Source organism: Protomyctophum bolini, assembly GCF_963924005.1.
Source record: "Protomyctophum bolini genome assembly, chromosome: 21".
NCBI classification, from domain to species: Eukaryota; Metazoa; Chordata; class Actinopteri; order Myctophiformes; family Myctophidae; genus Protomyctophum; species Protomyctophum bolini.
Window position 1 is genome coordinate 6,960,896 of NC_137882.1, and position 72,089 is coordinate 7,032,984.

The following is a 72,089-nucleotide window of genomic DNA, read 5'->3' on the forward strand; positions in this document are numbered from 1 at the left end:
GTTGAAGTTGCTGTCAAATTTGTACTTGAGTTAAAGGACTGGAGTACTTTGCTTTTGAAACTACTATTGTCCTATAGATATAATTATGGAGGAACTCGGCTTTTACAGCTCCAACTTTGACGCATTGATGTCTCTCAGACAGATATACAGGCAACAGAATCAACACCAATAGACAATAATCCTTGTGAAAGGAATTCTTCATCCACGTTCATCCACAAGCTTTAGACAAAGCAATACAGTGTAGCACAAATAATCTTTTGTTATCCAAAGAATGATAAAACAAATATGGTCTTTCGCTTTTTATCGATTTGCCTAAATTAAATATGTGCTTATAGTTCCTGTAACTCGCTCTATGTGCTGAACAGTTCATGGCCTTGAGCTTTGATGAATACAGCGCTGATGAATGGAGAGACACGCATGCGGGTGTTGAATGTTAAGGTGAGTGAAGAATTGCGAAAGCACTGCCAAAGCAAACAACCTCCAGGTTAGAACAAAATCCTTTCTACGTAGGTGCAAGGCTCGAAGATACAGAATGAAATGAAGAAAATGCCTTATTTCACATGATTGTATTTACCTCGGACGAAAGTGGACAATGTACGCGTCTCGACCAGCTGGTTGGCCTTCCTCAGCCTCATGACAGGATAAAAATCATGTGAGCACAAATATTCAATATGATAGCTCATTGTGAATTTGTATTCATATTTTACTATTTACTTTATTTATTTGTGCTCACATGATTTTTATTCCCCGTCATGGTACGATAAATAGAGTCTTCTTATTTACTGTGTAAGATGATAACAGTTGACATCTGTGTTCAATTACATTCGATATAAATACCACACTTCCTGTCTTGTCGCAACGCTGAGGAAGGCCAACCAGGCCGAAACGCGTACATTGTCTACTCTCGTCAGAGGTGAATAAAATCATGTGAAAAGGACATATAAAGAGTGCTGGCATTTTCTTCATTTCAGAGTGAGGAATTGGACCCAGAGGCAGGACTAAAGGCAGCCGCAAGGCTCGATTTAAATTATTCAAATAATAAAGGTTGTTCCGAAATCTGGTTTCCGCAAAGGCTCTTAACCCATTCTGAACGGGAACCCGTTTTGGTGTTAGCATCATGTTATGCTTTAGCTTTTGAAAAATAGCAGATCTACAAGCTCATAGCGCGCCACCGAGTGGCGCGCTACGAGCTTGTAGGTCTGCTATTTTATTTGAAAAATCGAAGAACGACTGACATTTTTAGAATCTGATCTCGGGTCAGAATGGGTTGATCAGACCAGTGTGTGTCCAGTGGGAAACCTCGTATGAATCTGATCTCAGGTCAGAATGGGTTAAGAGCACAAGCTCTCACAGCGGCGTGGGGGGAAACAAATAATCACATTTGTGTGAAGTGAAGGGCACTCTTATCAACATTATATTGTCATACATCACATTCCGTGCTCAAACGGACAGACACACAAAGCTGTGCATATAGCATAGGAGGGGCTAGAGCACCTCAATAAAAATGGTCAGAGGCTGAACAGAAATATACCAGCAAAGCACACGTACTCACACAAACATAGGACACAAACTACGAAACGCACAGGTGAACTCAACTAGAAAATAAACACAGGGATATGCTACGTAGGCTAAGGGGGACAATAGGGCACGGCTCCATAGCCTCCACTGAGTGCATGCGTTGCGTCACATTGCCTTTGGACGGTGCCAAAAAATGTACCGGGGCGATTGGGTGACGCTGTCCAGACACCGTCCAAGTGCAACGGTCGGCAGTGGAGCACACTTAATGGCCTTCATTGATGAAAAAGGAACATTCTCTGCGGTTAACGATGACGCAAACAGATAATGTATAAAAGGTCAGACAGGAAGACACCAGAACAACAAGAGGAATAAGGAAACACCTGGGGAATCAACAAACTACCAGAATTACACTAATAGCGCATGCATGAAGTGAATGGCAGATCGAGTGGCAAATCACGTGGCAAAGGTAGTGGCAAAGTTAATTTAATGTTGTTTTAAGTTAGTTTAATGCAATCAAATAGGAGTTATCTGTTTGGATGTATGGGCTGTCAAGGCCAGAAAGTAGGTAGGGAGCAGCCATAAACTACACAGGTTCATCCCGATGTTCTGGGCATCTTTCTAATGTTAGAGTGTTAGTAAAAAGCAGGTAAAAGAGTAACGTTTGAGGCAGACTAACATCAGTCACTTTTCCATTCACTGTAGTAGAAGATATGTTGTCTCCGCCTACATGAAATACGTTGCATGCGACCATGAGACCCGTTTCTGAACATATACAGAGCTACAGAAACATGGCTAAAGACCTAAACTATAAATAAATGTCCAAGGCTGAATATATAAGGCTGGAAGAGCATGACAAAGGCTTGATGAGTCACGAGCATGACAAAAGGACCTGACTGCATGTGACATTGAAACATATACGTAGCTAGAGTGTAAAGTCTGTAAATTAATCTGTGTGAACCAGTCATTCTCTCTCTCTGCATGAATTCTTTGCATAGCAGTTGCATAGTCAGTCTCACACAGTGAGGATAGCAGGTTATTATGGAGAGCCAATTACTGGAGATGGAAATGATTCACTTCCTCCATCTCTATGGAGGGTAAAGTTTCATCTCACTCTGGAGAAGAGCACTGTCTACACTGTCGTTTCTTTGGGGACATTTTTGAAAATGTTTTGAACAATGTTTGCATGCGCACACACACACACACACACAGTCACACACTGATACTCAGCGAGTTTGCCGCTAAGACGGTTAAGATGAAAACATGAAGTGAACTTTAAGATCGAGTTTAACCACATGCATCTCTACACGTCAACAATACCGTCGATTAAGTATAGGGCCCATGGGTATAATATGTTAACTATAGGGCCCATGGGTATAATATGTTAACTATAGGGCCCATGGGTATAATATGTTAACTATAGGGCCCATGGGTATAATATGTTAACTATAGGGCCCATGGGTATAATATGTTGGGCCCATGGGTATAATATGTTAACTATAGGGCCCATGGGTATAATATGTTAACTATAGGGCCTGTAAGAGCCATGAATTGGAAATGATGTCTATGCAATGAGTGGGCTGTCACGGGTGATTAATGTGGTTGATTGACAGGCAGAGGGGCGGACCTGTTTCATTGAATACCTCACCTAGTTCACCTGTTTTCACACACAGTGAGAGAGAGGGGGTGTGTGGGAAGCCGCACTTTTGTTGACCGCTTTATTTGCTTTATTTATTTACTTTATCTAAGTTGGATCGCTGTGACTTATTTTCCTTATGTTTGAGCACCGTTTCAGTTATGTACCTACCTTCAATAAAACACATTTAACGCATTATTTTGGACCCAGCGAGATCCCTTTGTTTGGAGCGCGTCTGACAACCCGGCCCATCCCATCGCCTCTCAGCGACTTATTTATATACCTCTATATCTCTCATAGTCGCTCAACATTGTCAACAAAACGGTATTGTCAACGGCGGCATTACACAGCAGAAGATTTAGGATCAAGTGGACAAGAAGAAAAGACGGTCGGAGTCGAGACAAGGACGGAGGATCCGGCTGACACAAACATTCCGAGTCACGTTCAAAGTCAACCACTAAAGTCAGGTATGAGTGTAAACTGCATAATGGAAGGAACGCGACGAGTGATCAGCCTACCTGTCCTAATCCTGGTTTGAGTTGACGCTCAGAATAAAGTTCATAAGGATTCTCCCGTAGCATGTCAATAAAGGAATCCGTTGTCCGCTTGTCATGTTTAAACTGCTGAGCTGCATATGAAAAGTACTGAATACTAAATGGATGATGATGTCTGAATAGCCTACGTTTCCTTTCAATGGGTGGATTGTGGATGTGTTGATGGCACAAATAATTTGAATGGAAAAGTAAGAGGAAAAATGAGTTTAATAACTACTGGGGAGGTCACCAGTTCTGAGTCTGAAATGGAGCGTGGAAAGCGAGAAATTGTGCTCACTGCTAAAGCTGCGCTGAATAAAATTGACCAGCATGAACGGGAGCGCCGCCTTACTGTGAATAAAATGAAATCCATTATACCACAAATGAAATCATTGATGAAAAAAAAGGGAAATGTTTTGACAGTGAAGTCTTTGTTGGTTACGTTGAATGAACACCATGCACATGCCACAATGTCTCACGACACATTGTTGCCTTTACTGCCTGACGATGAGGAAAGGCAAAGACAAAACGAATGGTTTTGCAGCATTGCAAAATACAGCAATACATTTAAAGGTGATGTGGAAAATTGGCTGAATGAGCCAGAGGAAATGGTTCATGTTGAGAGTATCGATCAAACTGAATTTGAAATGAGTTCGCAATTGCACGTGGACGCTCCTCCCACAGTGTATAAATCTCCCTCAGTGACGCAAGCGGCATCAATAAGTATGTCCATAACACATGACATTCAAGATGATGTGCAACCAAGTGACAGTGTGTCAAACGTGGGAAGAAAATCTGGTACACAAAACTCCATCACTTCTAGGGTTTCCTCTGCATGTCTGTTGGCTCAAGCGGACTTGGCAGCCATGCAAGTCAAACAGAAAAACTTAAAGGACAAACATGAACTTGAAGCTCAGGAGGAAACGTTGCGCAAGAGAAAGGAGCAATGGAAACTTGATGAGGACATTGCCGCACAAATAGCAAAATTAAATGTATTAAAATCTCAAAGTGTCGTAAGTGGGAGATCCTCAAAACCAAAGACTGTGGATGGCATGAATTCTTATGTGGAAAAGGCACAAGGAAAACTACCAACTCTCAACGTTGATGCCCATCCATTCACACCCACAAGGCCTAAGGACAAAACCAACTCTCAATTCATTAATTCACAATCACAGCCTCCGTCAGTTATGCACCAGGAATCTAGGCCACGCCCAGTTCAACAAATGCAATATGTTTTCAATGGTTCAAATGTAACTAATCATGACAATACAAGGGCTCATTCTCAAAATCCAAATGCTCATTTTGAAAATGTTAACTGTGGAAATACAAATGCAAATGACTGTCAAAGGGAGATGCTTGCCATCATGAGAAAGCAAAACGAAATTACCACACTGTTGATCCAGCAACATTGCCTCTCCTCTTTGCCAAAAAGAGAGGTGCCAATCTTTAATGGAGATCCACTAAAATACCATTCTTTCGTGAAGGCTTTTGAAAATGGAGTAGAAAATAATACTCAAAAGGACAGCGATCGTCTGTACTACCTGGAGCAGCATACAACGGGTCTTCCCAGGGAACTGGTCAGGAGCTGCCAGCACTTAGACCCAGTGAGGGGGTATGCTAAAGCCAAGGCTCTGTTAAAAGAGGAGTTTGGAAATGAGCAGAAAATAGCATCCGCATACATGGACAAGGCTCTTTCATGGCCGCTCATTACAATCGAAGATGTAAAATCTCTTCAAGAGTACAGTCTTTTCCTCAGAGGCTGCTGTAACGCCATGGAGGAAGTGCAATACTTGCATGATCTGGACATGCCCGCAAATATGATGATCATTATACGAAAGTTGCCATACAAGCTCCGAGATACATGGAGAAATGTAGCTTGGGAACTACAGGAAAAATTCAAACGTAGAGCTACATTTACAGACATTACCGCTTTTATTGGGAAACAGGTGAGAATTCTAACTGACCCAATATTTGGAAACATACAGGATGCCCCGCCACCAACTACACCTAAAGGCGTGAGCAAATACCCATACCCATCTGGACAGAGAGGAACTAGCTATGCCACCACTGTGACCCCCGTGAAAACCATGACCCAGGTTGGACTTGAAGAGGAACATGTTCAAGAAGCAATTAAAACATGTCTGTGCTGTGGAGAAGAACACCCATTGGATATGTGTCCCCAGTTGGAGAAAAGACCCCATGAAGAGAAGATAGGCTTCTTGAGAGAGAATGGAGTCTGTTTCGGATGCCTGAGTGTTGGACACATCAACAAATTCTGTGGGAAAAAGATTACCTGTCAAACTTGTGGTCGGAAACATCCAACCGTACTTCATAACACTCAGAGAGAATGGAACAACGGGTCTGACCTATCGGATCGGAAGTCAAGGATATCCGTGGAGGGCACAGTGGTATCGAGTGGCCTTACTGGGGCTGGTGAAGAATGTAAACTGCCTATCGTCCCAGTACAGGTTAAGTCCAAGAAGGGGAGCAAGATTATTACCACCTACGCTTTCTTGGACCCGGGAAGCTCTGCCGTGTTCTGCACTGAAGCCCTGATGCACAAACTGGACCTCACAGGGAGGAAGACAAACATTATGTTAAGGACGATGGGCCAGGAGAAAGCGGTTTCTAGCTACAGTGTGTCCGGACTGGAAGTGGCTGGTTTGAATGAGGAGCACTTCTGTAACCTTCCCAATGCGTACACACAGAAGTGCATGCCTGTCCGCAAGCAGAATATTCCAAAACAAAAGGATCTCTTGAGATGGCCTCATTTAAGACATGTTCAACTGCCTGAGATCGATGGTGACATTGAGCTATTGATAGGGACTAATGTTCCTGAGGCATTAGAACCATTGCAGGTCATTCGCAGTGTAAATAATGGTCCCTATGCCATCAGGACGATGCTTGGCTGGACTGTGAACGGACCGCTTAAAGGGGAGAGCAACGATGCAATGGATTGTCGGCAGCCAAAGTTGTTGGTGAACATGGTGTCTGTCGTGAACTTAGATGAACAGAGGCAGAAACAGCCGTTGAACAGAAGACCGGTCATTCGGACCACCAAGAAAGCAGTGACAGACTCTAGCAAAGACCCAGAAAGAGACTTCTTTGACAGTTGGGGAGGAGAGTTTAAAGAGACGGAGGACAAAGGGGACCAATGGTACCTTCAGCAGACTGGCAAGAAACGTGTCAAGCGTCCAGAGAAGATGAATGCGGAGCCCTCTGGTCTCCCTGCAGTAGAAGTGATCGCTCCTGGAGGTTCTTACAACCCAGACTTCTTCAACCATCAGGCCCTGATAAAGGAGGCTCATGAAGTCGAGGTGAAAAAGGAAAAGGTGGCGACAAGACTAAAACAGTTGGCTGTGGACAGGGACAGCAAAGCCACAGAGAAGTCCAGGTTTCAGGAGCAGGTGGAAGGACTGGTAGAGAAAGAGGAGGCAGAGGATGAAGAGTCGTCTCGCTGGCAGAGAAAAAGACTGAGAAACAGAGAAAAAAAAGGAGAAGGCACTGAAGTTCAATGCACAGCGGCGGAAAATGGCCCAGCAGGTGTCGTGGACAACACAGCACCTAGGAACTCCTGGGTCATGGGACGAGTCTTACAAACCTTTCCGGACAAGCCCGGCCTTGTGCGTCAGGTACGCATTGAAACAAAGAATAGCTGCCTCGATCGTCCAACAACGAAGATCTGTTTGATCCAGGAGGCAGAGGAGGATCAGCGAACAATTTCCATGAGCTGTTGGACTTAGGTGGAAAAAGGATTACAATTACTTTTCCTTGGATTACAATTACTTTCCCTTGGATTACAAATACAGTCACTTGAGTATTTTTCATCTCTACTGTTTTTGACTTTGGATATTGACTTTGACGAGCGTGTTACCCGGAAAATGACTTTGCGCAGAAACAATTACTCGTGTTGCGTTCGGTTGAAGAAAGACTTTCATTCAATGCAAAAGGAAGAAAAGTTCGGGAATTTGAGTACTGTTATTTCATGCCTCCTATTATGTTTGATGTAATTATTATAACCTAATAATTAGGGGCTGGCGTGTAAGAGCCATGAATTGGAAATGATGTCTATGCAATGAGTGGGCTGTCACGGGTGATTAATGTGGTTGATTGACAGGCAGAGGGGCGGACCTGTTTCATTGAATACCTCACCTAGTTCACCTGTTTTCACACACAGTGAGAGAGAGGGGGTGTGTGGGAAGCCGCACTTTTGTTGACCGCTTTATTTGCTTTATTTATTTACTTTATCTAAGTTGGATCGCTGTGACTTATTTTCCTTATGTTTGAGCACCGTTTCAGTTATGTACCTACCTTCAATAAAACACATTTAACGCATTATTTTGGACCCAGCGAGATCCCTTTGTTTGGAGCGCGTCTGACAACCCGGCCCATCCCATCGCCTCTCAGCGACTTATTTATATACCTCTATATCTCTCATAGTCGCTCAACAGGGCCCATGGGTATAATATGTTAACTATAGGGCCCATGGGTATAATATGTTGGGCCCATGCATGTGAGTACAATTAAGCGAGTATAGAGGTTTAAGTTGTTAAAGGAGCTCTTCACCCATTTTCATTTCGATTGCCGTGTGAACCGGTTACTGTTATCAGACAACATCATTAGCAATAACAATGTCATATTTATCACGGTATTTTTTTATGCTTATGATAATTACTGTATTTCATTAGCATGCTTTTATGATAATTAAGCCTATTAAGCTACTTAAGGAGGAAGAACATTTCTGACAAAACAAATCCTCAGGATTCTGACAACACACACGCACATTAGTACACACATAAGCTCGTAGATCGTACAAGCTTGTAGATCTGCTATTTTTGAAAAATCGTGAAAATATATAATGGCACAAATCTTTGAATATATATTATTTCAGAGCGAACGTTTTTAACTCAAATCTTTGCTTCCGGAGGGGTCCCCGGAACAACATATTTTCAGATGGGGGTCGGTGGCCAATTACATATACTTTTTGGGGGCCTTGACATGAAAAACTTTGAGAACCACTGACAAAGAAACATTATGTTTTTCTGAAAACTGTCATTATTTAGAATCTGGTCTCAGTCACAAATTAAAAAGAACAAGATACCCAGATTGGCATGCAGTGAGTGAAGCCATTACTCACGGCCAGATTGCAGTAAATCATCCAAAATGAAATCATCCTGAATACAGTCTCCAAATGTCACGGACACATCCACAACATACATACTGTATGTGCATCCCCATGCATATTTGAAACACTAGCAAAACCTTGACTTCGATCTGTGTGTGTGTGTGTGTGTGTGTGTGTGCGTGTGTGTGCCTGTGTGTGTGTGTGTGTGTGTGTGTGTGTGTGTGTGTGCATATTGACAGAAATGTCACTGTATTGAGGTTGAGTGGACCTGTGGGGCCTTTGCAACATAGTGCTGTACTGATTTCTTGATTTTTACCAATGCCATTTGCGCTATCTTCTTTTTATTTGCTGTATTCTTATTATTTTTATTATTTACTATTTCTACCATTGAGATGTTTTGTTTTTATTGTTGTGAAGCACTTTGTGACTATGATGTCTTAAATGTGCTCTATAAAGAAAATGTACTTACTTACTCCAAGCCATAATGTCCTATAATGAGAGTGACATGTGGTGTGACAAATGTCCATCATAACATATAGTCCATACAATACAGATTATACAGACAGTATACTCAATGTCAAATGAAGGTCGTCTGTCTTTACTTTTTAACCCTGCCGGCGCTTTTTCCCCACCAATTTATTTTTTCAGAATTTCTCAATTATTATTTATTTACCCATTGTTTATTCAGCATTTGAGCCACGGACCACGGATGTGATTTAGCCTCGCCGACCCAAAACCAAAGAATATTTTGTTGTTGAGTCTGTCCACAATTCCATGAAAACAGGCAAACGTTGATCCAAAGAACACATCTTTCTACATTGTGTAGACTTACAGTATTGTAAATTAAGTAGTGCAGATGTTTAACGATAATTTAACTCTTGAGAGTGTACAATGAATCCGAATGGACCAAGCCGGACCAATAGGAATAATATAAAGCATTTAGTCTTGATTAGTCCTCAAACAATTTGAAGAAATTAGAGAACTAGAAGAAAGAAAGAAAAAAAAAAACATTCACACATTCTGCCGTTCATTCACACTCAGTCTTTATGCAGTATGTGGTAGGGCAGGTTTCTTTATTGCTCTGAACTGAATAAGAGTATTCCTTGAAAATCTATGCGGCGAGCAAGTCATTTTTCTTTAGAGGTTTCTGTCCACAGCCCATCAATGAGAGTATGAGTAGACAGAGCGTGTGTACTGCGTGCGTGCGTACTGTGTGCGTGCGTGTCCTATTTTTGCAGTATCCTGAGGTTTTTTTTTTTGTCAGAAATGTTCTTCCTTCATAAATAGTGTTGAACAGTATGCTGGAAAAGTGGCTTTGACCCTTTAACATCATAAGACATAAGAAATTATATTCTCATATTATTTGAGAGATTGAAAACAAGTAAGCTGCTTTTTCATTTACTGCAATATTGATTTTCACTCCAAAAGGTTTATTTTATTTTTTATTTGCACACAGCAGGAACCGTGGATAAACTGGATATGGTTACTTTTCCACCAAGATGTGGTTCTGGTGCAAAAAAAATGTTGCAATGTACTGTATTCAGGACAGTGGTTCTCAATATATATATATTTTTTATGTATTAAAATTACTGTGGTATTTTTTTACTCTTAGCACTTTCGTCGCCCACTGGTGTTTAGGTGAAATGACCGCAGGCAGCCAGGCTATATCTGTGAATTTGCGCCAACTACTTCCGGGGCACACGTACAGCCCAATACAGCGAGAGGAGGAGCAAAAAGTTGTACGAGCAGCAGCCGACATGTCACGAAAGGTTAGTGTTGTGCTTTGGCTGCTGCTTGGAACTGATATAAACCTTACATCCCGCCATATAACGTAATGGCGGGTATGGCGACCTTCGGGGTTAAATCTTAACCCGTCATCTGACGGGTTCCGAAGAGTTTTGGCGTCATGAGTGTTAAGGAAATTAAGTACCAGTGTATTCTACCACCACTGCTCACCACGTTAAAACTGTCGATACAAGAGAGAGAACACTTCAGCTCACCATTTGCAATACGCAATGGTTTACACTGTCATCTCGTTTTGTCATACTTTGTTTCGATTTTACAGTCTATTGTTGTAATGTAATTTAAGCACTGAATGTTAATTGTTTTCTATCCTCATGGGCATGACTGTGAAGCAATTGCATTCATCACATCGGACTTAAAAAGACCTGGAGCTCCAACAGCATCACAATGACAACCATAAGCTATAAAACTGTACAATACGCTATAGTGATGCCAGTATTGCTGTACTGTATGCATGTGATACGTGGAAAATTAACAAAGGAGACATCAGCAAACAGCAAACATAGCAATGACATGAAGGGCACCAGAAGGGAAAAGAAGAAAAGGAAGACTAAAGAGCACCTGGCGCACCGTTGAGAAAGAAAGACAAGAAGCAGGATGGAAATCATGGTCTGAAGTGAGTGACTGCAGCTAGCCTGACACTCACTTTTCATTTAGTTTCACTTCATTATTCTGAATTGCCAGAACATATTTTCTTAATGGGCGTGGCTAGCGATTCAGGGCTGGAGCCAGGCTAGACTGCAGCAGCTGACCATGAGAAGAGTGGAAACGCCCTGTGGAGGCATTACGTGCCACAAGGCATGGATATAGGTAACAATAGCAATTACCCCCATTTTCAGCACTGAAAATAGATAGAACATAACAAATCTACAAGTGTGTTACATCGCTGCACAGAAAGGTATAACACAGAGGAAACTGTAACCCCAGATGCCAGAATCACAACCTGAATATATTTGTATAATTGTACACCTACAGTATGACTATTGACTTTTTTTTTTTTTATATTTTTTTTATCCCATGATTTTGTAACCCATTTTTCACCCCTGTGTCAATCATCTACAGTAATGTGATCCATCATGGGCTCTACACACCCTCCACCAACCTAGTCCCCATATATGGGGGACAAGGGGAGAGCAACGGACTTGAACTCATGCTTCCTTCATGCCTGAGTGTCCAAGTTGCTCCTTTACACCTGACAGGGGGGAGTTTCCCTGGTTGGACGTAGCGCGTGGAAGGAACACGTTATTCCAACTAGTTCCTTTCCCCTCCATCAGGCGCCCCGGCTGGCCAGGGGGAGGCAGTTTAGTGACCAGGATTACTGCATGTTTTTTGTGAGGGTACCTACCCTAGGGGACACGGGGAGAACATGCAAACTCCACACAGAAAGGCCCTTTCGCCTACCCTGCCTTCGGGTATGGGCACTGATGACGCGGAGGAGGAAGCACGCCGCCAGCACCCACAGCGTCCCGAGCGGGAATCGAACCCAGGACCTTCTATGACTATTGACTTGACACATTAAATTCAATTATACTGCGTTGTGTGGGGACATACTTTGGCTCAACAGTATAGCAATTAAAGTACACGCACACACACACACACACACACACACACACACACACAATAATAAACAATAAACTGTTATCACATTGCCATGTATGCACTTTACACATCTATGCTGTCACTCAATTTAATTAAATTCAACTTGATTAAAGTGTGAAATCACACCAAGTTGTCACAAGACACTTTACATGTAGAGCGACAAAGCTCTGTCTGTGTTTGCAAACCGACAGAGATCCCACCCAGAGCAAGCAACAAAGCAACATCTATACTAACTACTACAACAAGGCAACATCTATACTATCTATTGTATTAGCCCGTGTCTGTAGTGTGTGTGTGTGTGTGTGTGTGTGTGTGTGTGTGTGTGTACTGTGGTCCTACCTGAGGCGCAGTTGCAGAGGATGTGAGAGGAGACGGGCTGAGTGTGGATATTGTCTCTATCTCTCCGTTTCTCGCTCCGTCTCTCAGTCTGTGTGTTGTGATGGAGGGGCACTGTGTGGTGCGTGTGTGTGTGTGTGTGTGTGTTGTGGATGGAGGGGCACTGTGTGGTGCGTGTGTGTGTGTGTCTCTCTCTGTGTGTGTGTGTGTGTGTGTGTGTGTGTGTGTCTTGTCTGTGTGTGTGTGTGGGGGGTGTAGGGCAGGCAACCAATAGCAGAACCTTTTTGAACAAATGCCTTCACCATATGTCCCTCTCTTTTTCTAGCACACACACTGTGCTCTGCGCACGCACACACACACACACACACACACACACACACACACACACCTTTGTACATGTGTGTTGGCATCACACTGGCACCACGCTCACGCACCTCCCTTAGGGACTCCAGTCAATATCACTTCACCCATTATTAATTTCTGTACATACCATTTTTCCCAACAATTATCGTACGCAATAGCTTCCATTATAGCATGCTGACTTTCCAGGGATAGAAAGCCTGCCGTTTCTATCAGCTTGGATTCCCCATCTCATTTCTGTCAAAGCCCTCTGAGAGGAAAATGGGACCATTATAATAATAAGCACTGAGTGAGCACCATGAGGTTGAAATTTGGTGTTACAGTTTTTCACGATTGTTAACATGCAGAAATCTGTTAACACGCAGAAATCTTGCACAACAAATTTGCACAACCTTCACTTCATGTACCTAATCGCTCGACACAATTTGCACTACATCACACTCCCTTTTCTGCATTAGACTCTGACTTTCTTTCTTTACACTCCGATGTCAATTACACATTATACCGTGTTGTCCAAACACTACACGCAATGAACACAATGTTCACACTTCTCACAGAAAATCTCAATGCATCAACCTACAACACACAAATAGTCAAATCTCTAAAACAGTCGATATGTGGTGAGCAATTTGCAAGCATAAAAGGGACTTGAGAGCCTCTGTTTTGTTGGGTGAACAATGGAGAACCTTGAAGAGATCGACAACCAGAGAAGGAGAGGGGTAAGAGTGAGTGGACGAGGAGGAGGAGGTAGAGGAGTAGGTGGACAGAGAGGAGGAGGGAGAGGAGGACAAGGAGGGAGAGGAAGAGGAGGAGGAGAAAGAAGGAGAACGGTCATATCTAATAAGAGTCGGGCAACTGTGGTTGACCATGTGCTCAATCATGGTTTGACCATGAGCCAGAGGGTTCAACCCAATCTCAGCCACTACACAGTTGCTGGCATCATTCTCCTTTCCTGAATCCTATTGAGGAGTTATTTTCAGCTTAGAGGTAGAAGTTATATGAACGGAACCCACAGAGCCGGCTATGAGCAGGCTGGTTTACAGTAAAAAATAAATACAAATTAAATAAAATATTTCTTCGGCTTGTGTGATGTTTTACGTTTGACTATGAAAAAGTAGGTCTACACAGAGTCATTTTACAAAAGGAGAAATGGCCCATTCTCCAGAGTCATTGTCATTCATGTGTGTTCCATTTCTATGATTGTGTTTTAAGATTCTCACTGACATTGTGCTGTAAATGCTTGGTAGTGTGTTGTAGCCAATGCTTAGTTGTGTGTACTCGATGAATGGTGTGTGTGTGTGTGTGTGTGGCATTTTTGAGAATGCCGAAAAATGTGTGTTAATTGTGAAAAACTGTAAATGATTTAGCTTCTCCGACATGCTGTAAATGCCCCCGCAGCCTCCCACTTATGTTTCACAGAAACAGCAGGAGCAGAACTTTTTCTCAAAGTTGTTTATTTAGCCTACTACTTTGTAGCGCACTGCGGTGTAATGCAACAGCAAAAAATTGCAGCAAAAAAATAATAATTATATATTAGTCACTTTCATAGCAGGTCAGATTGACCCATGAATTCTGACACAACTACTTTAAACCCTTCTTGCACACACGGAAAAAAAAGCTTTATTGTTCATTTTAAAACCCGCTTGGAAGTTGAATTAATGTTTTGGATTTTGCTTTGTGTGCCTTTAACTCAGGAGACACTTTGGTGAAAACATGTTGTTCTCCACATTGGACACAATCAAAAGTGTCTCAATACTAATAAGTATTTTTTTTTTTTTTTTGTAAGTGATACACCGCTATACATTTTAAATAGAAACATTGTACTTTTGACTATTACATTTCTAGGAAGGGACTCTTGGGACAGACACTTACAAAAATATATTATGAATTAAGCACTTATATAAGCCCTATTTCAAATAGAGAGAAAGTCCAAAGCTGGTGTACAAGCTCCCAATGCATCACAGTGCTTGTAGATACAGTGCTATTTTCCCCCTTTTGGTGTTAGCATTATGTTATAATTATGTTAAAAATAGCAGATCTAGAACCACTGACATAGAAACATAGCTTTTTCAGAAAACTGTCAGGATGTAGAAGACATTTTTAGAATCTGATCTCAGGTCAAAATGGGTTAAAAAAAATTAAGCAATCATGAACAAAGATCCTGCACTCTGCTCTTGCTCAGCACCATCAGAGGTTTCGTTTCGGTCCCTCTTATGGTCTAACACTATTTACAAAAGAAATTTGAAAATTGGAGGAAAATTCAGACAATCTCGGAAAATGCACTTTGAAATTCATACTTGTTGAATACTTTTTCCATCATTGCTCAAATCCTTTAGTGTTAATCTATAAGACTAATTCAAGTTAATGTATTATTGTCAAACACACGTTGGTAGAGGTCTAGGCCTACAACCACTGGTAACTCAACACATCCCTATTTTGTCATCTCCCAGCCACAGTCAAATACATTTTCATGTGTAGGTCCTTGACATGAAGAAGTTTGATGAGAAGCATGTGGATTCTTCAGGGTACAGTTAGAGTTCTCAGGGTTTGTGAAGAGCCGTTTAGGATACAGTAGATCCATCAGGGTAAGGGTAGGGTACAGTAGGATACAGTGTAATTCTCCCCTCCGTCCTACGGTAGCTTGGCTGTCCTCCTGTTTGTGAGGAACATGGACAAAGCCAGTTAATATATACTGCACTTCTGAAATGCTATAGTTTGAGTAAAAGCGTTTAGTATATTGCTGAGATTAGTTTTTAGTTAGTAGTCTGCTGGCTATTCAAAAATAGAAGATCTAAAAGTGTTTGAAAATGGTGAAAAATGGTAAATCTTCTCTTTTGGGGGTCCTACTTTTTGAGAACGACTGCTCTAGACCACACACTTTATCGCCTAGCAACTATTGAGTGTCTCGATGGGAATTCTTGAATTAAATTCTTACTCAGCGTTGGAGGGAACGCTCTGCATGCGGCCGATCTCGTGGGGAACGAATCGGAGCGCTAAGATGAACAGCTTAGACCTATTTGTCATGGTACACGTTTAGCTTTAGTGTTAGGAATTGACAACAAGCGCAGTGGTGGAAAAAGTACAGACACATTTGACTTAATGTAGAAAAACTCTGATGTAAGTAAAAGTCCGGAATTCAAAATTGACTTGATTAAACGTACAAATGTATTGGTATCAAAATGTAATTAAAGTGCCAAAAGTAGAAAGTATAGTCATTATAAAGAATGTCCCATTTTGCAAGTTTTCAAATGTATAAAACATTTTAATCTTTTGATAGTAGCCAAACAATTGATATAGGGTCAATTGATATAGGGTCAAAGTGGTTAATGTTTTGTAATAAGTGACAGAATCCAGCAAAAAGGCCCTCAACTCTACTTTTCTATTTTTCAGATTTTTACAGATTATTAAAGTACAGAATTTAAGCTTCCATATCATTTCATATCATTCAATGAAATTGGAAAATAATTGAAGGAGATATAACCATTTTAAAATGACTGGGGCCTTTCACCCAAAGCTGAGAAAAGGCCCTTTCAATATTCACAACATTTTTAACACCTTAGAGCTGGACAGAAGTGGGTGTGACAATGGGAGGGACAATAGGTACTTAACTCCACCCACAATGACCACCTTAGAACGTTTTAGCTGTCAACAGTGCAACACTAGAAACACTGACATGTTTAAGCCAGTAGAACAAACAATGCAATTTGTAAGGTGCCCCAATAAACCCTTTTGAAAGTACTAAGTATTAAATACTAAGTATAAGTATTCAAGTATTAAATACTAAGTTAAGTATTCAATTTAACTTATACACTACCTGGTTGTAAATAGCTGCAGTACACCATTTTATGCAGGTCTACTTTAAAAAGGTAGGGTGACAGAATGCACGACATCACATTATGATATAAAATTATTTAGTAAAGGTGGGTCTCATAATGAGTAAAGGTGGGTCTCATATTGAACAACGGCAGTCAGTTCAAACGCACACATGATGGAAGACATACTCCCAAGTATCAAGTCAGGCTCTGCCAGTGGACCTAATGAGCCTAAGTCCCCACACCCGTCCAATTTCCAGGCTCTTCCTGAGCCAATTGATTAGAATGGCAACCCCAGCCTACACCTACTCACACTTGTACCGTTTGACTTGAGTAAAAAGTACAAAACAAAATTTAGTTTTAACCAAAAAAATATCACCACTTGCACTACCTTTAATCACTTAAACCCCAGCATCCATTTTGTGGGGAGAACCTTCACAGAAAAGAACACATCACATTGCAACCTTGTAAGCTTGTAGACCAGCTATTTTCAGGGAAGATATTCAATGTAGAGTGAAAACAGAAAATACACTAGTACAGAGCCCTGAGGGACTGCTTGTTGCGGAGGTTCAGTGAAAATGTAGTCTAAAAGTACAGCTTTTCTCACAAGGGCATGACGCCAAGGCAATCTTGTTCTTCTGTCTATACAATTATAAAGAAGACCTTGGAGTCATCTCCGAAGCGGTTCAATTGTGTCTTACGTAACATAAGAAATGACAGTTACATAACGTTGCTGTCGGGCAGAAACCTCTTATCTCCATATTTTAACTTTTTATGTTGTAGTTTTTTTTGGGGGGGGATGAATTTCATGAAATTTTGATGAAACTTCACAATACAATGTCACACAAAGGTATCATAAATAGCGGCTACAAGCTGAAAACATGTCGCATTGTCGCACTGTGAAGCATTCCGAGCTTGTATAATTGAATTATTCTTTTTGCTATTTTTGAATATATATATATATATATATATATATATATATATATATAAGAAAGAGGAAAAAAAGGAAGGGACTGCACACTCCAGGGAACAGAGACGGACATACGTATATATCCTGAAAGGTACAGTATCAGTTTTGAACATATGCGGTTTCCAACCGACAGTAAGGATGAGTACATCTCAAAACATTACGTCTGTGTCTCTCCTCCTGGCCCGATCTGAAGTGGAGAGAACAAAGGAGGAGAGCACTTAAGGACGACTGCAGAAAGCTGGAGTGCAGGTGGAGAGACAAACAGCGTCTCAGTATATATGTTGGCGCTGCACTGTGGCGACATGGACTAGGGCTACGCTTATGCGGGCCCTTTGTCTAAGACAAATTTCTTCCTCGGGAGAAAGTATATCATATCATACTCTGTGTGTTTAAACCTGCACTATGCTGAGGTGCTACAGTGGGGACAATGTAACCAAGTGGATTTACTACAGTAGTGTACTAAAATACAAATTTGAGATGCTTTTACTCGATTGAGTGTTTCCATGTTTCAGTTTTTGTACATTCATTCATTCATTGTACACCACTACATTTCAAGGCTTCATGTGGCGTTTGATAGATTTTTTCTCTAATTTTTCGTTCTCTTTGTTTTTGTTGGGTGAACTACTTCATTAAGCCCTATTTGTTTTAATGGTCCAACATTGAGGAGCTGAAATCGCTTCTATCATATTTGGAACCGTCTCCGGTACCTGCAAGGGTCCATTTAGAACCCCCTCAAGAAACCCAGAGGGTCCCATGATCCCATGATTCCAACTTCTTCCACAACTGCGTCAACAAAACAAACAAACACAGCATCCAGTATTTTATAAACGCTTTTAATTAGAACGTACATGGAAAGTAGTTAGTTGACACACACACACACACATCCTTTTAGAATAAATTAAACTGAGGCACGTGAAGCCGTAGTGACACAAACTCGCCACTAGATGGCAACGTAGTTTAGTGAAAGGCACAAGTAGCAGCTTGTGAGTCAGTGCATTAATATAAAAAACAGCAGATAAGTTTGTTGAGGCATATAAAACAATGGAAAGAGAGAGGGAAGGAGGCAAAGAAATAAAGGGAAGGAGGCAAAGAAAGAAAGAAATAAATTAATTCAGTTAGTTCTTGCAGTTGCACGGCGCGCAGTCATCTCGTCAAGGCTGTTGCTACCTGTGAATGGCTGCTCGTCCGGCACCCTTCCACCGGGGCAGGGGGGCAGGGGGCTGCGTTGGCCGGGCTTGTGAGTGAACGTGGGCTTCACGGGCAGCAGCAGCAAGTCTTCACAGTGAGGGTACATCGTAGTCTGGCCAACGGCGTCTCTGCAACCGCCCACCTTGGCCACGCCCATGGCGGGTCTGAAGACCTTGCTGGTGTAGCCCTCCGGGTGGTAGGAGAGAGACTCGTCCCCGCGGCTGTGGCCGCCACGCGGCGGGAGGACTTCGTCCTCGACCTCGCCGATGATCACCAGTTCGGCCTCGATGTCTTGGTCCTCCTCATCGTCCTCGGCCGTCTGGTAGCCCATGAAAATCATGGTGATGGGTCCCGACCCCAGGTCGTCCGGCAGGCTGTTGACCAAGTTGAACGACGCCTCGCTCTCCGGGTAGAGCGGCGACCGTCTGTCGAAATCGACTGTCTCGATGAGAGGGGCGGGGCTGTGCGCGTCGGCACCAGATGTTGTCCGGCCCTCCGAGGTCCTGTACGACGCCAAAGACAATGGCAGCATTTACTTTTACAACATTCGACATGTTGACCGTCATGTATGGGGCCATACTGTGCCATACTGGCTGCTATTGCACATATTGTATAGACTTTTGCTTGTTTTACAGATCATGTTATTGTCTTTCTCATTGTTACTATGCTGCTGCAATGATGTCCAAGACAACGCATTCTCACCCACAACCCACCAAATGCAGCCTCTAATTATGATGCCGTGGGATTTCTACATAATTGGACTGAGGCACAGCTGATGCCGAAATATAGACGCTATACTGTAGCACATCGGTGGTGTTGGAAAGTTACACCTAGGGATGGGTGGGAGATTACCAAGTGGCCATAGTTGATTAGTTGGGAGTGAGAATGTGTTGGAGAATAAGAATAAAATAAAAATCTCACCACTACGCGTGTGAGGTGAGGGGCGCTCTTATCATTGTACATCATGACGTGAAGTCTCCATTCATTGTCAATGGGAATTTAACAAATTACCATTGACAATGACTTTGTGTAGGACAAAAATAGCCCATTTGCTTGTCCACATATGACCGAATTCCTCCATTCATTGTCAATGGGAATTTAATGTTTGTGTAAGACGAAAATCTACACTAATAGCTGAATATAGGAGGGGCTTCGTCCCTCAAAAGATAAAGTTGAAAACATATATATTTTTAAACTCTCACAGTATATACCTGCACACAAGACTTAACACTAAAGATCACCTTGAGCCTTGGACCGTGTAGACGGGGTGCATGGGGGCCGGCATTCCTTCACACCTGGCCGTGATGGAGACCAGAGCCACAGGGGCGGGACTGTTGGTGTAGCCGCTGTGTCCGTTGGTCAGGGTGGGAGGGGTCTCGGCACAGGGCCGGGGCCACTGAGGCTGTGACGGCAGATGATGCTTGACGTTGGAGGAGTCACTGTGGGCGTGGCTTGGAATGTGCGACAGCATCTGTTTGGTTTCGTCTCCTCTTGCTTGGGTTTTGTCGGTGGACGTGGAGGCTTGCGGGGAAGACGCGGGGCTGGGGGTCTTGTATTCTTTAGGCAAGGCTGTAACGATCATGACATTTATGTCTGTGATTAATGATATGATTTTCTCTACAAAGTTTATGAAATTACTGAAAAAGATTGTTTATAACTCTTTTTTGGGAATGTTTTTTGAAAATGTTTTGAAATAATAAAATCTTGTGTCTGGGACCCACAAACGGGTCCCCAGTGTTTGAGAACGCCTGGCCGACAGTACCTGATGAGAGATCTGGTCTGAGCGCCGTTTGGTCGTCAGAGCTTTGAGCACCGTGGCCCGTCAAGCTGCTCGTCTGTTGTGGCGACTTGGCGCCAAGACTTGGTGTTCTTGGCGTCGAAGGCCTGCTGTTTCGTAAAAAAAAAAAGAAAGACGTGATCGGTATCGATATTTTTCACATAATGGAAAATATTTAATTTGGTACGATACGTTCATTTTAATTGCAATACTTTAGTAGGCCTACTAACATAGTACTGTATTTCTACTTTGTGGCACTGCTATTTCATCACAGACTTTTCAGCCCGTGACCCAAAACAGAAATTAGATATTTGCCCGGGGCCCAAACTAGTGAAAATAGCAGATCTAGATCGGCGAATTTTCTTAAATATTTGTTCTAATTCAGTTTGGAATTTCTTACAATTTTTCTTTCATTTTTTCATGACTGAAAAAATAAATCATTGGATTTTGTTATTAATTCATGAAAGTTTTTTTTTGCTATTTTGGGAACGTATTTTTGAAAATGCATTGAAACGATAATTAAAAACCACAAACAAAAACTAAGGGGACCCATGGAAAACAATGTTGTCCTGCAGTACCTGCTGCTGTTTCCAGTATACGTATAGGCCGAGGAGTACACAGGCTGGTGGTACTGCACCTCACTGGGCACTTTGGTGTCGGTGGCCTGACGCAGCAGCTCCTCCACCTCCACGGGGGTCATCTCCGGCAGCGCTCCTCCGTCGCAGGCGCGCGGCGAGCCGCTGCCGCCGCCGTCCCGCCGCAGCGCGTACACCGACTTCCTGCCGTCCTCGTAAACCTTCACGCCGCGCTCGCTCGCCGCCTCCGGAGTGATGGTGGCCGTGGCGACCACCTGGCTCTCGCCGGTTCGCATGTCACGCTCCACGCTTATCTCCATGGCGAACATGGCTGCCCACCGGACAGAGGGCGGACGTTGGGAAAGGATGGGAACAGTGTTTCATTTTATGCCGTAAAAAGAAAGATTCTTTTTGCTATTTGCAGCAATTTCTTTACATTGTTTAAAGTGAAAGTGGTCAAGTCCAGAAATAATAACACAGAGAGAGAGAGAGAGAGAGAGACAGAGACAGAGAGAGAGAGACGCTACCTCTCTTGGGTTCTTCTTCATTGGTCTGTAGTTTTGGACTGGTGCTCTTCTTCGCTGGTGCTGCTTGGAATGTGAGTGGAGTCTGTGAGACTGGTGATGGTGGGACAGCAGTCACAGCACCTGAGGTTTAGTCACACAGTCAGTGGTGGAAAGAGCTACTCAGACTCACAAGGAAAAGCAGCAATACCACAATGTAGAATAAAAGGAAAAAAGTCCTTGAGTAAATGTACTTAGTTACTTTTCACCACTGCAATACATGCACACTTAGTTAACTTATTTAGCCATTGTTAGTGTTGATTTGGACTTAGACGGTTGTCAGTGGCGTACACCAAAGTAGCCGATCTAGCTAGTAGACGTGCACGAATATAAAATCAGGCATTAGCACTGTAGCGTCAGAAGCCGTATGTTAGGTCAAGTCAATTCATGCTTAGTTTCCAACTGCACGATGCAAAACAGAAAGCTTCATAATAAAGGGTGTCACGTAATCTCTGGGAAAAATGAGCGCTCGCTCGCTCGCAGACCCCTTCCCAAAATGTTGCATCCTCTGATGCTGTGGTTCTCAAACTGTGGTCTGGGGTCATGCTGGCAAGTCACGGACAGTACGAATGCTCATTTCTCATAAGGTTATGTGACAGTTGGTCGACACAAATCATAAATTGACCTTTATACAAGATAGTATTGAGACATGCCAAAGAAATATAGCATGGCAATTACACTTTGGGAAGTGTAATTGTTATGTAATTGTTATGTTATATAAAAATAGAGTTATAAGCTCTATATTGTGATATAGTCATTAGTATATAGTAGTCATTATTATAGTTATTGTGATACACAGTAGTAGTCAAATATATATTATAATGCATACTTCGTTGCTGTCGGGGACAAACCTCATATATACTGTATACTGTATTCTTCATATTTATGTAAATTAATGTCCTTAAATCGTACAAAATGTCGCACAAATAGAATAGCTGATCTACAAGCTCTCAATACGATGCAACGCAACGTGTTGTGTGAGGTTTTAGATCGGCAATTTTCACTATTTAATGAAAAATAATCACAATGAAATGAATGGTTTCGGACGTACAAGGTTTGCACCGACCAGCATGTATGTACATGCACACTGTAGGACTGTTATACGGTATGTTAATAACACACATGCTAGTACTTACCAGCCCGGAGTTCGGCGTTCAACTCCTGTGTGAATAAAGTTGTTCAAGTTCAAACGAGCCATGATATCACGAAGACGTCTATAGCGATACTCAATGGAACAAACTCCCACTGTACCTTCGTCAGGCAGCCTCTGTAGACATTTTTAAAGCTCAGCTCAAGACCCACTTCTACAACATTGCTTTTAATTGAGTTTTAATTTGCACGTTCCCACCCTGCCCTGACTGATTTGCTGCATGTGGTGTTTTTATTATTATTTTATTTGTTTTTATTTATTTTTATGTTCTTATATTCAATGTTGTTCTCTGCCATTGTTTTATCATTTTTACTACTTATGTTTTATTGTATTCTATTTTTGCCCTGTGAAGCACTTTGCGCTACATTTATGTATGAAAGGTGCTATACAAATAAAGTTTATCATTATTATTATTATTATTAATGGTATAGCAGAAGTCAGTGATGCAAATAGCCTGCCTCCTGCATCCTTATAGTCTCACTAAATTGAGAAAAGAACGCAATGGTGTCACCCTCCGGGGGTCCTGGGATGCAATACTGTACTCAATACTGTACTCTAACGTCGTTGAAGTAGGACCCAGGATCACTGCAATGTATTAATTTAAGTAAAGTAGAAACACCACAATGAACAAGGCACCAAGTCCTGTATTCAACCTTTTTACTTGAGTCTAAATTCAAAGTAAACCAAGAACAGCAGATCTATAAGCTCACAATGAGTTCCAGCATGGCACGCTGTGAGCTTGTAGATATGCAATTCTTGGCCCCCGAAAATGGATACTGCGGTTCAAGTGGTTAAAAGCAGAGGAAGAAGAGGACAATGAGCTTATAGCGCTTTTGTCCACGATAGTGATTTTGTGACAGAAGGATACCAGCAAGAATGAGTGGAAAATATGTATAAGACGTTAGTGAGACCAGCCATGCTGTATGGCTTGGAAACGGTCGCATGGCGGAGGTGGCAGAATTGAAGAAGAAAATATAATTTCTGGAAGCCATTAGTATTGCCTGACACCTTGCAGGCACACTACAGATGGAAATAACACAACCACCCACACATAAACAGCGCGCGCACATTGTCTCCAGCAAATGCATCTGGTTAGACAAACAAAGCCATTTCCAACACAGTCGGGGGTTTAGGAATAAAACATGCAGCATGTGGATTAGCATATAATGACCTTAAAAATTAATCAGCCAAGTCATCAGCAACAATCGAATAAAAAATAAACACATTTCAGCAACCTCACAGGTGTCTGATTACACATCACAGCAATCTGAGATTTGCATGTCAAAACAACGACCCAAGCAAACTGAATCAGAATCAGCTTTAGATCAGATTTACACGGTTAGGCTAACAGTTCAGTCGTGGACAAAGCAGTCAACGCCAGTAGGCCATAGCTGAGTCAAAGTTAAACATTTAAACATAGCAGATCTACAAGACATCATGTAAACTTTAAACGTTAAATGAAGTTTAAGAGTTAAGAGTTGAAAAAGACAATAGAGAATAAAAGATAGAATTAGTTAGGTGCGTGATTTAATACATTTTACTGGATCAGCGTTTGCGGCCCACCTATCGGCCCACCTATCACCCGCTACGGTTTCAGATGCAGTTTCATAGCATGTTTCTGATCGATCAATCAATCGATTGTACTGTACATGTAGATCTGTTAGTTGAATTACATGAAGGGTTAATGTGTGTTTTGTAATAATAATCTAAATTTGCAAAGTAAGCAACAGTGACTAGAGACTCTCAAATACTTGTAGTGGAGTAAAAATAAGGCTACTACATAACTCTGAAGTAGAGTAGAAGTATTTGCAATATGGACATACTACTCCAGTAAAGTTGAAGTACTGTAACTCAAAGTATAGGCTACATAAATAAAAAATATAAATACTTTTCACCACTGTATACTGTAGGACGCGGAAACAGCGCAACGGTTGCCATGGTGAAACAAAAACAAAGCAGACCAGGAGGGGGCATGGCTTCGCAAAGCCCCGCCTACCTTAATGATGTCCTCGGGCGTTCGCTCCACCTCCTTGAGGCGTCGCAGGATGTCCTTCTCATTGTCCGAGATGTCCAACTCCTGCGTTTCCAGGGCAACGATCTCCTTGTCTATCCTGTGGACAAGATCCAACAGAGGTCTTTAACGTTTCTCAGAACAAGGACCCCTTAGCTGGGAGAGAGATGAAGCAGTCGACGTAGACGTTTCAAAAAGTATTCATTTAAAGACCTGTAAGCCTCGGACAAAGCCTACTCGGATGGTTGAGAAATCATGACAATAAACAAAAATGTAATTACTGTAGAAAGAAGAAAAACAACAAATAAAAGTTCTTTCTAAAGTTCGACCCAAATAATTGTGTTTATTGTCATGTTTTGTCATGATCCCAGTAGCAGACATATAGGCCCTCATTTATCAACCGTGCGTATGCCAAAATATGGGTGCACGCCGAAAACTCACGTCTGGTCGAGAGCTGTCGTACGCTTTCTCCTCACCTGTTTTTCTGTCGTAGAACAGCGGAGCAGCATTGTTTGACCAGCTGAGAGGCTGTCACAGGCATCTAAACATATGTTTTCACTCCTAAAATGTATTAAACTAATAATAGCCTACATGTGAAAAAAATATATTTTGTAAAAGCATGTCATATGAAATTGGTAGGATATTATCATATTTCCAAGTGTGCAAGCTTATTAAAATTGCGCAATTAAAAACAATGCTGAAAGTCATGCTTAAGCCATTTAAACAGTGTTTCGCATGAGCCTTTTTTTCTGGCTGTATACCTATTTCCTCAGGTCCCAGGCTTTCTCTAGATAATTTGCCAATTTAAATAAGTCTTTTTCAAATAGGGGGGATAGGGCGGGGAATGTTTAGGGGGAATATTGCACTTTTGTCTCCACTACAATTCTAGGAAGGGGACAGTAGGCTATTATTATGACTGAACCACTTAAGCCCTATTTCAATTAGCAGATTAGCAGTGATAATAGCAGATATGTGGCCTTGGTTACAGGAACTAAGTAACGTTTCCTGGGACTTACTCAAACGCTGCACACAAGTGTTCAATGTCCTTCCTACAGTACATCAGGACCTGAACATGAATTGTGATGCCAGAAAAGATAGAAGGAAAGATGTAGCTGGCCAGGGCTCTGGACTCAACTCGTTTCATTCAGCTCAGACTTATACAGGTTATTACTACCCGTGGATTCTTGCTCTATATTAATCAGGCACTAGCTGCGTTTAATAACTTGACATGACTCAGCCGTGACTCAGGGAGACAGGGACCATTGGCTGATGCCACTGCGTAGTGCGTTAATACATTACAATGGTGCAGGCTGAGTACTGTCTCTTTGATGTGATATTAGGCCGGTGTGGAGATGTGCAGAGGAGAGAGCGACATCTAGTGGACGAACGTCAGCTTTTGCAGTGGTGCTGTAGCTGGGTGTTATGTGTAATGATGTTACCTGTGTTGTTCTGTAGCTGGGTGTTATGTGTAATGATGTTACCTGTGTTTGTGTTGTTCTGTAGCTGGGTGTTATGTGTAATGATGTTACCTGTGTTGTTCTGTAGCCGAGTGTTATGTGTAATGATGTTACCCGTGTTGTTCTGTAGCTGGGTGTTATGTGTAATAATGTTACCTGTGTTGTTCTGTAGCTGGGTGTTATGTGTAATGATGTTACCTGTGTTGTTCTGTAGCTGGGTGTTATGTGTAATAATGTTACCTGTGTTGTTCTGTAGCTGGGTGTTATGCGTAATGATGTTACCTGTCTATGTTGCTCTGTAGCTGAACACTCTGCTCTCGTTCATCTTGGACCTGAAGTCTCAAAGCCTCCTGCTCCTCCTCCGTCTGCTGGCTCAGACTCAGTCCATCCATCAACCACTGTTCCCTCAGAGCCTTCTTCTGTTGGGCACGCACAGTACACGCACTAGTATCATATATACCATAAAGTATCAGATTAAAATGGCAAAACGCAGTTTATAGTTAAGAGACGCAATAAAACAACGACCTCTGCATCCACAGGATGCACTACTAGTGTCACACAAGGCCCTGTAGCTCTCCCTCAGGGATGTTACCTGTGTCATTGCCCACTTCTAAACTAACTAGCCTGTCCCTGCAGCCTCCTTTAAATAGGAGTGGGTCCTACCACTGGGCACAGACTCAATTAGCACATTTCTTCTCAAATACTTCACTAATATAAATACTTCCATCAACCACCTTGAATAAACAGTAACCTAAACATTCTCAATAATGTGTTACAATTAAACAAGTAGAATGAAACTCAATGACAATTACTCCAAGCATAAGGAGAAACACCCCTCTCCTGCATAGCACTTGGCCCCTTCCTCATCAAGGGAAATGCCACCAGCAGTGCAGGAGAGACGACTAACCAATCAGTGATTACAATTTCAATAAAGGTTAAAAAAACTTGCATGTTAACTTGCATGTTATAGGAAACAGTTTCAAGTGTGTTTGTATATAGAGCACGGGTTACCCTGTGACAGTACTACTGTACAGTTTTTTATTTTATTTTATTTATTCTTCTGTTTATATAACCACATTATAACCTTTATACCTTTATATATTGAAGTTTCAGTTTCTCTTCGTCGATCTCTGTCCGTTTCTTGGAGATACCCTCCTGGACCCGCCTCTTGTCCTGGGGGACCAATCACAGCACCAAGCACAGTCATGAACCAATTTAATCATTTGATTATGAACAGCAGATCACAACACGTCATAACGTTATTATCAGCCTAATCTCTCCATCTATTATATTTTTAGGGGGAAAAGTGTTATTTCTGATGAGGGCTAGATGCACAGAAAAGAAGAACTAGAATTTGTGCAAACTAGAATTTGTGCTCGCAATTAAGTAAAAGAAACGACAAAACCTTTAAGGACTATTTCAAGTATTTTCAACCTACCTTCATATAATTGGTCCTCACTAATGCTCATTATAATTGCTACAAATTTTTTGTCTACTTAATTGGTCTGTGTCTCAGAGGAGGGCTGTGGACAGTTCAGAAACCTGCCTATACCAGTGACATGTCATCGATTCCAAGCTAATATAAACTGCAGTCTTTCTCTTCCCTGAAAGTCAGCTGGCTGTAGCCTAACAGAAGCTATTGTTCTCGCATTAATACAAATAATTTAATAAAATAATGTGAAACGTTTGAAATGACTAAATCTGCTTATACCGCTGATGTGATGTCATGTCACTGGTAGACAGGTTTCTGAATTGTCTAATGTCTATACCCTCCTCTGAGACTGAGAGCATTAGCGAGTATGGGGCGGCAGTGGATAAGGGGTAGAGTGGCCCGTAGAGCAGCTGAACGGGAACCAGGAGGTTTCCCAGTGCGATCCCGGGCTCCCCCAGAGTTGGTGTCAAAGTGTCCTTGAGCAAGACCAGACACTGAACCCCTATAATTGCTCCCAATGTACAGGTTGGTGCCTTTCATGGTTTCCTCCATTGGTGTGTGAATATGTGAATGCAACGCACAGTCTATGTAGAGCGCCTTGGATAAAGGCACTATATAAATGTACCATTTTACCATTTAGGACCAATTATATGAAAATAGATTGAAAATGGATGAAACGGTCCTCTCCTCTGAGTACTTCTCTGACCACCACATAACAACAGTGCAGATAAATGTTACGACATGGAAACTATTTGTCCTGCTGGCTTTGGACTTGAGCCCATGCACAGCTGCTCCGGGCCATAAACCGTTGGTGTCGAGTGGAAACCTCGTATGTCAAAAAATAACGGTTGCTTTTCGGAAAATTGAAAAAGAAAATTATTAATGAATAATACGTTTCATTGGTTCAATAATTATAAAACCCTCAGAGACACACTATATATTTTTTACTATCATTATTTTAACTTTAAAAAAAAACAAAAAAACAAGACAAATATTATTTATTTCTATTCTTTTATGACACTCATATGACAAATTAGGACAGCATAGGTAAAAAATAATAAAAGAATAATACATGTTTCTGCCCGACAGCAACAACATGTAACACACCGTCAACCCTGACAACAATATACAAATGGGTGCGCGACGCGCGTGCAGCCGTGCGTGTGCGTGTGCAGCCGTGCGCGTGTGTGTGTACGCATGTGCCCACCTGTTCACAATAACACTTAGCCAGTTGTTACGTTACAAATAGCATCACAGCAGCCTGGTGTGGTTAACATTATTGTCTTATTTCAGTATATTCTCTTGTCTCACATCGAGTTGATTTAGATTATTGCAGAACATACATTCACCAATTAAGCCTTATTTTGAGGTTGGTCTATCGTTGAAAATAGCCAATCTAGCTTGCAGATCGTCGGATCGACAATTCTTGCCAAAATGTGTCGTAAAAACATGCATTAGTGGTTCAGACAATGCCCCTGCCATCTCTGTTTCCCCCACAAATGGAACCCTGCTTTCATAGCAGTAACGTTACATTCACATCAGCAGCCTTGTTTGTGTGAGAGCTTTCCTCCCACCCACCCTTTCTTCCCACCCACCCACCCATGCACAGTCAGTCTCACACACACACACACACACACACACACACACTCACACACTCACACACTCACACATGCACGCAGCGCTAGCGTTGAAAGGGCTCATCATTAAACCCACCCACACTCACCGTCACCACTCCACACTAATATCAGTGTGTGGGAAGATGGAGCTGGCAAATATTTGTGTTACAATGTTCGCTTCATAAAAAGGATAATTCAAAGATTTGCAGAAATGTTCACAAAGTATATACCGGTAGTATGGATTCAGACGTGGTTAAAATGACTAACATAATTGAAAATAATTTAGCTGAGGAAAATAAAAGATGCAAGACTGACTCAGATGCAATTTCTCATTTTACTGAGCTCACTTAGGCGTTTCGGCACTCAGCCTTCCTCAGAGCAAACTTACTAAGAAACCCCCCCCCCCCCGGTACCCCCCGAAGGGCCCCCACTTCTTACCGTAATGGCCTGCAGTCTCTCCTTCAACAGGTCTGCCTCCTCCATGCTGACCCTGCAACACATGTACAGGAAGGTCACAGAGAGGTTAGAGGTCACAGGAAACAAGTGAAACCACAGCGCCTAGATTTTGCACGCGGGACATATCACGCGGGACACGGAAGCCACGGGTGAGTCTTAACCGGCCACGTACCGTCTGTATGTCGGACAATACCTACCCTACCCCTAACCTAACCTCAGTCTTAACCGGCCACGTAGGTCAGACTCCGTCGCGGTCTAAAACATTATCAGCAACAAATATATATTTGCGGTTGCCACAAGAATAGAGGCACAAGCTGGATTGGATTCGATACCAGGAGGTGTGGTTAGTTGGGAGTCTTTAGTGAGGCAAGACACTGAGGCCGGTGCTGATGATGCAGGCTGGGGCATTGGGTCTGTATTAGAATATGACAACAAGCCACTGAGGTGCTGATGGGGCATTGGGTCTGTATTAGAATATGACAATGGAACGGAACGGAAATGACAAACAGATGACAGCTTTGTTTCACTGCTTTCGGACAGCGTACACTACACTACAGTATAGTTCCAGAATCTATACAGCATTTGGAGATTGTGGAATAGCTGTCTGGCTACGCAAGACTATAAAGGGACAGGTTCACTGGTGGTCGTCATCAGTGAGACTCCTAGAGTGTTCGTGTTAGGCAGCCATGCCAGGTTGGAGGACTATGGGAATTGAGATTCACACTGAAGCTTCACTAATGCCACCACCGCCATTCTGCAGTGGTCAACGTGACACATTGACATTTGCCTTCTAATGAACGTTAGAATCGTTGAGAACACGTGCATGCCTGCTTCTGGAGACCGCATGCAATTATCCTATTGAATGTTGTAGATTAAGTGAAAACACGTCCCTGCTTCTCGTGACTGAAATATGAATGTCATTGAAGACACGTCCCGTGACACCAAAGAGATGTGAATGCTAAGCATCTGGCACGTATCTGTGACATGTCATGTTTTTGATGATGGATTTATATGCCTGCAGGCTATAGTTCTAAAGAGCTTGGCAGACAAGAATATGTGAATATGTCACATCAACATGGTTACGCTGCCGATGTTATTGGACAATGATAAATCTCTACTTGACAGCACTGTTTGTACTGGAGAGAGATAAGGAGAGTCAATGTTAGACTCATTGAAAAGAAACGTCCCTAGTGCTTAATAATATGGTGACTGATATTGGCTGGGTTTCCCCAAAGGAAATATGCATAGTGAGTGGGCGTGTGGTTCTTCACAACACCCCCTTTCACTGTGAACATAGATATTCTGTGCATAGATGTGCCACGCAATGGTAGGCCTGAAGCCTGGTATGGTAGGCCTAAGGCCTATGGTGGGCCTGAGGCCTACCATACCGGCCTGACCGGTCAATAAAAGAATGCTGAATTAACTATAGCTTGTATAGAGGGCATGCACATGCATAAAGTGAATGGCAAATCGAGTTTAACGTTGTTTAACGTAGTTTATGTATGGGTTTCTGTTTGTATATATGGGCTGTCAGTAGGCATTCCCGCGTAACTTCCTGGTTTGTCCTTGTATAGGCCTATATTTATTAACCCACAATCGAATGTTATTGACTTGCACTTGCTAGTGCAAGTCAATTGCACAATGGGACAGTAGTATTTTGAAATACGAGTCTGCTGCCTGCTGGCCAGACTGATTAGCACAGTGACAATTTGGATTCTCGGAAGCGATTCATGCTGGAACCCAGGCCAACATAACCACACGCGGAAGCCATGGGGGAGTCTTAACCGGCCACGCATGTCTGATTAGCAGTAGTCGGAACTAATGCGCAGTTCCCCATCGAAAACACATCCCTGCGTGCGCCAGTGACACCAAAGAGATGTGAATGCTAAGCAGCTGGCGCATGTGTGTGTGACACGTCGTGTTTTTGAATGATGGATTTATATGACAGGCCAGCTCTAAATGGCTGCCATGGCAAGGAATATGGAATATGTGACATCACCATGTGGTTACACCGATATTTAATGGACAGTGATAAATCTCTGCTGGACAGCACTGGACTAGAACAGTGGGGCAAACAGACAGGCATAGATAGAGAGAAAGACTGGGAGAGACAGACAGACAGACCATGTAGGAATGTGACATCACAGTGTGGTTACACAGAGTGTTAATAGTAAATGTGTTCTGTAGAGCACTGTGCGTAGCTGCCAGGATCTTGGCTTTAGTAGGTAGGTGTACTGCCTCACAATTAATCTGTCTGTCACGCACACGCATGGAACAGCCGCATGTGCTGCTGCCAGTGGTGGAAGATTTACTGCACTTATAAGTACAATTTTGACGGTACAGTCTGTATCATTCCATGTGCAATCCGTGTCGGATATGGATTGAACGGAAGATAATTAAACGGATACATGCAGCATGTTCAGTCTTACAATAATATAGGCTAGATATAGTTGCTGGTGGGAGTAAACCACCCAACTCCATTTTTAGGTGCTACTGAACACCCTTTAGGACGCTACTGAACACCCATTACGTCTGAACCAATGAAGTGCTTCAGACAAAACCTCTTAACTCCATTGGATCCTCAAACTGTCAAACTCCACCACACCTCTCCCCCTCTCATGCATTAAGTAATTGACAATTATCTAACGTCACAGCACCAACTTTAACAGCTTCACTGCATACCACGCTAAACCCGCGTTTTATTCCATTGTCTTCTTTCCCTGCGTAACACGCTTAATGTTTAACTCGTCATTGTGACAAGGCTGGCGCGTTATGATGACGTTACCGGAAATCGACCTATAACTGCCTTGCAAGGGCTTCTGGGAAACTCAGTCCAATGCAAAGTACAAATGCACCGTCAAGGTGCCAACTTGCGCCTTGCACACAAGTAGGCCATACATGGCCTACTTGTGCACAAGCAGAGCGCGCAAGTACTGCCGACTTCAACACCGACCTACATACCTATAGGGTCAACGTGGGTCAACAAGACATATCACACCACAGGGACAACGCTAAAACCGCCATGACCCTTTAGTGTGGTTAGGGCTTAATAGCTCATTCATGGCATCTGATATGAATTCACAAAATGTGATTAAACAAATAAAACATATAGTACATCACTGGAATTGTGATGAGGCGATTATGTCGACATTGTGAGAGACTTATCGTGTGATTGTGTATTAAGCTCTAGTCCCCCTCACGTGTTGCTGGTAGTGTTTATTTCAGAGTTATGATTTCATGTTGTTTATGAGTTATAAATAATATGTCAGCAGCTAGGGTGGACCCAGCCAAACTGGCAAGGACACAACTCCATTCACAGAGGTCATTCAAATACCATGCCCATTGCCCACATGGGATCGTATGGCATGCTTTTGTGTGTGTGTGTGTGTGTGTGTGTGTGTGAGCGCGCGCGCGCCTCATGTCTCGCAGCTGCGTCTCCCGGCGGATCCTGCCAGGAGCTGCCTATGCCATAGAAGAAAGCATAGGTGGACCGCAGGCTACAGGTTACGGAATCAATGTCCTCAAAGTAAATGAGTTGAAAGAATAGCAGTGCAAAGTTCATGTTCATTCCCGTGTGTGTGTGTGTGTGTGTGTGTGTGCGTGCGTGTTGCCCGTGTGTGGTGTGTTTGTAGACACAGCCCCCCTCTGACCGCTCGTCCAAAGTAAGACCTTGATCTCCCAGAATACCCCCCTCCTCCCCACAACAATGACACAGGACAATAAAACCACAACACCACCCACACAAACAATGACATGCGAAAATGAAATGTCACCAAGCCATCTAGTTGGCCTCCCTACTGGTGACATATACAGTCGGGGGAAACCGGACACAATCCACGGTCAGCCAGTCTTCCATTATCTATTTTAACATTTGTCAAGTTGGTCACGTGGCCAAAAGCGGTGGACAGAAACTGGTCTACATGTTCTGTTGCCCCAACAGGGGCAGAAACAAGGCCACAACCACGCTATTTACACACACTACAACTCGCTTACAATTCGCAAACCTGGCAACACTGCTCTGTGTTCTCATAGGCCCACCAGGCCCGCCCCCACAGTACTTTTCACACTCTCACAATCAGCCATCTTGCTTTTTAGGGATCTCGCAGGATAACAGACAGAAGGAAGGGGAGAAATTATTGGCTCACTATTTTGCTTATCACTTCTAAATCCCTGTATTTACAAAATAAAACACTCAGCGAATCCCTTAGTTAAATCAACATTGTTCATTGTCACTACTTGGATTGTGCCGAAATATTTACATTACACGTATAGCTTTTGCTATTTTCGCCTGCCAGCCAATGCCGACTACACACGCCTGCACACACACACACACACACACACAGGAATGGCTATACGGCGGCGAGACAGCAGTGCATGTCTTTCTCAGCGTGCACGTGCGCACACAACATTATTCCAGTGAAATGCGTAACGCCAATATTGGGCTCAACTACGTTCACTTAATGGGGCCAGTCCTTCACAGTGACACACGCGTTAGATGAACCACGCGACCGGGATGGTTTCTACCCCTCAATGTCGTGCATTTGCTGCGCCCTTCTAATGCTGCGCCACGCCTACTCTATACTGCTCCATGCGACTCGAACAGCGTCAGCAGCAGCAGCTCCGAGCCTCCGTCAGAAAGGCTGCCCACACCACTGCACAGCCCCACACCCAAATGAATCGAATGAATGAATAAGGCGCTTATATCGCTTTTGCTCAGTGGATGGGACATTTACATTAAAAGCAATCGGATGGACGCGTGGATAACGGCATGAGGGAAAGCTTCCATAATCCATATAGCTTCCATGCTAGCTGCTTCAGACACAGGGGAGGGGAGGGAGAAATAGCGCTTATGCAACAATTACCCTTAAAACAAACAACTCAACTCGATGTCATTGTGAATAAGAATTTCGAGCGAAAAAAAGTGTGCGTGTGTGTGTGTGTGTGTGTGTGGGGGGGGGGGGTGTGTGTGTCGCGTCGCCCTCCAGCTGCAATTGCGAGTGTGCTCTGTGTGCAGGGCACACTACTGAGTTTAAAAACACAGCTGAAACATTAAGTGGAGTCTGTCCAACGACGTCGAGTCTGTGGGGGCTATATGAAGAATTAAATAGCCCCTTTTAGCCCCCATGAGGATTTTCGTGGACATTTTATATTAACATTACAGATTTTCTGGGAATTATTGACACTCTGTGACTCTGTCACAGACTGCATACTAGCGTATTTACACATGCTCTGGAATTCCGCCGGCTGTTCAGAGGTGTTAAAAGTACTCAAATGCTAATCGGGATTCTTTTGTTTTCACCTAGCCAGGTATTATATGCCTACAGTACAGTGCCCATAGGCGGCGGGTGTGTAAGGCAGCAACACTGACACTTTCAGCGGAGTGACTCGAGAAAAGACCCATATCGTCCAAAATAGGCTAATCAGTCGTTGTCTGTGTATAGGCTAATTCATTGGTAAAAGTATGCTAAAGAACTCAATTTTACACCATTTGGGAAATAAATAAATCCGCGGCGGAAAGTACAATGTGCATGCACACAATATGTAAATAAATAAATGTGTTACATTTTCTTGCATAAACACAAAGAGCTGTTTCCATAACTGCACAAATGATTGCACATAACATGAGTAGCTGTTATAATAACATAATAACATAACATGAGTAGCTCTTTGCCTGCCTGCCTGTCTGTCTGTCCATGAGTAGTTATTTGTCTGTCCGTCAATGAGTAGCTGTCTTACTGTCTGCCTGTCTATGAGTAGCTGTCTGCCTGCCTGTCTATGAGTAGCTGTCTGCCTGCCTGCCTGTCTGTCCAATTGTCCATGAGTAGCTGTCTGTCTGCCTGTCTGAGTAGCTGTCTGCCTGCCTGCCTAATTGTCCATGAGTAGCTGTCTGTCTGCCTGTCTATGAGTAGCTGTCTGCCTGCCTGCCTGCCTAATTGTCCATGAGTAGCTGTCTGTCTGCCTGTCTATGAGTAGCTGTCTGCCTTCCTGCCTGTCCAATTGTCCATGAGTAGCTGTCTGTCTGTCTATGAGTAGCTGTCTGCCTGCCTGCCTGTCCAATTGTCCATGAGTAGCTGTCTGTCTGTCTATGAGTAGCTGTCTGCCTTCCTGCCTGTCCAATTGTCCATGAGTAGCTGTCTGTCTGTCTATGAGTAGCTGTCTGCCTTCATGCCTGCCTGTCCAATTGTCCATGAGTAGCTGTCTGTCTGCCTGTCTATGAGTAGCTGTCTGCCTGCCTGCCTGTCCAATTCTCCATGAGTAGCTGTCTGTCTGCCTGTCTATGAGTAGCTGTCTGCCTGCCTGCCTGTCCAATTCTCCATGAGTAGCTGTCTGTCTGCCTGTCTATGAGTAGCTGTCTGCCTGCCTGTCCAATTCTCCATGAGTAGCTGTCTGTCTGCCTGTCTATGAGTAGCTGTCTGACTGCCTGCCTGTCCAATTATCCATGAGTAGCTGTCTGTCTGCCTGTCTATGAGTAGCTGTCTGCCTGCCTGCCAGCCAGCAAGTTGGTTAACAGAAAATAAATTGTTATGGCTGAGTAAAATAAAATACAATAAACACAATTTGCCTGAAAATAGATTACCCAGCTATGACCTTTTTCATGAAAAAAATGTAGTAGTGATATGGCTGACTGAGTAAAATAAAACAATCTACCTGAAAATAGATAGCTATAAGTGAAGAACTATTAATGGCAGCTGGGTTTCATCATTCAAATAAAATAGAATTCTGTCCGTTTAGCTATAAAATTATGTCAGGGAATAGGGATACACAGTATATGTCTTTCATTTGCATTGCATCTCCCCCCCCCCCCCCCCCCCCGCCCCACACTTTCATTTTCGTTCGAGTAATAGTACAACTCTAATAGTATTACTTATAATAATGTAATTAAAGATAACTTCATTCAGATTTATTTATTTTTATTTCATTTTCCAGATTTTTTTTTCCTTTTTTTTAGATTTTCATTGGTGGGCCAGTCATAATGGTCCCGCGGGCCTGATGTGGCCCGCGGGCCTGAGGTTGAGTATCACTGCTGTAGCCTACCCAAAGTACCAGTGAAAACATCAACTTATTTTTTTCCACCGCTGTGGGGGGGGGGGGGGGGGCTGCGGGGAGGCGGGGCTGCGGGTAGCCCCCATGAGGATCATCAGAACTATTCGGTTCTGAGTCTGTCAACTCCCGCAATTTCCTTCTTCCCATATTGCGCTGCAACGACACTAGGATTGAGCCCCCCGAAGGGGGGCGAAATTCTAGTCAACTACAGCTCTACTGAAAGCCACAAATGGAGACTAAAATGTTGCAGCATACTGTACAACAGCAGTGGTTTTCAACCCTTTTCATGTCAAGGCCCATTATTCATTGGGCATTTGAGCCACGGACCACCATTGCATGAGAATTTGCCTCTCAGACCCAAAACTTTGAATATCTTGATCAAAATAACAATTCTTCTACATTCTCTTAATTGTGTAAACTTCTATAAGTACATTTACTCAAGTACTGTACGTACGGTAGGCTAAGTACAATTTACTTTGAGTATCTCCATTTCTTGTACAGTATATCAAACATCTTCAAAATGTTTCGAAAATAGCCAATGTCACAATGCTCACAATGTGCTGTGATAGTTTTCCTATTTTCAAATAGTCAAAGTATATAAACATCATGAAGTGCAAATAAGCTCTCTGCCGGAACTGTTGTCCCCGGCGACCCGACCCTGGAAAATCGTTTGAACTTGAAGATGGACGGGCGTGCACTTCAGAGCTTTTAGTTCTTTCATTTCCAAGTGACCTGACATCATGTGTAATTTATGAGATGCTCGATGCGCCGGTGAGGTGTTATTTCTGCAGTTCAGTCTGTCGGCATGGACTGTTTGATGTGCGACTACAAACGCAACACTGTATTGATCTCCGTCCACACACTTCACTCCTCTATGTGTCTTCCACAAAACAAAAGTTACATCAACATGTCACGATGGCTTTTTCCATTACATATTGAGAAGGTAACTTCACAACCCGAGCCTCTATCTACTAAAGTGTCTTTGTGCCTTAGGGGATCAACTATAGGGAACAGACCCACGCTAGCGTTTCATGCTGCTCAAAATACCTCAGGAGCACAGACACAGGAGCAGGGATGTGTATTTATGTACGGCTGGTGTTCACACAGTGCTGTCATCGCATGCATGGATCACTGAAATGTCCAGCTGTCCAGTGTGTGTGTGTTGTATGAGACGCAGATGTCCGCACACTCTTGTCAGCACTTAATGTAAATGAGGCACAGCTCCCATTGCATTAGTTGGTGAAAAGTAAGATAAGATAAAGATAAGATGCCGCACCGGTAGCTGAAATAACGCCCACTCAGGATGATTGAACACGTGGCAAAGCCGAGGAGGGAGAACCCATACTGATTTCAGAGTAAGCAAGTAAAATTGGAGACACACAGAATGAGCACAAACACATTTGGAACAGCAAAATAAAACTGCAGCTGATGAATGGGCTCTCTCTTCCAATGAGGAGGAACAAACAGTGATATTCTTTGTGTCAAACAAAACCAGTAATTTATAAATATGATATCCAGTGTGTACACTGAATCTATTGTTACGTCATTTAAACACATGCATACCTAACCTTCAAAAAACGCCTGCGCACGCACACACATGCGTGTGCGCGCACACACACACACACACGCGTGCACACATGCGTGCGTGCGCACACACACACACACAAACACACACATGCGTGCACACATGCGTGCACACACACACACACACACACACACACACACACACCCATTTTCTCACCCACACACATCTATATAAAGAGTGGATAGAAGCATCAGGGACCAATTGATACCATGATGCGAGGCACCAAACTGCACATCGGGAGCCGTTAGGGGTTCAGTGTCTTGGCTCAAGGACACTTCAACACTGAACCGGGGGGGGGGGGGGGGGGGGGGGGGTCGACCTCAGAAACGTTCCGATTCCCAAGCAGAAAGCTCAAAGAGAGATCAAATAAAATATATGTATCTGTAACAACAACATTTAATGTTGAATCATTCTTTAGACCTTCCAATCAACACTAAACACATTCACTGACTGACTTAGTCATTTGGATTCCATAGAGTTCAGTTCAACATGTCTTACTCTTGGCTTTCTTCTCCAAAGCATGATTGATTCATACTTCATTTTGTGTCTGTGTTGTTGCGCACCGGAAATTTGATTCTGTAAAGCAGGTTAGCTGGGGAGAACACATGCAGGGAAGGCTGTCAAATGAAGGAACAGATATACGGAGACGGTTCGGGTTGAACGGGAGGGCAGAGGGAAGCAAAGGATGTCAATCATGTTTCAAAGCTATGGTGTTTGGAACAGAGCTGCACAGGGCAGATAAGAAGGGTATTAACGTCAAAAAAGGAAGCTAGTTTGTGTACAGATGGACTACATTTTGATGATGTCAGTCAAATGAGAAAACATATCATCACTGTTGGGCATAAACCTTGCATCTCCATGTTTCAGTGGTGGCGTAGCCTCGGAAACCCAGACGTTTTAGTGGTGGTGCAATGCTGGGCAAAGTACTCAACCCCAGTACTTGAGTCAAAGTATAGAATCTATAGATACTCCTGGTCAAATATTACTCTTAAGGCTTACTGTACACTCAATTTTGTAAGTTTGGGTCCCAGGGGACAGGGGTCCTTGACTCCTTCCCTAGAAATGTGCTATGAATTAATACAGTTAAGTAAGTGAAAGATACATGAAAGTAAGTAAGCAACAGTACTTGGATTTTTTGAAAGGATCCATACTTTATTATACCGTCCACCATTGATCATGTGGTCATTGGTCATTTGTCGTCTGGTACTTACTGTGGAGTATTTTGGTAGTCAACACATCTAAGTGTCAGTGAATATGAGGTCCTATCATTCACAGGTCACAACGTCAGCACCCACTCTATGTGACACCAGAGACACCCTTCAAACACATACTACTGCAGTCTGCCAAGTCAACATGGAAGCCAGGGAAACCCCAAAGTACATTTACTCAAGTACTACTTAAGTACAATTTTAAAATGTTACACGTCGGCTATTCGACAATAGCCAATCTGCAATCCCATAACCTGTCATATTGTGACGTGTTGATTATCGCAATTTGATTTGAAGATTTTTTTTCTTGCAGCTCTAACATGATTGAGACGATTCCAACAATTAGGCAATAATAATTGTGATCAGGACAAATCATTACTATGCTTTCATGTGATTATGTAATAATTGTCCCAGTACTGCTGTGCGTACCACTGCTGACCCTGCATGTCCTCTCTTAACCTGTCCTCTGCTCACCTGGTCACACATCTACTAATCCCTGCTTTAATCTGACCTCTGACCTCTACCGGATTAACAGTCTGCACGACTAGTACCTGTACAACATGGACACATTCACACAATGGTGGACCAAGTACTGTACAAGGATCTACTTTACTGAACCATTTCCACAAAAACTTTTGTTTTAATGTCACAATCCCTTTAACAGGGTGGACGTTTTGTTGAGCGTTTGTGTCACTGACACCATTTTGATGTTTGACGTTTATGTGGATCAGGATTGGTGAACCAATCCGAATGCAGTCCAGTCGTGGTCTGGTTGGCCATTCAAAAATCAGGGAAAGTTGCTAGCAAAATTAATTCTGAATTGAGGATGGGAACTGAAGTTCAAAACAGGAATCGATAAATATTATATCTTCTTACATAGTACGGTAATTACACCAGGTTGATATAATTACGTGAGAACACTGAAGACACTACCTCCCCTGTTTTTGACCAATCAAGACACTACCTCCCCTGTTTTTGACCAATCAAGACACTACCTCCTCTGTTTTTGTCCAATCATACCTCCTCAATTTTGAGGGGCGCCGCCGCCATCCCCTCCTATGCCCAGCTTTCTGGGTTTGTGTAAACACAAACATCGGAGACAAAAGTAAAGACGGAAAAAGTGAGGACGCAAATTGTGATTGGGCATTTGCATAACGATTGTGCCACAGGGGAAACCCGTCATATTATGTGGCTGGTAGAGAGATGTCAGCCATTGCGCAATTCCACCTCTTGGACCTCTTAACCCATTCTGACCTGAGATCAGATTCATACGAGGTTTCCACTGGACACACACTGGTCTGATGAACCCATTCTGACCTGAAAAATGTCAGTCGTTCTTCGATTTTTACAAAAATAGCAGATCTACAAGCTATTAGCACGCCACCGAGTGGCGCGCTATTAGCTTATTTTTCAATAGCTAAAGCATAACATGATGCTATAACACCAAAATGGGTTCCCGTTCAGAATGGGTTAAGTCAAGGCAACTGGCCGGTTCCACTCGATGCACAAAGGTGCCCCTTTTTCACTTGAGCGCCTGCCCCTCTAAATGTCTGTGCACGCCACTGAGACACAGACGGAGTAGAACAAATGGTGGTATTTTATCATGAACATTTAGTGAGGACCAATTATATGAAGATAGGTTGAAAAGTGGTGACGTGGCATGGTCCTTTAACCCATTCTGACCTGAGATCAGATTCATACGAGGTTTCCACTGGACACACACTGGTCTGATGAACCCATTCTGACCTGAGATCAGATTCTAAAATGTCAGTCGTTCTTCGAATTTTTCAAAATAGCAGACCTACAAGCTCGTATCGCGCCACTCGGTGGCGCAATATGAGCTTGTAGATCTGCTATTTTTCAATAGGTAAAGCATAACATGATGCTAACACCAAAATGGTGTGCCCGGTCAGAATGGGTTAAGATGTGTCTATAATCTCTCTGCTGCTGCTGTGATGTACTCTGAGATGAGTGGGTAGCAGAGAGACCACAGCAGGGTGACTGGAGCTCTATGCATAACAGCATGTGGAGGTGGGTGTCTAGTGTGTGTGTGTATGTGTGACACGTGTGTGTGTGTGTGTGTGTGTGTGTGTGTGTGAGTGAGTGAGTGAGAGAGAGAGAGAGAGAGAGAAGTAGCCAACCACACATGCACCCACACACTCCCGTTAGGTTTGTTCAGTGGTTTTGTTTGAGCAGAGTTTCTGTACAATAAACAAGAGTGTGTGTGTGTGTGTGTGTGTGTGTGGACACTGGTCAGTCCGTGAGTGAAAGTGGTCGTCAGTACAAAGCCGGGCACGTTTAAATCAGCCGATTAAACAAGTCACACAGACTACATCCCACCCCCCCCACCCCCAGCACGCACACGCACACGCACACACACACACACACACACTCTCCCCCGTGGGTCAAAACGCCGACAGCTTAAAGGAATTAAAAGATTATAGAATCAAGTGATCCCCCGCTCCATCCTCGATATAGCTCATTACCTCAAACACCGACATCGACACACACTGACTGATGTGATAGACCTGTTCCAAGGACCACCATCTCATATTTACACACCGGCTGTAAATGGTCAATTCATTACAGTTACAGACCCATAAGGGTCCATTTGGCTCCATTTGTTACACAGATTCGTATAAGGGTCCATTTGTAGCCTATATGACTCTTGATGGTCCCTGGACCCCATGTTGAGAACCTCTGTGTTATAGACTGACTTGGATGTTAAAAACAGAGTTGGAATAAGTACTATAATAACTTGTAATCGCCGATCTGTAAACTCACAGTGTGGCATAATATATAATGCTTTGTGAACTTTGTGAAATTTTCGAATATCCGATGGGGATACTGTGTAGGTGTTTAATTTATGTTTTGTAATAATAATACAAATCTGTGAAAAGTGTTTGTTCAGGGGTCTCGCGCTGTCTCTTCATCTCTTTAGTTTAAACAGAAAATACATTTTCCAGTGGGTTGCCAATTTCCATCCATTTATCAGCTTCAGTTTCATAGTGTTCCAACACTTTGTTGAGTCACTTGTTTATCCGGTAAAATGTGTTTTTATGAAGAAACAGTCATAATCATATAGCAATGATTACTATTGCAGTATAAAAACTATTGTCCCTCTCAAAAGAATCACTTACTGAGGATTTCACAGTGTCATCGATCACAGTCAAGTACATGAATACACCGTTTACACTCACTGGAAGAAATGACAAACGTGATTAAACTAAATGACAGACACTATGAACAGAGAATTAATTAAAAGGAGACAATTAATGACTCACCGATTTGTGGGTTGCTTTCGAGGAGTGTGAACTGTGAAGCGGTGTGTGTGTGTGTGTGTGTGTGTGTGTGTGTGTGTGTGTGTAGATGGATAGGGTATCACTGTGTTGAGCGCGGTGTAGATGGATCCAGCATTACTGAGCCCGGAGAGAGCGTGTACTAAGGAGAACAGAGCAGGGTGGCTGAGAAAGGCTTACTCTCTCTCTCTCTCTCTCTCTCTCTCAAGTCGCTTGTAGAGCCATGTGCCATCCAGCAGCATACCACTGCCAAACAATGACGTTTCTCTCACACACACACACACACACACACGCGCACACACACACGCGAGTAAGCGTGCAGACACAGACACTCAAGGCCGTTTACAATAGTGCACTAAAACAAAACACTCAAACTGTGTGTGTGCGTGCGCGCGTGTGTGTGTGTGTGTGTGTGTGTGTGTGTGTGTGTGTGTGTGTGTGTGTGTGTGTGTGTGTGTGTGTGCGTGTGTGTGTGTTCAGCTGTCTCTTCAGTGACAGAAATGCAGACATGGATACTGACGTACAATTAGCGGGTGTCTCCTGTTCCATATTTAGCATCAAAGAGCCTCTGACAGTATCAATGTACCTCTGTGTCTTCATCAGTGATAACATAATAACCTACTGTATTATACTTCATCATACCTGATATGATTATAGTATTGAGTGTCCATATTCATTGATTCTATATGTAACCACCTAAACCCTCTAAACTATAGGGTCTTCCCTGTTACTTTGGACCCCCCCCTCAAATATGGATGCTGGAAATGACAAACGAGCAGCTTCCTTTCGGGAGGTGTAGTTCCACTTCCAGACTTATAGTCACATACTATAACAAAATACCTAAACAATAGGACGACAGTCAAGACGACAAACAACAGCGATATAGACATTATAGCCACCCTCCCTCTTTTGATTTTTAATGATGATATTGTTATACACCATACATCTAAATCTTCTATCACTCCTGTAGACGGCACATGCACAAACCGGTGTGCTCCCCCACTACAAGTTACCAACTTTGGAACATTTTTTTTGTTAAATTAAATTAAAAAGTGTTGAATATATAGTCTGATAGTGTTAGAGCGTTTGTAAGTCTCCCTTAAAACGGAAAATAAGTGTTCATGTTGCAATACCAATTTTATCCAATCAGGAAAGAGGACCCATACAGGATACAAAAGACTAGATCAAAATCGTTGAGCTTGTGCCGGCGATCATTTTAAACGCTCATCTAGGGATTGGTTATATTAATGGATTATTGTATTCAATTATTGATTATTGAAACAGGAGTTCAGCGTGTATCTACAGTAGACTATACGCTAGAGGAACCCTCACGTGTTGCTATGGAAACCTCTCTCAAAATTAAGCGTTTTCTAAAGATAGAAGGCAGAATGGCAGATACAATACAGTAGACGCGCACACACGAATGCACACACACACAGCCACGCACAGTGCTCACACACAGTGCTCACACACAGTGAGTGCTCACACACAGTGAGTGCTCACACACAGTGCTCACACACAGTGCTCACACACAGTGAGCACTGTGACCACGTTTTTTCTAAAGATAATTAATGGCAATTATCTTTTTACAATTTTGAACTTCGCATACTTATTTTGTGCTTGTCTATTGCTCACAACGTATCGCAATGTAAATATAGTGAGCTTGTAGATCGCCACTTTTGTGAGACGTATGATGAATTAGGGTAAAAGTATACATTTGAAATAGACATACTGTACAAATGGGAACAGATGCCACTCTTGATCTTAGCCAAAAGGCAGAATGATATAGAGCAGTGGTTCTCAAACATTTTCATGTTTAGGACCCCCAAATTAACCCATTCTGAACGGGAACCCATTTTGGTGTCGGCATCATGCTATGCTTTAGCTATTGAAAAATAGCAGATCTACAAGCTCATAGCGCGCCACCGAGTGGCGCGCTATGAGCTTGTAGGTCTGCTATTTTTTTTTAATCGAAGAACGACTGACATTTTCAGAATCTGATCTCAGGTCAGAATGGGTTCATCAGACCAGTGTGTGTCCAGTGGAAACCTCGTATGAATCTGATCTCAGGTCAGAATGGGTTAATATACTTTCTGTCAAGGTACCCCGTTAGTTAGTTGCCGCGAGAGTGAGGTCTAGCCAACACCAACTCGGGTTTCCTGGATCGCTGCCCTCCACAAATTCCTATCCAACATCAGGTTCTTGAGCTCAGCAGTGTTGTCAGCCAAGCTGTCACGCCACAGGACGTCTACACAGGTGTACGCTTCTTTCCCCTCCTGGCTTTGCCCTGGGTTGGCGGGTTGGTTAGGTACCCCATAATAAGAGAAGACTTTTGTTTAGATGTATTGTCTAGATTTCTCAACAGGCCCGGAAATTAAGGCCCGGCCCTGTCTGGGCCCTCATCAAACACTGTACACTCAAGACACTGATAGATCTCCATATATGGAGCTGACCTAGGTGTTCATTCCATATGTTGATCTGACCTCATCAAATCCTGTACACTCATGACACTGCCGCCACTACCACCCTTATGTCCATATATGGAGCTGACCTGTTCTGAAGTTATTAGTGCAGCCGCACCCGGCGAAAACTAGAGTTCTCAACAGGCCCAAAAATTAAGGCCCGGGCCTACAGTACCTATGGGCCCTCATCAAACCCTGTACACTCTAGACACTGCCCCCACTGCCACCTTTAGATCCCCATACATGAAGCTGACCTGTTCTGACATTTCATATGTTGATCTGACCTCTTCAAATCCTGTACACTCAAGACACGCTCCATATATGGCCAGTACAGAATTCATTCCATAAAGCCCCCTCAGGGCAGGCACATACACTGTATTTAAACTATTTTCAGCAATAGTATAATATTTCTTTCGGTGGGTAGGTCTTGTTGAGCTGGTCATTTTGAAAGTAGCTCTCACGTAAAAAATGTGTGTTATAGGTTATGACCTCGATTTCCTTTGGGTCCAGCATGAGGCCAACCTTGTTGGCACACTAAACTCCACTCCGGTCGAGAGCTCCTGTGCCTGTTCTACTTGATTAGATAGCAGGTAGATGCCATCAGCATTGTCCAGGTCTGTCAGGGTTTCTGCGGGGTGTGTCGTAGACCATCTGGGAGTAATACTGAAGCCAAGATCTGTCCCCTAATAGCCTCCTATGCCTATAGCTTATTATGAAAAACAGAACAAAAACTGGAAAAGGTCTCTTTGTAGCCCAAGCGCTTTGGATCGGTTGCCGTTGTTTGGTTGGACAAAAATCTCCGTAGATCTCCATCCACTACCATTGAAAGACAGTGTTTTTCAGTTGCCTCGTATTGATATTTAATGTTCAATATTCTTATTTTAAACTTACTTTAACTTGGCTTCAATAAAAGAAGGAACATTTCAGGTGCAGTATATTGAGGGGATATGATTGTTTTTTAAGTCAGTCATATCCAGTTGGAATGGGATCTGAAAAATCGACATCTATATCACATCATGACCCCAGAGATAATGTGTACATATTTGTGTGAGTCTTGGACATAATCTGTGGGCAATTGGCTGTTGTAAAGCCACCATGAGGTGGATTTGGGGTGGAGGTTTTTCCTTGGCCTACTCTGATTCCTTGGCCTACTCTGATTTCACAGCACCGGCACATGCATGATTTGTGGCATTTTTTGCAACCCTGCCCACTCCTGCAAACTTTGGAAGCCAATCATAGCCAATCAGAATGGAATATAAGAATCCGTCTGATATGTCTTGATTACATGACTACAGCGATAATGTGTACTGAATTGCGGGAGGTTTCTACAACATTTGTAGGAATAGCAGCAAATTATGTGTTTGCACAGATTGGCATCACATTGGCGTTTAACAGGACAATTCAATTTTTTGTTGTTCCTTTTGTGCAAAATGGGCCTCTGCCTGTTTGGGGAATTGCGTAACGATAGTAGGAATGCGTGTGCGAAGGTTCACTGCAATCGGACACTGCATTCAGGAAATCAGAATGCAACATGAAAAATTGGAGACAGATAGGTCTTGATCACACGACTGCAGTGTTTAGCAAGAATGGACCTCTTGGTGATGCTATGACAGTGGATCAGAGGTTCTGCTCTGGCTTCCAGGGGCAGTGTGTACACAGCTTCACGCCGATCGGTCCAACGGTGCTGGAGATGCATAATATATCCACGGATGGACGGACGGATGGACGGACATACGGAAGCAAAAACATGGTCACCCGGCCTTCGGCTGTCCGTCCTGGCGGAGACAACAACTAGGCTGAACAGACAGACATACACTATGTCCCACTAATTACATCCCATTATAGGACAGGTAAAATTAATTAATGAATGATTGATCCATTCAGGTCATTCTGTCCTCCCACTCACCTATAACAGAACACTGTGCCACCGTCGACAGCATGCCACATTCACCACTCGTCCTCTAATTAATTCAAATGCTGTGCTGTGTGACTGTGCGCTGCGGTGCGTGGGCCCCATGCAAGGCTGTCTTGTGTTTGAGAGAGAGAGAGAGAGAGAGAGAGAGAGAGAGAGAGAGAGAGAGAGAGATATACTGGACCTTAACAGCAAATCCAGAGCCTCTCCCACCCACTCACATTCTGTCACAGAAGACCATGAGGGGACGAGCGGAATCAGGCCAGGCTTTGTCATTTGTCACACATGCACACTGAAATGGCAACGGCATCTTTGTTGATGTTATTATTCAAAGATGTGGACGCTGTGGGCCTGTCACAGCTGTTGGACATGAACATGAAGATTTATTTAGTTGTTACATCATGTCCACTAACTTATAGCACTTTAATTCATGGTATTAGGTCAAACACAACTGCACGTTTACATGAAACCGATTACCTTTTTTTTTTTAAAGGTTATAACCGACGGTAATTTGAATATCTTTAACCATGATGCTTAACTATTGCCTATTTAAGTTTTTGACTAGGGTCCCCCATCGACCTCAATTCAGACAGACAGAAAGAGGGAGAAACAGAAACATGCAATATGCCAATACAGTTCTTTCTGAACAGATAACTAGACTAAATGTTAGGAAGGGACTAGTGGACAAGAGATCCAGTATAAGTCATTTTACACTTTGTTGCGTGCTGAAAATAGCCGCTCTACAAGCTCACGACGCGTTGTGAGCTTGTCAAGGCCCGCCAAAATACATTTTAGTCGACTAGAGGTGACTCAAATCTTATGACATTTAGGGCTCCAAAAACATTATTTGACACTTTTGGCTGTTGAAAAACAGCTTCTAACCATTACATGCTACATGCTTGGCAGGACTTAAGAAAAGGCCTACATTGACAGAGGTGTTGACACAAGCCAGCGTCATATGAACCAACCAGAGAGAGAGCGAAAGAAAGGCTAATTGAAGTGGCCAAGATCCACATGATAATACTATTCTCTGTTACAACAACTCAGTTTGTGCAGTGGCAAACACAACACAGACTGCAGCATTCACCCAATCCCAGAGCAGACACAACACAGACTGCAGCATCCACCCAATCCCAGAGCAGACACAACACAGACTGCAGCATCCACCCAATCCCAGAGCAGACACAAAACAGACTGCAGCGTCCAATCCCAGAGCAGAAACACAACACAGACTGCAGCATCCAATCCCAGAGACACAAACAGTCACTGACTGAACATGTTTCATTAATTGCCACCCAATCATTGCGTCCTAAAATGACAGCAACAGCTTGAAGTGTACACACATCTTAATTTGCTTACAACACAAGCAGCAGCAGCAGCAGCAAAGATGGGGAAAGGGGTTCGTACCTTAGCTATCTTCTACTTCAGTTGTAGAAGAAGGGATGGCGGCCAGGCAGCAGGGTCAAAGTTTGGAACCCACCAATGGATAGAGAGAGATAGAGCAGTCCTCTTTTAGTTGGTCCTCAGATGAGCCCTCCAGCGGGGCCTCCAGTCCTCTCCATCCTCCATACATCCCGACTGTGGCGACTGTGGCTCAGGAGGTAGAGCAGGTCCTTGGGCAAAATTGCTCCCGATGTGCAGGTTGGTACCAGCTTGCATGGCTTCCGCCGCAATCAGTGTATGAATGTGTGTGTGTGAATGTAATGCATATGTAAAGCGCCTTGGATAAAGGCGCTATATAAATGGCACCGTTTACCATTTAATCCCAGTGTCAATGGCACCGACCAGCCTCATTCTCCTCCTCCTGGAGGCCATCTTCTCTCACCCACCCTCGGTATCACTCCATACAGATGCATGTTGGTAACATGTTCATCCTGGTTGATGTTTAGCACTGCACGTAGCATTCTGGTGCAGCACAGTGGGGCCAGGGACGGTAGAGCAGGCTTCAGGGTCCAGCATTCACAGCTATATAGGAGAGCGGACATCATGAATGGTAAATGGTGCATTTATATAGCGCCTTTATCCAAGGCGCCTTAGGCCTTACATAGATAGTACATTACATTCACCCATTCACACATACATTCATACACAGATGGCGGCGGAAACCATGCAAGGCACCAACCTGTACATCAGGAGCCATTAGGGGTTCATAAATCATAAATAATAATAACTTGAATTTATATAGCACATTAAAAAAACAAGGACACTTTACATCAACAAAAACATGCTATTTTTTTCATGAATATACTATAGTAGAGTATTTTCTTTTACATTGTATGGTTTTATTACTGTAAATTGTTTGACATTGACTTATAATAATAATTATAGTTGAATCTACTTGTTCAGTTATTGTTATTTTAGTATTTAAAAAAAAAAACATTTGCACATAGCTTGTAGAAATGCCTATTCTCATACTTTAGTGTGACAGTCTTGTATGAAGAAGTATAGGGCATTAAGCCATTTTGGGGCGGGAACCCCTTTTGGTGTTTTAAACATTATGTTATACTTTAGCTATTGAAAAATAGCAGCTCTACAAGCTCATAGCGCGCTATAAACTTGTAGGTCTGCTATTTTTGAAAAAAAATAGTGAAAATTTGCCTCAAATCTTTGAATATATACATTCTTTCAGAGTTTCACTTCAAATCTTTGCTTCTGGGGGGTCCCTGGAACAACATATTTTCAATGGGGGTCGTGGCATATCATTTTTGGGGTCCTTGACATGAAATATTGAGAACCACTGATATAGAAACATGAGGTTTTTTGTTTTGTTTTTTAATTTCAGGCCTAAATGGGGGATACAGCAAACAAACACAATATTATTCACTTCACAGGCACAGCACACAAACAATGCTTTATATCCTGACTAGTTCTTTCATTTTACTTTTTGTAAATATAATTAGTGACATGACATTACACACAAACAAACAATTCACCTCTATTAACCATGAATGCTAAAGCAGCTAATGAACTGTATGTAGTAGCTAGGTAAGCTAACGCACCTGGTCTCTTGGGGAATGGACTGGGAAAGGACGATAATTAAACTTCTCCTCCTGCTGTCACCGTCATGTCTCTGGGCAGTTTCCACTCCCTGACAACACTGACAACTCTCCTCATCTTCCATGAGGTGGAAGTTGGTACGTTTTAACTTGTTTACTGTTCTACTAACAAACACAAACACTCGTCAGTTTAGAGCAGGCGTGTGTGTGTGTGGGGGGGGGGGGGGGGGGGGAGGGGGCGGGGAAACCAAAGCCCCTCCCTGCTTAGGGAGTGTCTGCCAATAACCTGCATCACAGAATAGAGTAAGCGTCTGCCTTATTATTACGTTTTTAACTCAAATCTATGCTTCTGGGCCGGGGGTCCCTGGAACAACATATTTTAAAATGGGGGTCGGTGGCCAATTACATATATTTTTTGGGGTTCCTTGACATGAAAATGTTTGAGAACCATTGACATAGAAACATAGGGTTTTTCAGAAAACTGTCATGATTTAGAAGACATTTTGTAGAATCATTCTCACGTCTAAATGGGTTAAGACATTTAGGACTGACGCTGCTGATTCTACAAGATGTCTTCTAAATCCTGACACTGGTGCTCAAACTATAGTTCATGTCAAGGACCCCCAAAAAATTATATGTAAAAATGATCCGCCGACCCCCATCTCAAAATATGTTTTTCCTGAACTGCAGGGACCCTCTTCACCCCAGAAGCAAAGATTTGAGTTAAAAACGTTCGCTGTGAAAGAATATAAAATTCAAATATTTGCGGCACATATATTCACAGATTTTTTTCAAAAATAGCTAAAGTTAAAGTTTAAATAAAGTTAAAATAATTGGTTAAAGTGGTTAAGAGCTATAAAGGTGACACAGATGCGTTCCAGGTCTCAATGGGTTAATGTAAATCGCTCTGGATTAAGAGCGTCTGCTAAATGCCTAAATTGTAAATATTAGAAACATTATGAGTGTCAAAGTGGAAAAGTCTGTGTGAGGGTTTTATAAATATTGAGCAAAGTATTAACAGGAGCTTATTGTGACAAAATTATAACCACATTGGATTTCTTTACATTTCCTGAAAAGTTCCGGTTTAGAACTACAAGATGTTCCGTTTAGTCGTCATACAGTTTGATCCGACAGTCCAGTTTAAAGTAAACAGTGATATTTATTCACATTGTCACGTTCAGTATGTTTTTAATTGTTTCATTTATTCACATTATCATGTATGGTTTTATTTATGGTTTTATTTATTCACATTATCATTTTTTTTGTATTTCACTCTTCAAGTAATCAACCTTCACATTACATTAACTAATTAAATGAATGAGGACGGTCACTCACATCTGTCTGTGATAACAGTAAACATGGCAACAGTAACAATACAGTACATCAACATATTAGAAGATTAAGACATTGAATACTGTATGTATCATTATGGAAAGAAAAAAAAGCTTTCACTGAAAGAGAAATGTAATAACTAATGTACAGTAATGTGACTAATCTAATGTAACGAATGTCAAGTATTGTATTTAATGCAATAACATACACACTGTAACTCATGTTAAGTAATGGAACTCATGTAATCCCTGAGCATTACATCACAACAAATAAGAGCACAGCACAAAGGAGATACTGTACAAAGCAAACAAAAACACAAAACCCTATACTGTAGGCCAGGGGTCTTCAATAGGGGGGTCTGGGACCACCAAGGGGTCCTCAGAGTAACTACAGTGGGCCCACCAAATATTTGTGTGATGGGGACATTAGTCGAGCTATATGCTCACAAGGCCTTGCGCTGCGAGGCATTGTTGGGCTTGTAGATCGGCTATGTTCGGCGGGTTGGTGTGTAGAGGGAAAAGGAGCAGACCATGGACAAATCTGACAGTCAAGCAGACTAACTGATTGAGGGTTTAAAATGTCTGAAAATATACATTGACATGAATCCAGTATACCGGCATTAATAGAAAAGATAATGTGTCAAACAAGTCTATGAAGCAATTTTATGAAATCTCTGAAAAAAACTCATCTGCAACACAATTTTATACAATATGGAGTAGGGGGTCCCTGCTTCATCTCTCTCGAAAAAAAAAGTAAGACCCCTGCTATAGGTTCTAGGTTCGATCCCAGGCACCGGCAACTCCGTGTATGAGCAGCATACTTAGGCTTGGCTAACTAAGTTGTGCAGGAAAGTAAAGTACTGTGTTGTGCAACTTGTGCTCCACCTCAGAGCTATCCATCTCCCTAGCGCAGTCTAGCACCCTGGTTCTCAACCTGTGGGCCGGTCGGCCAGAGACCTTCATAGCCATGAAGGTATTACAAATGGGTCCGCAAATAATTGGCAAAAAAAACACTAAGATTGCAATGACAATTTAACATTAATATTAAAAAGTGATGCCAATAAATAAGAACATAAAAGTATACTGCGTTAGTTCCATTGATCCAAGTCATTGGATCAACATTGATTGATTGATTATTAAAAGAAAAAGACTGATTCTAAAAACGCCTTCTAAAATCGTAACATTTTTATTTAAAAAAATGTATGTTGCTATAACAACCAGGATTAAAACCTGGTTCTCCCGCATGGAAAGCCAACATTTTCTCCGCTCGTGCTTGGATTCGAATGCATCGATCGAATGGAATGAGAATCCATTGGGATTTTCCTGCTAAACTCTCTTTGGCACAGTGGGTTATTGTTGGCCAGACTGCATGGTGAGCCGTGGGGTCATGGGTTCGATCCCAGCGCGGGGGTGCTGCATTGTTCGTTACATATAACAGCAACATCTAAAATGACACAGATGCTTTCCCGAAAAGGAAATAAACATGGTCTGAAAATGCATGGCGGCCCACCCATCTGACCTCAGTGACTGACCACTGCATTGAAAAGGCCACGGACACCCTCGACCTAGACAGACGCCACTCTGACCTGCTTACACACTCACTCGAGTAGTCTAGAATGTCCAGTTTTCCTCCCACTGAATTGAGCTGATATGTAATATCTATCTATCTATGAGATGTACAGAGGACATGTGGATATGCTGTAGAACCTAGAGATGATGCCAGTCCATTTGATCATGGACGTAGAACATGCACTGTAGACGGCGGTCAGTGTATTTTGTGTCGGGTCCATTTGATCATGGTCTCTGGAGAACGATACAGGAAGATCAGTTTGGCATACAGTTCTTCCTCCAGTTCCAATTCACCCGTTTCTCTAACCTGAGGAAGAAAAAAACAAAACAAATGAATTAAATACATAATTTGTGATATATAATTTCTCAACCAGTTGAGTTGGAGCACACTACTGTACTGGGCCGTGAGGATATTGCAAGTGGGTCCAGGTTTAGCGTCGTTTTGGCCGGGCTATTTGTGCTAATATTGCAGATGATAGAACGTTGGAGCACAACGGTTGATACAGTAGGTTCTTGGACAACAAACACCAATTTGAGTACATCATAGAGGTGTGTGTGTGTGTGTGTGTGTGTGTGTGTGTGTGTGTGTGTGTGTGTGTGTGTGTGTGTGAGTGCGTACGTGTGTGTGTGTGAGTGCGTACGTGTGTGTGTGTGCGTGCGTGTGCGTGCGTGCGTGCGTGCGTATTTTGTACCAGGAATATGTCAGTGCACAGTTTGAGGATGCGGTCGACGTTGGGAAGTTCTTCAAACATGATGGAGTGACTGATTCCGCTGAAGAATTCTCGGACAAACTTCCCAATGACCAAGACCACCGACGCATACAGACCCATGATACTAAAGGGAGAGACACGGAGACAATACAATAACAACATGATACAGACCCATGATACTAAAGGGAGAGACACGGAGACAATACAATAACAACATGATAGCCAACATGCACACAGACCCATGATACTAAAGGGAGTTTGAAAGCATGTCTCATTTGAAAACCACGCTCCTTGGGGTACAGATCCCCTCCAGGCCGGGTGGACACGAGGAAGCTGCAGGGGGGGGAAATAGAGTTTGTACGACAGACTGTGAAGACTTTGTAGTGGCCCCATATAGCAAAAAAATTAAAGAGGTTTAGTAGCTGTGCTCCAATTTAGCGATGATTAGATGTTGCGTTCATGATAAAAATCCTATGTTGCACTCATCTGACACTGGTCATCGAGGCCATTTGAAGTGTTAAAGGTGGTAGTTCACCCAAAAAAGTACTTATTTGCGATCAATTACACACCGGAGACAATCAATTGATTGGCTTAGGAATGCAAAAAAGAAAATGCATGCAAGGCTTCATGTGTGTAACAATTCAGATGGGACCTTGCTCCGAATTAGCAGTTGCAGACAATGGGTGGACAGATGCTGCATGTGTTCAGGATTTAATTGGGCCCCTCCTGAACACTTTGGAAGGCAATCGTAGCCGATCAGAATGGAATATTCAATCACATGGCAGGCCCAGGGGAGATGCACATCACAATAAAAACAGCACAACGTAATATGTAATGAAATCATCGTGATTACAACATGGCCCCAGAGAGAGAGTGTGCGTGAGCAAATTATGTGTGAGTTTTGAAGAAAACTGTCACAGAAATAGCAAAATTTCACCAATTTTCAGGTGAAAATGTGGCAATACGTGTGAGCTACTGTGACAGGACAGGGATGTCTAGATGTCTAGCTAAATGATAGTTTGGAACCAAATGTACCCTTTGTACACTCTCAGAGTACAATATAAATCCCTTTGTACACTCTCAGAGTACAATATAAATCCCTTTGTACACTCTCAGAGTACAATATAAATCCCTTTGTACACTCTCAGAGTACAATATAAATTGGGGGTCCCAGAGATAGAAATGCCATTAAATGGGGGTTTGGGAACCACTGGTATAGTTGATGCAACCACCATAAAGACAAGATCATTCTAAATATGTTATATAATTGTTTTTAGATTGTATTTATTTACCCGTATCCCGCCAGGAAGCCCAGACTCGGCGGTGAAACTTTATCGCTGAACACGAAGAGTTGAAGCCCCGCCTCTCGCCCGTCAATCACAGCGGTGTCACTCAGCTGGACGATGCTGTCCACCGGTTGGTCCACAATCCACCACTCCTGGATCTCTCCGGTGTGATTGGTTGATCGCTCCAACGCCAGGAGAATGTCATTATACCTGTCCTCTGATTGGATCGTTGAAAAAATATTATCGTGTTATAATATAAATATATATATATATAATAGCCTATATTATAGTGTATTATTATAGCGTAAATGACAAGTTGATGTGCTGTTGTGCTGTGTGTGTGTGTGTGTGTGTGTGTGTGTGTGTGTATACCTGTGTAAAGTTGATGTATGGGTTTGGCATTGGAGTCACTTGGAGCACGAAGATAGCATGGAAATACCTGTTCTATCACACTGGCCCACGCACACGCACACGCACACACACACACACACACACACACACACACACACACACACACACACACACACACACACACACACACACGCACACGCACACACACACACACACACACACACCACTGATTAATCTCCACACAAAATTATAATTGTATTCTATTGCGGTTATGTCTCTTTCTTATCTGTGATTTACACACTTTGTCTATGTATGTCTCTCTCTCTCTCGGGTCAGAATAGTTTTTCCTTAATTTCTTCCTCTCCATCGATCGATCTACCTACTTCTGCCCCCCCCCCCCACTCGCCCCTACCTCTCTCTCCCTCTCTCCCTCTCTCCCTCTCTCTCTCTCTCTCTCTCTCTCTTACACAGGGTCTCGTCTGGTTCCGTTCAGCAGACCAATCAGATCACGTCTCGTTTGGTCGTCCAGATAAGTCACATGTTTGTCGGACGCAACCTCCGCCTTCGCTCCGAGACTCAAATTCCTAACACACACACACACACACACACACACACACACACACACACACACACACACAGAGAGAGAACAATAATTCATAATGCAACTTTTGCCTCTCCTTGTCATGTTTTTTTCTTTACCTTCTGATTTCTCTACTTGCTCTCCATGCCTAACCTGACGCTGCCAGATGGGGGCGGTATTGGGTAACCATGTTCCCCAACACAGCAACCATCTGGGATCTCTCAGGGAGTTGAGCCAACACCGATCCGCTCCGCACCGAACCAATCAGCGTGAGCTAAGGGCGGGATATGTGCGAAACCGGATGTGAAGCTATATGGACACGTCAATATGATTGGTTGTGTTTGCACGCCCCCACACGGTGATAGACAGACGGTCCCATCCAATCATCTACCAAGTATCTTGAAAAAAAGGAACAGCCCCGTCATCGAATTTGCTTCCGAGATCCCAGATCCCAATAAGCTGTGAAACAAATTTGTGTAGCAAGCTTCTTGGATCTGGCAGCGTCAGGTTACTCCGTGCCTCCCTCCACACTGTCATTATGTTTTGCACCAAAAAAGATTCATCCACTTTAACCCTAAACCATAGACTGTAAAAAATATGGACAAATTATTTTGACTCGAGTGGGTGGGGGATCCCGTTCATAGACTGTAACGGTAGCCACGCCCCTCAGAACATGCGCGACTTTATGGTCATTTTTTTTATAAATGGGACCATAATTTTCCAAAAAGAATATTATGACATTAGAAATTAGACTTTAAACTAGTGACTGGAAGCAAAAAGTATTCATGACCATGTTTATTAAGGTAATACAGTCAGGTGAAGTTGGGCCAAAATACATGGACTTCTATGGGGCTATGGGTTTTTCTGGGTCCAGTGACAGCGCCACAACAGGCCATTATATGAACTTTCATTTCCTTAGTGGCTTCACAAAATATCCGTCTGACTGCCCCCCTGCCCTAAACCCTTCGATGCACCTCGCATGCATGCATGCACGCACGCACACACACACACACACACTGTATATATATTGTCAGATGTTACCTCTGGATTGTCCAGGACACGGTGACAGGGAAGTGTTCCTCCAGACTGAGCACCTGAGTGAGGTACGTCCTGCTGGGAGGACTGATGGTCCACAGAGAGTTACTGGACCCCTGCAGCTCTGCCACGGTCACGTCCTCGTTACTGTAGGCCTCCAGGAACTGTAACGCATGCTGTTCAGAAACACATCGTTACTGTACTGACTGTAGGCCTCCAGGAACTGTAACGCATGCTGTTCAGAAACACATCGTTACTGTACTGTAGGCCTCCAGGAACTGTAGCGCATGCTGTTTATAGAAACACATCGTTACTGTAGGCCTCCAGGAACTGTAGCGCATGCTGTTTAGAAACACATCGTTACTGTAGGCCTCCAGGAACTGTAGCGCATGCTGTTTAGAAACACATCGTTACTGTAGGCCTCCAGGAACTGTAGCGCATGCTGTTTAGAAACACATCGTTACTGTAGCGCATGCTGTTTAGAAACACATCGTTACTGTAGGCCTCCAGGAACTGTAGCGCATGCTGTTTAGAAACACATCGTTACTGTAGGCCTCCAGGAACTGTAGCGCATGCTGTTTAGAAACACATCGTTACTGTAGGCCTCCAGGAACTGTAGCGCATGCTGTTTAGAAACACATCGTTACTGTAGCGCATGCTGTTTAGAAACACATCGTTACTGTAGGCCTCCAGGAACTGTAGCGCATGCTGTTTAGAAACACATCGTTACTGTAGGCCTCCAGGAACTGTAGCGCATGCTGTTTAGAAACACATCGTTACTGTAGGCCTCCAGGAACTGTAACGCATGCTTTTTAGAAACACATCGTTACTGTAGGCCTCCAGGAACTGTAACGCATGCTGTTTAGAAACACATCGTTACTGTAGGCCTCCAGGAACTGTAGCGCATGCTGTTTAGAAACACATGGTTACTGTAGGCCTCCAGGAACTGTAGCGCATGCTGTTTAGAAACACATGGTTACTGTAGGCCTCCAGGAACTGTAGCGCATGCTGTTTAGAAACACATCGTTACTGTAGGCCTCCAGGAACTGTAACGCAGTCTGTTTATTTTTAAAATATATTTTTTATCCCACGATTTTGTAACCCATTTTTCACCCCTGTGTCAATCATCTAATGTGATCCTGGGCTCTACACACCCTCCACCAACCTAGTCCCCATATTTGGGAGACAAGGGGAGAGCAACGGACTTGAACTCATGCTTCCTTCATGCCCGAGTGTCCAAGTTGCTCCTTTACACCTGACAGGGGGGAGTTTCCCTGGTTGGACGTAGCGCGTGGAAGGAACACGTTATTCCAACCAGTTCCTTTCCCCTCCATCAGGCGCCCCGGCTGGCCAGGGGGAGGCAGTTTAGTGACCAGGATTACTGCATGTTTTTTGTGAGGGTATCTACCCTATAGGGGACACGGGGAGAACATGCAAACTCCACACAGAAAGGCCCTTTCGCCAACCCCGCCTTCGGGTATGGGCACTGATGACGTGGAGGAGGAAACACGCCGCCAGCACCCACAGCGTCCCGAGCTGGAATCGAACCCAGGACCTTCTAGCTGTGAGGCGACAGCACTACCAACTGTGCCACCGTGCCCCTAACGCAGTCTGTTTAGAAACACATCGTTACTGTAGGCCTCCAGGAACTGTAACGCAGTCCGTTTAGAAACACATGGTTACTGTAGGCCTCCAGGAACTGTAACGCAGTCTGTTTAGAAACACATGGTTACTGTAGGCCTCCAGGAACTGTAGCGCATGCTGTTTAGATACACATGGTTACTGTAGGCCTCCAGGAACTCTAACGCAGTCTGTTTAGATACACATCGTTACTGTAGGCCTCCAGGAACTGTAACGCAGTCCGTTTAGAAACACATGGTTACTGTAGGCCTCCAGGAACTGTAGCGCAGTCTGTTTAACTGTTTAAAAACACATCGTCACTGCTCTCTACTGTATAGGCCTCCAGAAACTGTAACCGTAAATACACAAGAAGGTGGCAGTAGTGGTACTTACTACTTACACATGAGCGTAGTGTATAATACAGTTGTGACAGTTGTACTTACGGGAGTGTAGCTGAATCGATCCATGAAAGAGCGATAGTCTTCCTCTGTGAGGTCCTTCAGTTGGTTCTGCTGAGCGCTCATTGTGAAGATAGGCTGAAATTCATACCATTATTATTATGATTATGACGATGATGATGATTATTAGTATTATAGGATGGCGGTCAGGGCTTGTAAGTATCAGTCATAAGTGCTGCAAATGTAATAATGCAAATGTGGTCGTCTACCGGTTCTGTTCAGAATGTGTCATCTCACGTCTTTCCACAAAATAATAGAAAAAGCTCAATTAGAAAGCATTCTTGAAAAGTTCAAATAGCCAATCTATGGCTGGTAGTCCAGCATGACAGTCTGTCGTTGGTCCAATCTATGGCTGGTAGTCCAGCATGACAGTCTGTCGTTGGTTCAATCTATGGCTGGTAGTCCAGCATGACAGTCTGTCGTTGGTCCAATCTATGGCTGGTAGTCCAGCATGACAGTCTGTCGTTGGTTCAATCTATGGCTGGTAGTCCAGCATGACAGTCTGTCGTTGGTTCAATCTATGGCTGGTAGTCCAGCATGACAGTCTGTCGTTGGTTCAATCTATGGCTGGTAGTCCAGCATGACAGTCTGTCGTTGGTTCAATCTATGGCTGGTAGTCCAGCATGACAGTCTGTCGTTGGTTCAATCTATGGCTGGTAGTCCAGCATGACAGTCTGTCGTTGGTTCAATCTATGGCTGGTAGTCCAGCATGACAGTCTGTCGTTGGTTCGATCTATGGCTGGTAGTCCAGCATGACAGTCTGTCGTTGGTTCAATCTATGGCTGGTAGTCCAGCATGACAGTCTGTCGTTGGTTCAATCTATGGCTGGTAGTCCAGCATGACAGTCTGTCGTTGGTTCAATCTATGGCTGGTAGTCCAGCATGACAGTCTGTCGTTGGTTCAATCTATGGCTGGTAGTCCAGCATGACAGTCTGTCGTTGGTTCAATCTATGGCTGGTAGTCCAGCATGACAGTCTGTCGTTGGTCCAATCTATGGCTGGTAGTCCAGCATGACAGTCTGTCGTTGGTTCAATCTATGGCTGGTAGTCCAGCATGACAGTCTGTCGTTGGTTCAATCTATGGCTGGTAGTCCAGCATGACAGTCTGTCGTTGGTTCAATCTATGGCTGGTAGTGATGAATGTTTTTATGTGATGTATTCCCATGCTTTTGTTCTTGCTTAATGTAAATCGCTCTGGATTAAGAGCGTCTGCTAAATGCCTAAATTGTAAATTGTAGTCCAGCATGACAGTCTGTCGTTGGTTCAATCTATGGCTGGTAGTCCAGCGTGACAGTCTGTCGTTGGTTCGAGTCCCGACCCTGACGGACCCCCATCTCTCTCCACGTTTCCTGTCTACCTTTATCTATCAATAAAGGTAAAAAGCACGAAAGCATTCTAAAAAAATAGCCAATCTAGACGCGTTTAGGGATAAGGGGTAAGGCCATGGGCGAAAATAGGGCCCCTAAAGGTCAGAGGTCAAGGAAGGGTCATACCTGGAAGCCTCCCATGGTGATGGTCAGCGAGACGTCGAGGGGTTTGTTGATGACTCCGGCCACCGATTTGACCAGAGACATGAAGAGCAGAGGAAACCACACGATGCAGATCAGCAGCAGAACGATGAGTCCTCCCATGCCATACTTCACCACCACCTTCTTCTTCTGCCCCCTGGGCTGAGGATACCTCTGATCCACACACATTACACACACTCATTAAACGCACTCACTCACTCACTCACTCACTAGGTGCTGCCAGACTTACTAAAGAGACGTTTTCGGCTGTCGGACAGCTACTTTTCCAGGTTTTTAGACAGCTGGTGGATGGAAATTAAGCTCCACCTCCGTGGAAGACTGCCGCGATGGCCAGATTCCCGGAAACGCTGTCTTCTTTTCCATCCACCAGCTGTCTAAAAACTCGGAAAAGAAGCTGCGGACAGCTTCTTCTGTCCGCGGCTGTCGGCCGTGTTGCGCTTAGGTGTGGAAACACACTCACACTCACACTCACACTCACACTCACACACACACACACACAGACCTACCCTCTCTGACTCCCTCCAGCACTTGAGAGTGAAGATGTGAGCGTAGATGTCTTCCACACAGATCCAAGAGGACAGAGACAGAGTGGTGTCTGTCCACACCCAGTCCATCACTGCTCGGAGCTCTGTGAGGAACGGCACCATGCGGAACCTACACATGCACGCACGCACGGACGCACGGACGCACACACACACACACACACACACACACACACACACACACACGCATGCACATTGCACAGATCATATATATATATATATATATATATATATATATATATATATATATATATATATATATATATATCTTTTTTTTTTTAACTGTAAGAAATGAAATGAAATGTGCGTGTACCCTTGGAACAGGAACAGGTTGAGGTAATTGTAACTCTTGGTGAGGAAGTTTCCCAGCACTCTGGTGGGATAACCACAGCGGATCTGGTACGCCGACAGACCAAAGTACACACACTTCACAAAATACCACAGCTGAGCCACCGCGTTATGGTTAAAACGCCTGCAGAGAGAGGGAGAGAGAGAGAGAGAGAGAGAGAGAGAGAGAGAGAGAGAGAGACAGAGAGAGAGAGAGAGAGCAGGCAAGTGAGAGAAAGTAGAAAATGGAAAAATGTATAATATTGTTCTGTTTAATTTACGAAACATTAACAAACTTTACTTGTAACTTCTGATCTGTAAAGAGCTAAATTAAATGTAAAGCAAAGCTGCATGTTATTGAGTATGAAGCAATACTTTGTATTTTGAACATATTGACGTCAAAACTTGACTATTTACAGTACGATCGATATTTTCTAAATATCGGACTTGGTAAAGGGGACACTTGGATTTAGAAAACCGGAATAGGTGAACTGAAGCCAAACAAAGGCTGAGAACTCTGCGACTAAAAACTAAAAAATTCTAAATGTCTACATGTTTGATCGTAGCGATAATACAGGCTCATTACATGGATACTGTGGATACAGCAGTGCCGATAGATTTTTCGAGAGAAAGAAAAAGCAACCGGGTCTATGAAAACAATCCCCCCCAAAAAGCGACTAGGACACACAAGCATTTTAACCCATTTAGGCCTGACGTCAATATATTTTTTAAAGAGTTTCAGTATCAGTATCAGTGGTTCTCAATATTTCATGCCCAGGATACCCAAAGATTATCTGCATTTGGCCGCGTCCCCCATGTGAAAATATGTTGTTCCAGAGACTCCCCCAGAAGCAAAGATTTGAGTTAAAAACGTTCGCTCTGAAAGAATATATTCAAAGATTTGCGACACATTTTCAGGATTAAAAAATAGCAGATCTACAGTCTACATCTCTCTGCTATTTTCAATAGCTAATGCATAAGCTTAAAACACCAGTAGAATGGGTTCCCGCCCAGAATGGGTTCGTTAAACCTATACGGAAGAATTGGCTAAGTTTGATTTGGTGTGTGTGTGTGTGTGTGTGTGTGTGTGTGTGTGTGTGTGTGTGTGTGTGTGTTACCTCTCCGTTACAGTAGGCAGAATGAAGAACAGCCAGAAGTGAATCCCAAACACCAGGATGATCTGAAAGATCAGCTTCCCCACCACCGTCTTCCTGAGATACAACGCCCTGTCAATCACCATGGTACCTGTCAGTCAATCACACACACATATACCTGTCAATCACCATGGTACCTGTCAGTCAATCACACACACATATACCTGTCAATCACCATGGTACCTGTCAGTCAATCACACACACATATACCTGTCAATCACCATGGTACCTGTCAGTCAATCACACACACATATACCTGTCAATCACCATGGTACCTGTCAGTCAATCACACACACATATACCTGTCAATCACCACAGTAGCTGTCAAACAATAAATCAATCAATCAATCAATCAAATATACACCTGTCAATCACATGCAGACAGACAGATAGACCGACAGACAGACAGACAGACAGACAGACAGACAGACAGACAGACAGACAGACAGACAGACAGACAGACAGACAGACAGACGGACAGACAGACAGACGGACAGACAGACAGACAGACGGACAGACAGACAGACAGTACCAAAGTGGATCAGCACCATGGCCAGGAAGGCTTCAGGAACCTGGTCCTCTGACAGAGAGGCACTTATGTCAGCGGCCGCTGAGTGTTTCTGTGGCAAGAACAGGAAGTGACATTATAATAACACAAGAATTTTAATCTGAATATTGTCACTGTCAACTCAACTCAATGTCATTATAACTAAGATACTCTCTAAAAAACAAACAAACAAAAAAATACATGTTTTAATGATAGATGTAGCCACTACGACCAAAAATGTCCCAAGAAAACAACCCAGTCGACTCCGCTGTGGGAGAACACTCAGAACAGCACAGCTGATGTTTATGTTTTGATTAGGTGTTCCATCATGCTCGTATAAAGCATGGCTAAATAGCTACTTCAACCAATCACATTGTTTCCTCGAAAAAACCTATATAATAGAGCAGTAGTTTTCAACCAGTGGTCCGGGGACCACCAGTGGTCCTTGAGTGGGTTCCAGGTGGTCCCCAGTTAAATGATGGAGAGTTGTTAACCAAATGGACACTTATTATATCTTTAACTCATAAGAGCGAAAATCTTACACTCTCAAGAGTTAAATAATTGTTCATTGTTAAAGGTCTGCGTCAGTTAATTTACAAGAAGTCTACACTATTAGAGAATGTACTGTAGAAGAGATGCTATTTTGATAATTATAAAATCTTATACAAGGACAACAACATGTTCAAAGTTTTGGGTCTGAGAGGCTAAATCTCATCAAATGGTGGTCCGTGGTTCGAAATGCCCCTAAAAAAAGTAATTGGTACATTGACGTTGAGCACAATAACAGCAGTGACAGTAGTGCAGTGTTCACCTCAAAGGCCCAGAACCCAAAGACTAACAGCAGACTAACAGTGACAGTAGTGCAGTGTTCACCTCAAAGGCCCAGAACCAGAAGACTAACAGCAGACTAACAGTGACAGTAGTGCAGTGTTCACCTCAAAGGCCCAGAACCAGAAGACTAACAGCAGACTAACAGTGACAGTAGTGCAGTGTTCACCTCAAAGGCCCAGAACCCAAAGACTAACAGCAGACTAACAGTGACAGTAGTGCAGTGTTCACCTCAAAGGCCCAGAACCCAAAGACTAACAGTGACAGTAGTGCAGTGTTCACCTCAAAGGCCCAGAACCCAAAGACTATAACAGCAGACTAACAGTGACAGTAGTGCAGTGTTCACCTCAAAGGCCCAGAACCAGAAGACTAACAGCAGACTAACAGTGACAGTAGTGCAGTGTTCACCTCAAAGGCCCAGAACCCAAAGACTAACAGTGACAGTAGTGCAGTGTTCACCTCAAAGGCCCAGAACCCAAAGCCTATAAGAGCAGACTAACAGTGACAGTAGTGCAGTGTTCACCTCAAAGGCCCAGAACCAGAAGACTAACAGCAGACTAACAGTGACAGTAGTGCAGTGTTCACCTCAAAGGCCCAGAACCCAAAGACTAACAGCAGACTAACAGTGACAGTGTTCACCTCAAAGGCCCAGAACCCAAAGACTATAACAGCAGACTAACAGTGACAGTAGTGCAGTGTTCACCTCAAAGGCCCAGAACCCAAAGACTAACAGCAGACTAACAGTGACAGTGTTCACCTCAAAGGCCCAGAACCCAAAGACTAACAGCAGACTAACAGTGACAGTAGTGCAGTGTTCACCTCAAAGGCCCAGAACCCAAAGACTAACAGCAGACTAACAGTGACAGTAGTGCAGTGTTCACCTCATAGACCCAGAACCCAAAGACTAACAGCAGACTAACGGTGACAGTAGTGCAGTGTTCACCTCAAAGGCCCAGAACCAGAAGACCAACAGCAGACTAACAGTGACAGTAGTGCAGTGTTCACCCCAAAGGCCCAGAACCCAAAGACTAACAGCAGACTAACAGTGACAGTAGTGCAGTGTTCACCTCAAAGGCCCAGAACCCAAAGACTAACAGTGACAGTAGTGCAGTGTTCACCTCAAAGGCCCAGAACCCAAAGACTAACAGCAGACTAACAGTGACAGTAGTGCAGTGTTCACCTCAAAGGCCCAGAACCCAAAGACTAACAGCAGACTAACAGTGACAGTAGTGCAGTGTTCACCTCAAAGGCCCAGAACCCAAAGACGATGACGATGAAGTTGACGATGTCCGAGAGGAACATGACCACGTAGACGTCGGTCACCGCCCGCGCCTGTGGACCAATCAGACCCCTGAAGAACGCCGACACCGGAATGTAGGCCAACACACACCTAGAGACACACACGCAGGCACACTATTGTTAAGTTATGGAGCTACAAACGTAGTGTTAATCTACAACTGTGTAGTTCCAGAGGGACACAGTGTTCATAATGTGGCTACATTTTACTGAGGGACTGCCATTGGATTTTTTTTGAATTGTCATATGAAAGCAGTATATAGCTTCAAATGGACATATTGGTTGTTCAGTTTGACCCACCAGTTCTGGAGATATGGCTTATAGAGTAAGTGTCTTGCAGAGAAACAGCGGGTTGAGAAAACAGGCTTGAAAGGTTCACTTCTGTGGACTCTAACATTACACTGAGCTACATGTTTAAGTGTTTATTTCATATTTACATGTCGATTTCAGCTCTGACACTTATTTCATGAACATGCTCTAGTATGTGAAGAGTCTGCCTGTGCTATTAACTCATTTTGGATTAAAAAAATAGTTTTTCTCCATTTTGAAAAGCTGGAGGTTGCGCGATGGCAGGCTCTCAATCAAATCTGGTCACAGATGTTAATGTATTCACGGTGTGTGTGTGTGTGTGTGTGTGTGTGTGTGTGTGTGTGTGTGTGTGTGTTACCTGCTGACAGTGTAGTTTTTGATGTTGATTAAGGTTTCTCTCAGCTTCTCCAGAAGTAAATCTGACTTACTGAGATTCCTATGAGAAGATACACTACCTACACACACACACACACACACACACACACACACACACACACACACACACACACACACACAAAACACTGTCAAGTTACTGTATATCTATCAATAAAGGCAAAAAAGCCCAACACTTATTATATCTCTTAGAAAGGAGGTGAGCTAGTTGTAGCCTACCTGAGGTAGCGTTTGCTATTTATAACAAAACTTCCCAAGGGGGAGGGAGACCTATGTGTGTATATTGGTGCGCTTCTGATGGGGTTTGATTGCATATGTTAATGTTTCTATCATTCATAAAGATTTCGATCCAATTATTGTGAGTGTCGTTGGTGGAATTAAAACCAACCAATTTATTAACATTTTAGTTATCGTGCTTGCACTGCTTGGTGTGAACTGCGTTTATATTTTGCAGGATATGTATGGGAAAAACCCAGCCTATAGGCCTAGATTAGTCACAAATACCGGTATGTTAATATGGAGTTCTTTTTTTTTTTAAATGTTTTTATCCCACGATTTTGTAACCCCATTTTTTTCACCCAGTGTCAATTGTCTAATGTAATCCTGGGCGCTACAATCCCTCTGCCAACCTGGGGAGAGCAACGACTGACCTCATGCTTCCTTCAAAGCATGAGGAGTCCAAGACGCTTCTTTTCACCTGACAGGAGGGAGTTTCCCTGGTTGGACGTAGCACGTAGAAGGAACACGTTATTCCATGAAACAGTTCCTTTCCCCTCCCATCAGGTGCCCTGCCCCGGCTGGCCAGGGGGAGGCAGTATAGAGAGTTAGAGACCAGGATTACTGCATGTTTTTGTGAGGGTAACTACCCTAGGGGACACGGGGAGAACATGTGAGGGTACCTACCCTAGGGGACACGGGGAGAACATGTGAGGGTACCTACCCTAGGGGACACGGAGGGAACATGTGAAGGTACCTACCCTAGAGGACACGGGGAGAACATGTGAGGGTACCTACCTACCCTAGGGGACACGGGGAGAACATGTGAAGGTACCTACCCTAGAGGACACGGGGAGAACATGTGAGGGTACCTACCTACCCTAGGGGACACGGGGAGAACATGTGAAGGTACCTACCCTAGAGGACACGGGGAGAACATGTGAGGGTACCTACCTACCCTAGGGGACACGGGGAGAACATGTGAAGGTACCTACCCTAGAGGACACGGGGAGAACATGTGAGGGTACCTACCCTAGGGGACACGGAGGGAACATGTGAAGGTACCTACCCTAGAGGACACGGGGAGAACATGTGAGGGTACCTACCTACCCTAGGGGACACGGAGAGAACATGTGAAGGTACCTACCCTAGGGGACACGGGGAGAACATGTGAGGGTACCTACCTACCCTAGGGGACACGGAGAGAACATGTGAAGGTACCTACCTACCCTAGGGGACACGGGGAGAACATGTGAGGGTACCTACCTACCCTAGGGGACACGGGGAGAACATGTGAGGGTACCTACCTACCCTAGGGGACACGGAGAGAACATGTGAAGGTACCTACCCTAGGGGACACGGAGAGAACATGTGAAGGTACCTACCCTAGTGGACACGGAGAGAACATGTGAGGGTACCTACCTACCCTAGGGGACACGGGGAGAACATGTGAGGGTACCTACCTACCCTAGGGGACACGGGGAGAACATGTGAGGGTACCTACCCTAGGGGACACGGAGGGAACATGTGAAGGTACCTACCCTAGAGGACACGGGGAGAACATGTGAGGGTACCTACCGTAGGGGACACGGAGAGAACATGTGAAGGTACCTACCCTAGAGGACACGGGGAGAACATGTGAGGGTACCTACCGTAGGGGACACGGAGAGAACATGTGAGGGTACCTACCCTAGGGGACACGGAGGGAACATGTGAAGGTACCTACCCTAGAGGACACGGGGAGAACATGTGAGGGTACCTACCTACCCTAGAGGACACGGGGAGAACATGTGAGGGTACCTACCCTAGGGGACACGGGGAGAACATGTGAGGGTACCTACCTACCCTAGAGGACACGGGGAGAACATGTGAGGGTACCTACCGTAGGGGACACGGGGAGAACATGCAAACTCCACACAGAAAGGCCAACCCCACCCAGGGTATGAGCACTGATGACGCAGAGGAGAGAACACGCCCCCAGCGCTCACAGCGGGAATCAAACTCAGGGTCGGTGGCCCCCGTTAATATGGAGTTCTGATTTGTTTATGAATGTCAGATAGGCTTTTACCAGCTGGTGAACGCAGGGTGGCGGAGCCGAGGCGTCCACGCCTGCTGGGATGTTGCTGTAAGGTTTTATGGGTGGTGGCGTCCTGATGCTGGGCAGAGGAGGGGTTCCCACCATGGTGAGGAGGGGTGTCGGGCTCCATGGCAACATTCCTGTCCCATAGCCCGTGGCTCTGTAACAAAAACCACAGCCTCAGTCTCACTGGTCAAAAATGTCTCTGGCGTGCGTATTTGCGAGGGCCATATGTGGGCCCCCACAAGTATTATAGCAGAATTTGAGAAAATATTTTTACATTTAGGCTGAATTCATTAAAGATGCATGTTGCACCGCAAATAACAGATCACAGGGCGTGTGGGGGTGCGTGTGTGCGTCTGTACCTTCAGTATAGCTCTATGGTAGAACAGGGCCAGCAGTTGGATGAGGTCGTAGTAGACATATCCGTCTTTCTTCTCCACTCCCAGGATGTTGGGCGGGTGGAAGGGCTTGGAGCGGTCCACCTCCACGTTCTGGTTGAACGGGAAGAACCCAAACTGGAAGAAATACTTCACCACGATGGAAGCCTGGACAGACGGACGTTAGTGAACATTAGTCAGGACCAATAATATGAAGGTAGGTTGAAAAGTGGTCCTTTCATTTACAAGAAGTCTAGAGCCTGTAGAATAATTGTAATATTTTATCAACATTTGCCTCTCAATACAGCATGGAATTGTGTACAAAATCTCATCAACAAAATTGTTTAAGTCTCGCGTCTGAGAAATTGATATGAAAAGGGTTGAAAACCACTGGTTTATTATTACATCTTGTGACAATAGCAGATCTACAGTGCACGGTCGCAATGCATCACACCAGAACATGTACTGTGTTCTTGTGTGTATGCATGCGTGCATGTGTGGTATGTGTACTTGTGTGTGTGTGTGTGTGTGTGTGTGTGTGTGCCGTGCACGTGTGGTACCTCGGTATAAATGATAGCAGTCATCCAGAAGGTCTTGGTGGGCCGTGGGACAGACAACATGGCCCACAGGAACACACACACCGGCAGCACCATCGTAATGCAACTGGATGACACCATGTGGTTCAATATGATCACCAGATAACACAATGACTCTGATCTGGAGAGGAGAGGAGAGGAGAGGAGAGGAGAGGAGAGGAGAGGAGAGGAGAGGAGAGGAGAGGAGAGGAGACAGAAGAGAAGAGAAGAGAAGAGAAGAGAAGAGAAGAGAAGAGAAGAGAAGAGAAGAGAAGAGAAGAGAAGAGAAGAGAATTACTGAGCAACAAAAACTACGTCAAACAATGACCTTGTCAACCGAGGAGCAAGTGAGCAGCATTACATACCTAGCAACAAGTACGTTGTGGAGGGCATAGCAGAGTTGTAGCAGCTGTGGCTGGTTGCCATAGAAACCATCTGACTCCTCCAGTTCCACGTCATAGTACATCCTGTTTGATGACATCACAGATGACATCACAGTCAAGTCCAAGTACGATGATGATGATGACACAATGTACAGACGTTCTACTTCTAGATTGATGATAGGTTGAATTAGGTTCTTGGTTTACTTATCTGATCCTAGATGACTATTTCTTGATGTTGATGACCTTATGTTCTTGCTTACTGAGAGTCGCTCTGGATTGAGAGTGTCTGCTAAATTCCTAAATTGTAAAGTGTGTGTGTGTGTGTGTGTGTGTGTGTGTGTGTGTGTGTGTGTGTGTGTACTGTGCATGTTCGCACCTGCTCTTCAGTAGTTCGCTGGCGGTTAGCTCCTGGGTGGGCCGGGGCGAGCAGCAAGTGGAGGCGGCGGGCTCAGACAGGAAGTCGATGGCGGCGGCGTCCCCGCCGTGGTCTTGCAGATCTAGCCCCAGAGCCAGGCTGTAGGACGGGGGGAGGAGCAGGGGGGACGAGAGGAGAGAGGAGGGGGTCACGCACGACGGGCTCCACATGCCGCCGTCCGCCGCTGCTGCTGGGTCCTGCTGCTGCGTGTGTGAGTGATGCGTGTGTGAGCGATGCGTGTGTGAGTGATGTGTGTCTGAGTGATGCGTGTCTGAGTAATGTGTGTGTGAGTGATGCGATGATTCAGGGCCAGGGTGGGAGGAGGAGGTGGGAGGAGGAGGAAGAGGTTGCTGGTTCAACTCCTCCCTAGTGCTGTCCGAAGTCCCCTGGCGGGAGAACGTAGCCGTGCACTGACTGCAGAGAGACAGAGAGAGACAGACAGACAGACAGAAATTGGACAAAAACGCAGAAAAATGGACGGCTTAATTGGACACTTTTTGGGGAAAAGATATACGTTAATGACGTTTAAACACTTTCCTGGGGTCTTTATGTGTGTAATATGTGGTTTTACATTAGATTTTAGCAGTGTCTCTGATGTCATGGACACTGAGCTCACTTACTTCCTGGACTACATGTTGTCTCAGTAAGACAGCCCTCCCAATATCCACAAGGAGGAGCAGTGAACCAAAGCATTATGGGAATTGTAGTCCAGGAAGGAAGTGAGCCCAGGGTCCATGACACCATGGACACTGAGGAAATCTAAAATATCTAAAACCACATAAAGACCCCAGGAACGTGTTCTAAAACTTCTAGACGTCATTAACATCCTTCCAAAAAGACCTTTCCCCAGCGGGGTCTAATTATTGCTGTCATGATGCATTGTTTTTTTTAATATATCTTTTATCCCACAATTTTGTAACCCATTTTTCACCCCTGTGTCATTCATCTAATGTGATCCTGGGCTCTACACACCCTGTCATCATCATGATGCATTGTGATTGTAGATCTGTTATGTATGGCAAGCCACACCCTTCCTGTTTTTCCTGTTCATTGTATTGTATTGTATTAAAGTCAGGTGAACTTTTTTTCCCCGTATATTAAAGTCCCTATGGACAGTTTTCCTATGTTCATTAAAGTCCCTATGGACAGTTTTCCTATGTTTATTAAAGTCCCTATGGACAGTTTTCCTATGTTTATTAAAGTCCCTATGGACAGTTTTCCTATGTTTATTAAAGTCCCTATGGACAGTTTTCCTATGTTTATTAAAGTCCCTATGGACAGTTTTCCTATGTTTATTAAAGTCCCTATGGACAGTTTTCCTATGTTTATTAAAGTCCCTATGGACAGTTTTCCTATGTTTATTAAAGTCCCTATGGACAGTTTTCCTATGTTTATTAAAGTCCCTGTGGACAGTTTTCCTATGTTTATTAAAGTCCCTATGGACAGTTTTCCTATGTTTATTAAAGTCCCTGTGGACAGTTTTCCTATGTTTATTAAAGTCCCTATGGACAGTTTTCCTATGTTTATTAAAGTCCCTGTGGACAGTTTTCCTATGTTTATTAAAGTCCCTATGGACAGTTTTCCTATGTTTATTAAAGTCCCACTGAACCATGATTTCTCCTAAACTGACGGACGGTCTCACCTCTCTGGTCTACTCGGTTGTCCCTCCGTTGAGGAGGACAAATCCACTCCGTCCATCCTGAAGAGTCTGCGGCGTGGCCTCTGACTGGTCTTAGACACTGGGGATTCTGGGAAATCT

The 72,089-nt window shown here is 43.6% G+C and overlaps 2 protein-coding genes across 8 annotated transcripts in view; both read right to left on the minus strand.

Moving 5' to 3' along the window:
• Nucleotides 1–14,373: 14,373 nt before the first annotated feature.
• LOC308336527 (palmdelphin-like) lies at nucleotides 14,374–43,177 on the minus strand. 3 transcript variants are annotated; one of them, XM_080793896.1, is made up of 14 exons: nucleotides 43,036–43,177; nucleotides 29,897–29,948; nucleotides 29,560–29,580; nucleotides 27,503–27,583; nucleotides 26,693–26,829; nucleotides 24,939–25,053; nucleotides 22,929–22,953; nucleotides 21,757–21,876; nucleotides 21,233–21,560; nucleotides 20,640–20,764; nucleotides 20,119–20,446; nucleotides 19,317–19,380; nucleotides 18,857–19,280; nucleotides 14,374–15,560 (listed from the first exon to the last, which is right to left on the minus strand). In XM_080793896.1, exons 2-14 carry the CDS (start codon nucleotides 29,939–29,941, stop codon nucleotides 15,469–15,471), a joined length of 1,905 nt encoding a protein of 634 aa, XP_080650022.1. In that variant the 5' UTR covers nucleotides 29,942–29,948; nucleotides 43,036–43,177; the 3' UTR covers nucleotides 14,374–15,468. The 3 variants fall into 3 exon arrangements, with proteins under 3 accessions (XP_080650022.1, XP_080650020.1, XP_080650021.1); XM_080793894.1 differs by having other exon boundaries at nucleotides 18,857–19,380; XM_080793895.1 differs by lacking the exon at nucleotides 29,560–29,580 and having other exon boundaries at nucleotides 18,857–19,380.
• Nucleotides 43,178–51,611: 8,434 nt separating this feature from the next.
• The window catches only part of LOC308336760 (piezo-type mechanosensitive ion channel component 2-like), a 67,739-nt gene continuing 47,261 nt past the window's right edge, over nucleotides 51,612–72,089 (minus strand). The window contains exons 38-58 of one of the 5 annotated variants that reach the window (XM_080794298.1): nucleotides 71,973–72,089; nucleotides 70,292–70,744; nucleotides 69,898–69,999; nucleotides 69,518–69,674; nucleotides 68,943–69,125; nucleotides 68,569–68,737; nucleotides 66,250–66,346; nucleotides 65,529–65,676; nucleotides 63,444–63,531; nucleotides 62,876–63,002; nucleotides 61,744–61,902; nucleotides 61,395–61,542; nucleotides 60,853–61,041; nucleotides 59,346–59,438; nucleotides 57,872–57,907; nucleotides 57,289–57,422; nucleotides 56,135–56,251; nucleotides 55,689–55,768; nucleotides 55,323–55,533; nucleotides 54,013–54,154; nucleotides 51,612–53,627 (exon numbers count right to left, since the gene is read on the minus strand). The exon at nucleotides 71,973–72,089 is cut by the window's right edge and continues 941 nt beyond it. In XM_080794298.1, the coding sequence (XP_080650424.1) occupies nucleotides 53,517–53,627; nucleotides 54,013–54,154; nucleotides 55,323–55,533; nucleotides 55,689–55,768; nucleotides 56,135–56,251; nucleotides 57,289–57,422; nucleotides 57,872–57,907; nucleotides 59,346–59,438; nucleotides 60,853–61,041; nucleotides 61,395–61,542; nucleotides 61,744–61,902; nucleotides 62,876–63,002; nucleotides 63,444–63,531; nucleotides 65,529–65,676; nucleotides 66,250–66,346; nucleotides 68,569–68,737; nucleotides 68,943–69,125; nucleotides 69,518–69,674; nucleotides 69,898–69,999; nucleotides 70,292–70,744; nucleotides 71,973–72,089 (3,061 nt within the window). In that variant the 3' untranslated portion in view covers nucleotides 51,612–53,516. Of the gene's footprint in view, nucleotides 53,628–54,012; nucleotides 54,155–55,322; nucleotides 55,534–55,688; nucleotides 55,769–56,134; nucleotides 56,252–57,288; nucleotides 57,459–57,871; nucleotides 57,908–57,954; nucleotides 57,991–59,157; nucleotides 59,194–59,345; nucleotides 59,439–60,852; nucleotides 61,042–61,394; nucleotides 61,543–61,743; nucleotides 61,903–62,875; nucleotides 63,003–63,443; nucleotides 63,532–65,528; nucleotides 65,677–66,249; nucleotides 66,347–68,568; nucleotides 68,738–68,942; nucleotides 69,126–69,517; nucleotides 69,675–69,897; nucleotides 70,000–70,291; nucleotides 70,745–71,972 lie in introns of those variants that run through there. The other 4 variants (XM_080794296.1, XM_080794297.1, XM_080794295.1 and 1 more) reach the window with 4 other exon arrangements.

What these genes read in the sequence shown, in the direction of transcription:
- LOC308336527 (XM_080793894.1), bottom strand. Translation starts at nt 29,941, where the DNA reads ATGGAGGAGGCAGACCTGTTGAAGGAGAGACTGCAGGCCATTACG. An exon ending in AGAGACTGCAGGCCATTACG is followed by an intron (nt 29,581 to 29,896) that starts GTAAGAAGTGGG and finishes CACTGATATTAG; the next exon opens with TGTGGAGTGGTGACGGTGAG. An exon ending in CAGACCAGATCTCTCATCAG is followed by an intron (nt 20,447 to 20,639) that starts GTACTGTCGGCC and finishes TGATCGTTACAG; the next exon opens with CCTTGCCTAAAGAATACAAG.